The sequence below is a fragment of the Haliotis cracherodii genome, unplaced genomic scaffold (assembly GCF_022045235.1).
Source record: "Haliotis cracherodii isolate W230 unplaced genomic scaffold, xgHalCrac1.p SCAF_14, whole genome shotgun sequence".
Lineage (NCBI taxonomy): Eukaryota > Metazoa > Mollusca > Gastropoda > Lepetellida > Haliotidae > Haliotis > Haliotis cracherodii.
In genome coordinates this window covers 12,904,544-12,976,632 of record NW_027266269.1, presented here as the reverse complement: position 1 = coordinate 12,976,632, position 72,089 = coordinate 12,904,544, and the positions used below count along the sequence as shown (strand labels likewise).

Below are 72,089 nucleotides of genomic sequence, written 5' to 3'. Positions count from 1 at the left end.
AATGAGCTTAAAACTAAGAAGCATGGAGTAAGAACATACGAAGGGGAGAAGATGTTGTTGCTGATGATACAAGGGAAGCTGGAGTCGTTGACGTGTTTACTTGTTCAAGGTCCACTGAAAATCGAACAGATATCAAAGTTTCATGCCTAAACAAACCTTATCACTTGACAGAGAATAAAATATTACACTTGTTATCAGGATTTTACCTTTTTTATGAATTGGTTCTTTATGGTTAGATCACCACATCGCATTTGTCTATGAAACATAGTTAATTTTAATATATAGCCTCACCACTCATGGATCCATTTAAGAACTGTGCCTTGCCATCAGGTCTAAACATAAAGTTTACATCAATATATAAATGTTTAATACCAACAAACAATGTAGTAGTTAATCTTTTGAACTGAATATGTGATGAATATATTTTGTGGTGAAAATCAAATTTACAAGTAAAAATAGTATATAAAGCAGCATACCTGATTAGCCACGTGACCGAGCCAGCATCTGTATCAATAAGACCAACTTTCCTTGCTGAAGTACATATTAGCGCACCCTGCATTAACATATTAGAAAAGTGTAATTTTCGTATTAGAACAGTTTGTAATATCACAGTCTGTATGTCACACTGTTTTCATATTTTCAAATGTTGACAGATCATGTAATAAATAAATAATTTTCTTCATCAATAATACCTAATCCAAAATCAGGTCAGTTACATGTAGGTGTGTAACCCAGGTAAAATATTATCATCCCTCCAGTATCATCATGCACCAAGAGGTTCTAAATACAAACTTTCTCCCACCTTGAAAATATATTGCTAGAAAGGTTACATATAATGTATAAATTTGTATGACGAAATCACCATCCTAGCCAAAGTTTTGCTGCAATGTGTCATTGAAAAAGCATGACGATGTAAGCCGTACATGTTTGTAAGAAGCGAACTTTTATTTAAGCAATCTTTGTAAATAATAATACTAATATATTCCAAATTGTTTTTGTTTGTTTCTCCTTCATTCATAGTCCGATATGGTTATGTTCATGACCTAGCGTCATTTAATTTTCAATTACTGGTATCTAGTACCTTTATAGAAAATGCAATTGTTTGTTAGAACCAGAAATGCATCTTTATGAAATTAGCGAATTAAAGGTTCCAAATATATCAGTGAAGTTTAGAGGGGGACTATTACGGTTGAGAAATAATTATGGAAGGTGGCACAAAAAATCGATTTATTCATGAGAAACTGGCCTTTATGTGATCGAGGTATCGAAGATAGATATGAGTTTTTACTTGTATGTATTACTGTTGCTATTAGAAGAAACTGTCTACCAAAGACATGTATCACTAATGTAAATATTCATACATTTACAAAGATAATTGCCACCAACAATACAATACCAATAAACTCACTTGGCCTCTCTATTTATCATGCGTGCAGAGACTATTCGTCAAAATAATGTTTAAAAAGTGTTTACATTGCTACTACTTGTCAATTGTTATTGGTATTTACATATGTGGCTTTGATTGCTTGATAACTTGACAACTTGATTGATAACTTGATTGATAACTGAGTTTAGTCGATGTCATGTAATGTACAAATATATACATGGGATAAGGTGCTGTTGACAATGCCATTACTTTCAAATATTCCGTCGTTGTTTTTCGTTACACCAATAAAACACCAGGGGTGTGGTGGTTTGGTGCCGCGCATATTGGCAGGAGGAAACTTTTGGATCTGCAGTCCAAAGTCACGAAACCCTTTCACGCGAGAATCTGCTCATTGTAAGATATTATTCGATGACTGTAATCAATACGTGTTCTTTAAGGTTACAGTGCTTCAGTTCAGGGGCTTTGAGTATTACGAATACACATCACCTCAAATACATATCTTACCAGATCAAACTCAGTAGTGGTGGGAGATGCGTCAGTCTGCGTTTGTCCAGGTGGACAAAGGGCACTGAATAAAACAGTCATACATGTTCAGAAGCATTTATTTCAGATTTTACCATTTATGTTAATGAAGGTATACTGCACCCTGTTATGTAAAAGCAATTCAGGACATTCAATGATGCAGTCGCAGGAAAAATCATTGTATTTCATGATTTCAGAGTTATGAACACATTGTCCTTACCAACAGTGCTTATTCGACTCTCAGTTACATTATTTAGCACTACACAGGCATGTATGCCCATAAACGTATTTTTGCACTGGTTTGTTTGATGTGATGTGTGTTGGCGAGCTATGGTATATTGACACATCCGGACTGATTGTGTTCTAGAAACAGAGAAATGAATGATGTACCATACTGGTAAACTGTTACCTACTGGAATGCTTTCAGTGGCGTGGTGCTGATATTATTAAAAGCAATGTTCTCCCCCAGCATTCTTGTTATGTTGCCTGCAACTGTAAATAAAAACGATAAAATGCTGTCCACAATCATAGGAAATATCATGTATCAGAGTTCCATATATACACCTGGAACAATGGTAATCACCACCTATTATTTTGGCCTTAAGGTTTGAGAACATGTGTCTTAACTTCAAATGTATGGCACAAAAAATGTATGGCATGTTTGCAGAAAGAGTATTATTCTGTCGATAATTAACGACTTTAGAAACTGGTATTCATAATATTGACGGACTTTTCATTGTTTGTATTATTGACAAAATTGCCACGCTCCCGGGTGACAATTAAGTTGAGTCGATTTCTCAATGTCCGTGATGACAATTATTAGTTAAGGCTTCCAGGTATCCTTTGGAAATTTGCTTGTCAAAGGGCTGTTGTCTATCCAAGCGGAGCAGTGCAGATGTCTCACGAGGCTCTATGGACATAGGATGATCCTTTTCCCCATGTGGTTACTGATATTTCTGTGTCCGTGTGCTTAACACCCAATTGTTGTAACCGAACTCTCGACAAAAGAAGCTTTGCAGGACAATTTTGCATTAATTCGACACCTGCCACCTTTCACCGTCCGAACATCTCCCGGGAGCCAAAGCGCATCAGAACCGCTGGCATCAGTCACATCTGTGGATAACTCTTTGTATGATTACGAATTATTTTTACCATTCACATTCGCTAAATCATGTTTCAGGGAGTGTTTAACCTTTCTTCGTGAGAAAGTAAAGTACAAGCCAAACTAGGGTACGGCATCGGACCTCAAGTTTCTCTGTCATGCGTCATGTTTGGTATTGTGTTCCATATGTTTACCCTACATCTTTTGTGTTAACCGAAGTCAACAATATTTTAGCCTGTAAATAATTGAATATGGACCAGAGAAGTGTTTGTAGGGGCACATACAAAGCCACACGACGTTGGGGCTGGCATGCATTCACTCGCGAAGCAGGCACAGGCAGTGACCATGGAGTAGTGGGGAATTATTAGAATCCGGGTCCACACACGTACTAAAAGCACATATACTCGTGCCTGTCAGATACCTTTGATCTTACAACTCGTTTCGCTCGTTAGATACGGTTTGAAACAACTCGTAAGACCAATGGTATCTGACAGACACTCGTGTAGTAATCTGTACTTCCTACACAGTGATTCGGGCGCTTGCTTCAGGGAATTCAAATCATATTTTCACCCTTTGACATTTGGTCATGTGACCCAACTTAGCCAATCACAACACAGAACACACTTTCTATAGGTTTACAATTCACCATAAAACATTGTTCTACCATAAAGTAATTTCTGTAGACTCGAAAATGAGCTCGAAACTTGATGACGTCAGATATTGGACGACGTTGTTTGAGAGGGGAGTGTCTAGTAGGTTGTTCCACATAAATGTAGCTGGGCAACGCAGATAAGCGCTAGCCGAACGATCGCTTTCAAAAGCGGGAGAGATATGACAATATTGGGAGAAAAGGTACGGGTAATCTACGTGAGGATTGTGAGAATTTGCGGGAAATACCCACCTGTGCATAAAATGGACACACTGCCGAGGTCGGATTCATTTGCAGGAATCATCATACTTAAATTCGGGTTAATATTTTTAAAGCTTTTAGAGCATTCTCAAAGAGATTAAAAGAAATAAACGTCCCGCGCCCCTCATGGTTTATTCTCCCTTTAGCGTTTTGTTGTTCGATAACCAACTCCGATCTCATTCGTCGTTTATTCCTTAAATACACAACACTGAATAAATCACACTATCAAAGTGACTGATCCTTTCTCTGATAAAAAAAACCCGTCTAATTGACTCGGATAAAATTTAATGTAATGCAGTTCTTACCTATTTGGTAGGCTGAAGCTGATGTGTGTCCATTTGTAGCGTTACAGACATAGACACCATCGTACGTCAACATGTTGGCCTCTGTGATCTTCACCAGCAATATCTCAGCAGGATTCACGTGGCCATAGAACTTGTCAGCGGTGATGTCTCCGCCTAGTCTACTCAAGGTAGCCTTAGGTGCAGGTATCCCTTCTCCCACGCATTTCAACCTGACTCCACTCATCCCGGGACTGATCACCACCATGGGAGGCTCCACCTTCACAAAAACTGGTTCTACAATAAACATACTACATTGAGACACGTATCTTACCCACAACGTCATCTTGACATATTCAAAGACTAACCTCCGAGATAGGGAACACTTTAGATTATCAGTTAAGGAAAATACCGTGTGCACTCTTAGTTTTTGGCGATCGGTCATTATATTCCACAGGTGGCGCTAAGTTTCCTTTCTGTGACGTCATGAAAAATGGTTGACGTCATACCTTTTCGTGGTATGAACGATGCATCAGTATGACGTAATTATGCTTTAAGTGATGAATAACCAGTCGACATAGAGGTGAGTGAGTACCCGCAAAATTGTTCTATGCTAGAACATGGATGCTATAATAGTCCAGGCAATCTAGGCCATTTTTTTCCCTAAACTTTGAACAAATTGCAACAGAATTTATTTTACCACAATGCATTTCTACAAGGTCCCGAAAACAACATCCAAGTCCCAAGCAATCCCAGTGTGGGAAATATGTCTAAATTGCATTATCCAATATGGCCATCAATTATCAATATATCTTCCATATTTCAGATGAGGGTCAATGTTTTGATGAAAAAAGCGTGTGTTGTATTGCGAAATATCAATTTAATGTTTCACAAAAGATATTCACGACAACTGAACGTTTTCGACTTTTGAAAATCTGCAAAAAATCAAGATGGCCGCCAATTTCAAGATGGCCGACAAGTTTCCTAAATGTGTGTTTACACTATTGAATCTTTTAACTTTGAGCTAGGACCTATATGCATATAACTTGGCACGCTAACTCACTGAAGTAAAGTTAACACTTTAAGATAATTAATTCCATCACCAGAGCCCCCTGGTGGTCCAAAATTCCAAGCTGGCCGCCAAGAGTTTGATGACTAGACATAGAATATCAAGACACTGTTGGTCTCTGATGACATATTTGAATGATTTGAACTTCTACATTGTGGTAAACATTCATGTAAATACTTGTTGGAACAAGTATGACCTATATGAGGTCCTCTCAGAATTTACCCCAAACCAGTTGTTTCACAAAAAGCGTAAGAGTTATCTACCTTGTAGTTCATTTCCTGAAATTCAATATAACCACCACAAACCTTTCTTTGACATTACAGCAGGTACTATCAAGGAGCGCCGAAGGTGCTGCAGTCTGATCTGACTGTGTTGATAAGCAACGTCCATCTGTCCTGTGCCATCCCCACTCTAATGGATTCACATTGGACCCTTTCCACTCCTTTATCTGGTAGTTGACATGGGGGCTATGGTATCTTGCGGCTGCAGAGGTTGCTGGCAGAGTTTATGACTCTGCATGTGATCAGTTATTCGCCACCTTCTCCCCCAAATCGCTTGTATCATAAGCTATGCAGTCCTTCCACCGTATATCCGCCATATAAAGACATATGTGTACCTGCTTCGGTGATGACTTTTTCATCCCCAGTTTCCCTGTTTGGCTGAAATGTTTAGCCTGATGGCAGAACAAGGCATCATTCATGATTTTCGTCAATGCTAGACACCTTTCCAAAGCCACACAGTCGAGAAGTGGTGCCATAGCCAAGAATTGCATTAAAAACAGCACATGCTCACAAACATCACTGCCCAGCAGCCACTGTGATTGCTTCATGCACCAAATACTGATCCTTCTTGAAGCTTGCTTGGGTTCTGGTGCCAAATACGTGTTATATGCTTCCTTTTCAACATGATGAGGAAGGAGGATAAGCAAATCATCTCCAACCAGGACAGTGTCTGTTCTTCTTACAGATGTGACAGCTTCTTGTTTTGCCAGATTCTCCAGTTTGTCACCCAGATAGGCAATAAAACACTGTTTGATTTTTGCTTTGTTCAGGAATGCTTCCTTCTACGATTGAATGACCATTTCCCCCGTGAAATAATCTGTCTTACAAGAACAGGACCCTATTCTTCTGATGTGTATGGCATCATTCGTTGAAAGCCATTAAGCCATTAAGACATTGGCCATTAAAGACAATGTTAGCAGCAGCATATTTCTGCACAACATATAGATGCTACATTGTTCAAATACGTGATATAACGTAGAACCTCTTGGTCAGGGTAGCCGGTGAAGTATAGCAATACCATCAAGAATGAACTGGACATTTCCAGGTTCTTGTTGTTTCACTTGGAGGGTTGACTTCCTGGCCTGAAGATAATTCAAACAATGCTGGCCGGTGACCACAGAGTTCTTACCTGAACACTGATGGTAGATAGATCTTGTACTGTACTGGTGTGACAGTTTATGTCACAGGAAATGGTCATTCGATCGAAGAAGGGAGCCTTCACGAACAACGCAAAAAACAAACAACACTTTATTGCCCGTCTGGGTGATTAACTGGATAGGTCTGGGTGCAGTTCTGTACATACAAAACAGGCAAACATTAACTTGGAAGGAGGAAGAACTCGAAAGCTTAAGGCAAAAGTGATTTTGGGAGAAGGTGACAAAGAACCTACCACATGTAAGCCAACAACTCTGTAGCCACAATTTACCACAGCCCCCATGCCAACTGCCGGATAATGGAGTATAAAGGATTCAATATGAATCCATCAGGGTGGGGATGACACAGGATAGATGGATGTTGCTTACCAATACAGACAGATCAGCCTGCAACACTTTCAGCAGTCCTGGAAATCATCTGCTGTAATTGCAAATGGTACCGGTAAACAAGGACAAGCACTTACCAGAAAAATGGTCTAATTTAAGTGTTGTGTGCAGGGAATGCCATTGTACAAGCTGATGATGTTCATGAATCACACAATCATGTAATGGAATGAGCAGTGGATCAAATGTTTTCAAATTTATATTCAAATATTGGTATATGGTGACTGCACTGGATTTCAACAAATGAACCACAAGGGAGGTAACTCTTCGATTCTTGTCAAATAAACTGGTTCGGGGTAAATTCTGAGAGAACCTCATACAGGTCAATTGTTTCAAACAAGAATCTATATGAATGAAACCGAAACTTGTTACAGAGTTTATTGTCATGTTAATCAGTAGATTCAGACAATAACAATCAACAACTAAACTCGCCAAAACATGTAATTTAAGAGATAAATATTGATATTTGGTGGTTACATTGGATTCATTCAAATGATTGTGTATTCTACATACATCCTTGGGTAGGTTTACCCCAATGTAGAAGTTCAAATCACTCAAATATGTCAACAGAGACCAACAGTGTCATGATCTTCTATGTCTAGCCATGCAACTCTTGTCGGCCATCTTGGAATTTTGGGCGACCAGGGGGCTCTGGTGATGAAATTTCTTATCTTAAAGTGTTAACTATACTTCAGTGAGTTAGTGTGCCAAGTTATATGCATATAAGTCCTAGCTCTACTATTCTAGAGTTAAATGATTCAATAGTGTAAACACACATTTAGGAAACTTGTCGGCCATCTTGAAATTGGCGGCCATCTTGACTTGTTGCAGATTTGTCAATAGTCGAAAACGTTCAGTTGTTGTGAATATCTTTTTGGAAACATAATATGTCTATTTCGCAATACATGTTTCATCAAAACATTGACCCTCATCTGAAATATGGAAGATATATTGATAATTGGTGGCCATATTGGATAATGCAAATTAGTCATATTTCCCAAACTGGGATTGCTTGGGACTTTTAGAATGTTGTTTTCGGGACCTTGTAGAAATGGACTGAGGTAAAATAAATTCTTTTGAAATTTTGTTCCAATTTTGACTATAAATGTTGAACGCTTTTAAAGTAGGACAAATGTACTCCTTCTGCATCACCCAGTTGTAAAACTTGAACGAAATTCTCGTGTATTCTCTGACGCACCTATGACATGCAGGTGGATAATGCCCTCCATTGTTCCTAATGCGTTGTTTGCGACACATCGGTATTGCCCTTCGTTTTTCTCGTTAACGGACGATATCGCCAGCGTTGATCCTTTGGGGTGGGCATTGGGGCTCACCTGTTGAGAACGATGATATGACATACTATTAGATTCAAACATATTCCTAATATGTGTTACTAGTTGAACATTTATGTGTGACATACATGTAAAGACCTACCGATAAGTGAACTGTTCAGTTTTCTTAGTATCAGTAAAAAGCGTCATACACATTTTTATGATACATTCATTGCCTACCAATGAAAACTGACAGACTGTAAAAGAAAACCGTCAAATGCCTAAAAACACAAGGAGTCGACAATATAAAACAATGAGATCATAACTAGAAACTAAGAAATAGCACCATAAATCTGAGGGCACGCTGCCGAAAACATGGAAACGGCAACATTAACACACACAGCCAGCAGCCTTGCAAACTAGGCATGCGCAGAATGAAGTTGACCGTCATGATCATGAAGACCGTCATCATGATGAAGATCAACAAACAACGAGTAAATGTACATCTCACAGAGTCAACATAGACTATTCTAGATGCGCATTGTTGTATACAGAGACTGCTATTGGGTGGGGTTCACATTAATCAAGTTACTTTGCTCAAAATATAAGATGCCTATCTGTGTAAACAGGGAATCAGAATCGCAGCCAAAGAACAGACGCTTGATTGATTGCCTTTATAGTCTACCGAGTCAACACAATTGTCAAAAAAATACAGCTACTGTCACTGAAAAGTATTCAATTTGCATTGCCTCTCACGTATTCACTTTAATATTTCACTATATGGTAGGTAAATTACATGTACATGCAGACATCCAGCCTTGCAGTGTGACACGTCATTTCGTCCAGTTATAACGTTAATAAGCCTTATGATATACATATGTAATTCGCTCGCTCGCACGCATACGCACACAACTCCTCAGCCTCAACCACTAACTCACTCACAAAATAACTTGGACAGTCTATAACTTGTCCAATGACTTCCTACCTGTTTATCATATGTCCATGTGACCGATGGCTCAGGGTTGCCGGTTACATTACACAACAGAAGAACAGTTTTTCCCGCTATGACGTTTACAGTCTGGTTCGTGTTCATTATGTCAGGGGCCACTGAAACCCACATGCATCGTTTCAAGTTGGATAAGACCTTTACATGATGGCAATATGTCTCACACGCCTCTCTTGCATAACTTATGAATGGCAGACAAACAAACAGATTCTTAGTTAATATTAATAATGCATATATACGAACCTGCCCCGACAGCCTGTATGGAAATTTCTTTAGCAATAGACATGTACTCTTTTGTATTGTAGACAATAAGGAAATATTGTTTAAAATATAAAAATGTCCATAATTATACTTCCATGCTTCCATGTTAATTCATTAAAAGTATGCCAGTTATCACAGCACAAAGTCTTCTGATATCAGTGTCTATTTTCGGGGGAAAACTGTTGTGCTTCAAGTCATCAAATCTTACTCGGGGTTAGAGAAGAAGGTTTCTTTGGGTTGACGTTAGCGTTACAGCCATCTTCATTACAACAGCGGAACCCTGCTTCACCCAAAGTCGTCATGTGGTCTTCACACGCCTTGTAAATATATACATAAAGTGTAATCACATCGTATATGGTGGTAAAGATATGATGGTCACTTATGTATATTTCAAAATAAAAGTCAGGAAATCACTGCTCCGTTCGTATGATATTGAACTGTATATGAATGCATTTACAAACATAATTTAGTCTTTATTTTGCTTAAAGGACATTACGTTTTACATATTGTCACCAGGTCACAAAAGCTTAAAACATTTATTCCCACTAACTATAAGTATTATAAAAACACTTACAACTGTCTCTACTGAACCATAACATTTTAATGTGAAGTTTACACGATACACTGGTTCATCAGGGTATGATCATGAACGACACATTTGGACTATCATACATTTCACGAAATTATTTTCTTGAAATAACGTAAACACTGATGAATTATTTCCACATTCCTGGGGAAACCCCGGGAATTTCCTCCCACGCACAAATACATATGTGTTGTTTCTGATCATTTGAACCCTTTGTTTTGTGAACCAAACGATGAAATGCACATCCAAACTACTCGATTTGTGTCTATAAATTTACCTAAGTATCGATTTGACACAGCTGTATAATAACCTTTAAATGACCAGCCATTTTTTTTAATAATGGCTAACACTTGTAATCGCCTCAGGTTCATTAACAACTTCGGAAATTGAGCGACACGCACAAAATGAAATTGTAATACATCTCTCGAGGTATGAAATAGTGATATAAAAATACGAGAATTGACTTTCACTTTGTGTGAGTATATTGGAGTGTAAACTTTCATGAACGTCCGAGAATTGAAGAAATAAGTACTTACCGTTTTCTCCTCACACCCAAGTTCATAGAAGATAATTCCAAATTTGAAGACTCTTCTTACTGAGCAATACTGTCAAGGGAAGATATGAGTGTATGTCAACAATTACATTATATGTACACTTAAGCATGACTCCCGGACAAACTAAACGGGTAAAACTAATCTTTGGCAGGGCAATAGAACGCTTACACAGATGTTTCATGGAGCCAAAAACTGAACCAAACAAGAAATGGTTTTCGATGGTCATATTCGGATAGGTTGTCAGTGTCACGGCGACAGTTTTCTTCCTAGTAACGTTTTGACAACGTTTGCATTTTTTTTGTAAAATACAATTTTGAAAGCGTATATAGAGAAAACTACACTCATTCTCGTTAGATACCATTTTTACGACACGAGTGGACTTTCTATGGTATCTGACCGAGCGAAAGCGAGGTCAGATACCATAGAAAGTTCACGAGTTTCGTAAAAATGGTATCTAACGAGAATGAGTGTGGTATTTTATTTATTACCCACGTTAAATATATATTTAAGTGTAAATACATAACAACTTTCGTTCGTTGACAGACCAAACTGAAACCGGTTGCAAAATCTGGTTGCGCATGAATATTGATATATGACCAAATATGGGCATTGTTGACATGTTTATGCATACGCATTAACAACATGCGCCTGCTGTTCTGTTTGCAAACAAACCAGCACCGACGCTCAAGATCCTTTTGGAAGAAAGTCTTCAACTTATGGTAATTCAAGCGCCATGTTGTAAGTACGCAGGACACCGATAAGAAAATTTGAAATGTCACATTAGCGCCGCGCTTTGAATATCGGACCAACAGTCGGTCACACTGCCGGGGTCCTGTCTGTGCAATCAAAATGGTTCGGTTTCCTTGATCTATCAGGTGAATTTATATCATGTTCGTACCATTTTGGAAGAGGGAAATCAGACTGTTCGCCAAAGACATTCATGTTAACTGTACCACCCTTCACTGAAGACGTGAAAATCAACAAACTCAAGTCTGCTTGCATGGTAGTGACAGCTTCGAAGGGCAAGGTCGCCACCGGAATAAGAAAAGACAACCGCAATCCACTCACAGCGTTTTACGCTAGAGATAGGGAATTTTACTGTTCACATTTGGGATGTTTGGGGCCACAAAATCAGAAGTCAGGCACACTTCCACGGAGTTTTCGAATGATTTTTATCGGAACTGTGAACTTTAAGTGATCTGGTCGTGCTGTCGTGTTCGTTCATTCATGAACAACACCTACCGAAACAGCGCCACAAAATACGCTTCAAAGGGGACACCGATGGCACAACCGGATCATCCCAAGTAAGTCTAGATATCTGTCCAGATAGTTTAAACAGACTTTATTTCACCACGCTTACCCTTTTACGTTAAATCAAATTGAAAGTTGCGAAAATGGTCGGGTGCGTCACGCTCAAGGGACGCGCTCGATCGGCAGTCGTACATTGTTAATCGATTTATAGATCTAGCTCGATTATACGTCTGTAGGAGCTCTATGCATAACTTATATTGAATGCAAACCGAATTTGATGCGTGTGACTATCTTGTTTGGTTTAATAAAGTGTTTGTAAATATCTCTCGTTCTCATGAATTTCTTCAGTTCTGCCTTGTAATCGCAAAATGAATGACGTCTCGCGATTTTTTATGAATGAAAAAAGTAGTCCCGGTGTGACAGAGGTCACGGTTATCCAATCAAAACGAATAAAACAAGGTCAACCTTGTACGACACACGTGTGACGTACGGATTTAGTATCTTACCACCTGTATCTTCACCACGTGGGTAATAAACAATCTTTCGCCCCGCATTGATTGATATGTCAGTGTGAAAAGAATATGACAACCATATAAGGACATTGAGATACATAGTATATAACTGATTTTGTTAATTTACTCTTTTTATGAAAAAAAGAAGTTTATTTCAAACTATAAGAAACAGTAGAAACCATTGAATCTCATACTATGTCCCAATGTCTAACTAATGTATACTTTAGCTGATATGACGTTTGGACAGTTTGAATTTCAACCAACGCAATCATCACTTTAAACCCGTCATCGTCGTACCCTAAATATAATCGTTTTGACAGCTTATATATCCTTTTGGTATATCATGCAGAGGAAGATCGCCTCGTCTCGTTTACAAGGACATACTGACCAGTAGAAACAATTCCCACACTGACTATGTTAGAAGTAGATATACCTGCTCCGGACCACACTCTGTCTCTCTCTGGCAAAAGGTTGGTTGTTGAACAATCTCACACGTTTTACATATAAGGGTCCCTGTTCTGATGGTTGTTGCTGAAAATATCAATAGTGACTTCATAGTAGACGTTGATTATGTAATGACAAATTGAGTATAATTGGTGATCACGAAAATAGACTTTATGTCTTGTCTGATTGATTGTCGCCGTGTAAAAACTACGTAGACCGTTGCTCATGTCATCAACCACTAGTTTGTCTTGCCATGATAAAGCTTTAATAGCTGTCATATAGCCAATTAACACCTAAAAAAACCAGAACAAAATAGGAAAATGCATCGGACATCATTTTTTGTCACCGATGCGTCGAATATGGAAATATCATCCACATATCTACCATAAATTTTGTTGAAGCTTTAGAGTCGTATGACGCGCTTTGAAATCTTGGTGGAAAGAGCATGCTCGATTGTCTCAAAAGTGGTGAAATGTAAACACCAAAGGCTGGAGCTGCTGGAATATTGCTCGACGTATACCTGACGGGACGTATACCTGTCTTAATAAAACAGTGTATGGCACTTTGCTTCATGAAGAGGACTTTAGTTTTGCAAGTTGTACAACAATATTTAGTACCAAATTATTTAAGGATGTTCAGTTTCGTCTGTGTTCACTATGAAGGAATTCACCCATCATCAAGATACTGTTATTTGAAACAATAATATGTGCACTTCCATATTTATTCCTTGTGCCATAAAGTAATTTTTCACACTAATGATATTTACATCAATGTAATGTGCTTATTTTATTTTTAGAAGCTTATTTATGAGAGTGTTTTTGGTGAAATGGCAACATTGAAAACTTAATACTTACAAGGGGGAAGAGAAGACGTCGTTGTTGGTACTGATGACGTTTCAGGAGATGCAGGAATTGTAATTGTTGGTGTTGCTGTGCCAGTCACAGGGTTGACGTTAGCGTTACAGCGATCTTCATTACAACAGCGGAATCCTCCTTCACCCAAAGTCGTCATGTGGTCTTCACACTCCTGGTAGATATGCACAAACAGTGTAATAAAATTATGTGTGACTTGCACAGACCTGGAGTATTATCTCAATAACTCATTTTAAGAGGGGGGTCTGTTTGGCCTTCGGTAAGATGTATCACAAATACATTTATTACATCTATATGTGATTGTCGTTGGCGTGTCTTAGTCACTTCCGTCAAACAACGTGTTGCCATGTAAAAACTCACGGTTTTCTCTTCACATCCAAGACTATAGAAGCTCAATCCAAATCTGAAGACTCTTCTCACTGAACAATACTGGTGAGGATGAAATACATGTGTGTGTGTGAATGTACAGACAGCATGGGTATAGTTCAGCCTGACAAAGCAACTGTAAACACGTGGATACTTTGTATACTATGATACAGCTGGGTTCCAACATATCATAACGTTTGATACAAATATCTTTTGGATTAATTGTATAAAAAACATAACAGTTTTCATACAGAATCCTAAGCATATATAATCATAATTATTTTATACATTGGCGCCGCAGTTGGATTTGAATTATTTATTATATTTTTAGGAATTATTTATTGAGCTATGAAATTCTTGCATATTCGAATCTGACACCAATTTATGTATTAATGTGTACATAGAATGCTAATTCTACATTTATAATTTTGACACAAACGAAATTCATTAACATTTAAATGAACCGACGATATTACCAATTAAGTGAATATATTTAGAGAGAACTAGAAATACCTGATAGGGTCCACACTGTGTCTCGCTCTGGCAGAAGCTTGGCTGTTGAATACTGGCACACGTTTTACATAGCAAGTTCCCAGTCCTAATTGTAGTCTCTGAAGACATGGACATACAATCATATTTTTTATTATATTCAAGAACTCAAGGTACTCCTTATCCATGTCTAGTTTCTTCCACAAACGATATATTAGTTTATATCAACACACTCACACACATGTAATAGTGAGAAAGACAGAATTTTCGATAAGGCAAACATATGCTGATTAATACAACACACGTACATTCTTCATTTCTTTGTATCACGACACCAAATGTTCCCTGAAGTACAAATGCTGAGGATCTTCAGTACAGATGGCAAACATTCAAAACAGGAAGACAAATCAGGATACGATATGTTAAGTTCCAGGGACAGGTTAAGTTCAGTTAAGTGATGTGGTGTTATCTCAATGTTGGATGAAAGACCAGATGACGAATGCCATTTGTCATTGTGGTGGAACTAATGAGTCTGGCACTGTGCTTCATAGAACAAGGATGGTGATTATGGAATAGTCCACGTACCAGGCTGAGATGTGGTTGCTGCAGTTGCAGTTGGTGCTGGCGTCAGGTGGTTGTTGTTTTCATGGCTGTTACAAAAATCCTCATTGCAGCATATGACGCCACCGTATGATAGTTGATCATCCCCTTTCATGTGTCCGTCACATTCCTGCCATCATAACATACACAAACAAAAGAAATGCATCTGTATCAAATGTATCAAACTGGACGTACAATATACATCTTATGTTTTGGAATGTTAGTTAACTAATCCATTTATCCATTTAATTATTAAACTTTGGACGTAAAATCAACTGTTTAAAATTCAACAACACACCTGTAAGAATGCAAAAGATTGATTCCGCAAAAAACGGATCAATGCAGAAAGCACAAAACTATTTTCAAAACCGAATCCAAATTGATGGAAATACATCTAATGTTTTGGAATGTTAGTTAACTAATCCATTTATCTATCTAATTATTAAACTTTGGACGTAAAATCAACTGTTTAATATTCAACAACACACCTGTAAGAATGCAAAAGATTGATTCCGCAAAAAACGGATCAATGCAGAACGCAGAAAACTATTTTCAAAACCGAATCCAATTGATGGAAAATATTTGTACACTTATACAAAATAACATTCTGTAAAACCGATACCCATTTACCTTCGTGTATCAGAATAGTGGCGTGGTATCACCATTTATTTACTTGTGAGATATGGCTTGCTTTATATACTCTCTTTTGATACTGGTTTATGAGTCTCCGTTTGACAACAGACATGTTTGATCATGGGAGGCCTAGAGTGTACACGTCAAAGGTTACCTGCGGTATATTGCAGATAAGGTCTATATTTGTCTTTTTAGAGGCCGGGGCAATGAATTCTTATTTTTTTTCAGTCAGCTTCGATCATGGAAAAGTTCTTTGACCCATTCAGTATTCTATGCTGTAATGCTATTCTGTATGCCTCGATTAGAACATCACCAGTATCTGTACTAAACGCTGACCCATAGGCGATAGGTCCTTGTGATAAATAAATGACGTTATGTAGCTTTCTATTGACACAAAATCTTCAACAGACAGCGTGCAAATGTATTCATAACAAAAGCAAGTGCTTAGGTTCAAAAACATCCACATACAATAGTGTTTGATCATATATACTACTCGACGACACATCGCGGTGAATTCACATCTCATCACATTTAGTATATAGAAACGCCATAAAAATCGTGATTGATTAAATCGATATACAACACACACATACTTATAACTCACTCTCACTAACATCACGGACACAAGCACATGGTTATAAGCTCCTCAAAGCACATTCGGCTACAACGATAGAAATTTATAACACCTCCAATCAAATTTTAAGTAAATGCGAATGATCAATGAAACAAGTATAACCACCGATAAATTAGCCTAGAGTCTCAAACAAAGGACAGAGGCCTTCACTGATTTACATGAAATAAATATAAGGCTAAATAACTAACCGTCTTCTCCAAACAACCGAGGTCATAAAACGTCATTTGAAACTTGTACCTCTTCCAAATGGAGCAGTACTGAAAGAAAAACATATTTGATTTTCGTATTTACATGGATGTAAAAACAGCCTGGATGTAAAAACCGGCTTGTTGGCCAATTTGACATATTCTGGAATGTTTCCTTCAAAAGAATTCAATGACAGTTATACACTTACCAATACAGAAAGACGTTTAAATGTGTCCTTGTATTTACCTTATCCTGGCCACACTTGGATACTGTTGAGCACTGGCTGGGATGGCGAACTGCCTCGCACTGCAGACACAGTCGGCTACCTCCCATAGGAACAGCTGCATATATAGGGGAAGATAGGTGACATGAAAAGAATGTACTTGCACCAGATACGTGATACCAGACACTGGGACAGCTAACAGGGGAAATAGAGATGAGATGAAAAGAAGGTACTAGCATCAGATACGTGGTACAAGACACTGGGACAGCTAACAATGGGGGAAGATAGGTGACATGAAAAGAATGTACTAGCTCCAGCTACGTGATACCAGACACTGGGACAGCTAACAGGGGAAATAGAGATGACATGAAAATAATGTACTAGCTCCAGACACGTGGTACCAGACACGGTGACAGCTACATGGGAGAAGATAGGTGACATGAAAAGAATGTACTAGCTCCAGATACGTGATACCAGACACTGGGACAGCTACATGGGAGAAGATAGGTGACATGAAAGTGTTATAAACGTACCAGATACTGATACCACATACCACATTTTTCGGATTAGCTAAAAGCCAGGATTACTGCCTACTACAATGTGTATACACGGTCCATATGATAAAATATCTGGACAATCTAGGTTTCTCTGAATATGATTCTGTCACTCACGGAGTCCGCCACACAGCTTGGAGTTGCAGTGGTCGCCGATACAACATTCCTCACACCCGTGCGGGCTGCTCTCGCCTGCCACCGACCCCGTACCTTGACATAGCTGAACAAACAAGATGCACAGCAACATGGATATATGCAACATGGTGAAGGAGAAGACAAACATCAAGTTGAGGAGAGTGAGTTTTGGTTTCACATTGCGTTAAACAGTTTTTCAGTTGTACAGCAACGCTTCTTAAGATAAAGTCTGGATTGATGCAGGACTTTGACGTTCAGGACGTTTGTGAGACGACGACAACGAGAATGGCCCTGACGAGCAAGAAATCATAATCAGGGCGAAGAGGGATGCTAACCCACGATCGTTCTCTTCTTCCTAGCCTACAAGATGCAACTCTGGAGGTCGAATGGTGGCGCCTTAGACGGCTGGGCCGACCGAGCCGCCCAAAGAGCAGCTTCAAGCTCAGGATTACCAATTTTGGTTGCGACTTACGAGATTTAAGAGAATATCATACGTTAAGTATAAAGGATCATCTGTCCTGCGTACCTTCAGTCTGGCTTTGCTTTTGCGAGCGACTTTTATCAATATTATACTTGGGACAGATAGGTTCCTGTTGTGAGTAGCTTATTGTCTATATCTTATAATCTTTATTGTTAGAAAATGTTAGAAAATATAGGTTCCATATAGTGAAGACAATCTAAGTACAAGGTAGGTATGGACGTGTTTCCTTCCTCGTATACACAATCTAAGTACAAGGTAGGTATTGACGTGTTTCCTTCCTCGTATACACAATCTAAGTACAAGGTAAGTATGGGCGTGTTTCCTTCCTCGTATACACATTCTAAGTACAAGGTAGGTATGGACGGTATTCCTTCCTCGTATACACAATCTAAGTACAAGGTAAGTATGGACGTGTTTCCTTCCTCGTATACACAATCTAAGTACAAGGTAAGTATGGACGTGTTTCCTATCTCATATACACAATCTAAGTACAAGGTAAGTATGGACGTGTTTCCGTCCTCGTATACACAATCTAAGTACATGGTAAGCATGGACGTGTTTCCTTCCTCGTATACACAATCTAAGTACAAGGTAAGTATGGACGTGTTTCCTTCCTCGTATACACAATCTAAGTACAAGGTAGGTATGGACGTGTTTCCTTCCTCATATACACAATCTAAGTACAAGGTAAGTATGGACGTGTTTCCTATCTCATATACACAATCTAAGTACAAGGTAAGTATGGACGTGTTTCCTTCCTTATATACACAATCTAAGTACAAGGTAAGTATGGACGTGTTTCCTTCCTCGAATACACAATCTAAGTACAAGGTAAGCATGGACGTGTTTCCTTCCTCGTATACACAATCTAAGTACAAGGTAAGTATGGACGTGTTTCCTTCCTCGTATACACAATCTAAGTACAAGGTAGGTATGGACGTGTTTCCTTCCTCATATACACAATCTAAGTACAAGGTAAGTATGGACGTGTTTCCTATCTCATATACACAATCTAAGTACAAGGTAAGTATGGACGTGTTTCCGTCCTCGTATACACAATCTAAGTACAAGGTAAGTATGGACCTGTTTCTTTCTGCATCCTGCCGTGTACTGTGTTGGACTGACACCTGTCGATGACGCATAACATTGCTGAAATGAAACATGGAACCTCGTTTACAATAGGACTACAACGAGTAGGGGTGGAGCCCTAGACGAATCAGTTACAAGGGTGTCAATTTGAATGAATGAGCAAATAGTCTTATCTACGATATTACACATGCATTGGTGTCGCGTGATTTAGACACAGAGCCATAGATTTTTCTGCACTTGAAGCTGTATGCCAGTGTGATAGGCGGGGGACATCAATAAGGATGGTATTTGCACAGAGATAGTCCATACAGATATAAAGGATCTGGTGGTCAACTTACTTCGTCGTCTTTGCACTTGATAATCTCCCCACAAGAACCAGGCTTCACAGCCTTGTCACAGTCATAACACCAGGGGCCCTCGCCTACTGGAGGAATCAGTGATATGCCATGATTCATTCAAAACCACACATTATGGTTATATCTTGGTTTAGTGTCTAGGGCATAGACCCTTTGCCATCAAAACTTTCCCTAAACTGTAACCTGTACACAAAATGCACACATGTTTCTAGACAGAACTGGAATGTGAAATCTTTAAAACACATGGGAAACACAAGAACACTTTAAATATTTAGAGATTCGTGAAACTAGTTTTGATCAATAACAAACTTATGACAAATAAGAATATGCGACAGTTAACTTTGTATTTACATAATTATAACGAGAACACCGTATGTAAAAATACAGCGATTTTAATAATAGAAACTAACGAACGGTAGTATCTAGCCCAGTTCCTCTGTGTAATTAATGGGCATAAGCAAACACCTCAGAAAGCGACGCTATTCGTGTTGTACCGTATATCAAAGCTGCTTTAAACTGGCTCACAATGTAATTCAGGTGGGGTTATAAAACTATCATAAAGTAAGTGATGAAGTTAAATGGTCACTCGATACTTACGGAAATTGTTCATCCATCGTGACATTACATTTTTAATTAACACAAGGACTGGTCTGATCGGAGTCAGTATAATGTGTTGGCATCAACGTTTAACTGGGACTTATATATATGCACTATATGCACTGTATATATTCACCTCATCGTACTTTTTGTATTGCCAAAAGTAACCCTGTTGTTGCATTTTGTAAAATTAATGTTGATATATGCCCCCATTGTGCACTGTGACCACTTGCGATTACTGTCAATTATTACAGAGACACATACATATTTAAGGATTGGATAAATATACGAAGATAAAATAATCTAATGCTTGAATTAATTAAATATTGTTCCCGGTATCCCTCTGTTATGTCGATTACAGGGACAACTCGCATTGGTTGTGCTTGATAAATCCATACACAATCTTACTGACTATACAACACACAAACTATATGCAGTAGTATATACTTATAAATATATATGTAATTGTAGCTGGTACAATATTTACATGCATACCCTATTTGTTTTGACATTGTATGAAAATAAGTTGACCATCACACAGCAAACAATAGTTTCAAATGATGTACCTGCAACTCTGGTGCATCCAATATTCACAATGACCACTATCAAGGCTGAAAACAAATGACGGAGTTATAAGTTAATTCGTTGATGACATGATATTCATATAAGGAAACACGGAAAATACAGCATTTCATTCCAAAACATACATATAAACAATCTTACAAGGCATTTAAGTACATAGCATTGCACCAGCTGACGAATATGCTTCGTGTGACGTTTATGGGCTGATGTTTAGGAGGACTATGCACCTGTTGGTACATTTTTTTCTATATGAGGTAAGATGGTTGGTAATGTAGTTGACGAACATGAAATTTTAATACTTAATTTACAGCCTTTTGACGAAATTATCCCCAAACTGTTAAATATGAATATGACGGAATGCAAGCTACAATTCAGATTGAGGCGTTGTACACGGGCTTGTAAGATTGTGTCGTGGCTTTTCCCGTGCATAGTTCATGATTTCGTTGCTACCAATGTTTCAGAGAAATAAGACAAACGCAATTATCTTTCCTCATAGTTAGGACGAAAAACTTCAATTTTTGGGAAACAAAAGTAAAATATTATTGTGTTAGCTGCTACTGCAACTTACATGTAGATCCACGCACAATTTCAACGAACCCTGCCTTATAATATATTTTTCAACATCATTGGCATGGAAACCTAAGATGAAATTTGAGAGATACAAATTCAGAACTCTTCTATTTTTATCAACTCCAGGCTTTTTACATTTTAATGTATATAAATCTAACAAAATAAACTGTTAATACTACTAATGTCGTAGATCAATATCTATCACAGTGAATGGCATCCATGTACACTGTCTCGTTATGCAGAACACTGTCTCGTTATGCAAAATTGCACACCGTTGGTGTGTCAGCATCCAGTGCTCTTCTGTTCTGAACCTATACGAACCTTGGTTTTCATCACCCTACTCGTGTTCCTCGGTTGTTATTTGTTGTGTCAATGTATTGTATGTTGATTTTGTCCCTACTACATCCGGCTGATTCGCCGTGATATAACTGAAATATTGTTCAAATCAGCGTTCACAACATGTCGCTTCTCCAGATGAAAGTCTTCCAACAATTGACGCCACACCATGATATTAATTCACGTGTCCTGTGGCCAAATACCATCCAATGTTCTGATTTCTTGTATTCAGTTAAATACCACAGCACTTGAAATAATACCATTTTATGTTGCAGGCACGACAAGTAACTAAACACATTATGAAACATTTTTGATTCGCCAAACATATTTATTCTTGTTGAAACACAATGATTGGGACCATTTACATTGACATTTACATCTACATTTACTGGAATACATAAATGTGAAATAAACTGTTATCGTTTAAAAGTCACTGGGGAATTCGATTTTATATTGTATCAAAAATGTTATTGGTCGTATGATGACGTTCCGTATGAGTCTCACTATCACTAATACAACAGGTACAGATGGGGACAAAGAAATTATTGAAATAACTTACCAGCTACGTGAGTCTGCATCGCTCCCCTGTAGCGTGTAGCTCAAGTGACATAGGTTTCTGTCTGGGCGGGCGCTATATCAAGGGACATACACAGCTGATAACGACGTGCGTCGGGGATATCAATTGAGTTCAATCATTGCACCACTAAGATATGACCAAGAAATGGTAGTAATACGTAATACTTCGTAAGAGCAAATGTTAAACTGAATAAGTACATTCTATAAGGCACAGTATCGGAGCATTTGTAAACCACTGGACTCTCGTTACCTCGAGCCTCGATAATCCTTATACATATATCCTTTTTATACCACTGTTTTGTACTTCATGAGATGTAGCGCTAGATCTATACGTGTGACTGTTTATACTGATAGCCATACAACAGCCAACAGTATCGAGAAATAAAACAGTTCACGAAATGAGAAAGGTGACATGAGCGCATGTATGCTCAACTTGCTTTACAGGCACAAAAGTCCCAATGATGGTGCGTCGTAATACATTTATATCAAGTACAAGACGTCAATAATATCCGATAATCGTGGCGGGAGAGATTTTCGAAGTCGTTAATGAACCAGTAGCGGTTACATATGTCAGTCATCATTGATGAGTTGGCCGATCATTGAAAGTTAATTATAAAGATGTGACACACAGAAAAACATATTGAAAAGGAGACAGTCTCATTCATATACAACTCGACATTATTACGATTATCTGAGCGTTTTAACATGTGCACAACGCACATTATCATGCTACTCCGCGTGGGCAATGTAAACGATAACATAATGTACGCAATTGTAAGGTCGGTATCGCTCGGGTTCATATGATATATAGAAGGAAACGGTGTGAGGAGATATCACTTGTTACTAACTTAGTAATACTAAGTGAATCATGAAACTGTTTTAAACGAGGTGTTGGTTTTCCCAAAGACTCTTTTGCAAGTGTGATCCAGCTCAGTAGCTTTGCGGTAAGAGCGTTAAAAGGAAACTTAACCTGTTATGCTATTACATTTGCAAATGCGTTCTGCGTTAAATGTCTATGTATGTTATGATCAGACGAACTTAAATTCATGAGGGTTGTGAGTGTTTACCCAAACCGTATACCTTTATTTTGAAAAGACGTTTATCTATAATGCGTATGTTAAATCAGTCATATTGTCTACTGATATCCACATTTGCATCACTTCAGTGTCCTTAAACCCAACCGCTGGATACGTTATAGTGAACAAATCTGTAGATGTATCGTATATACAATTACATTTGACACCGTTGTACTCTGTGTGGTGTTCATATGACTTGTTTTAAAAGTGCTTCTGGCTTCTGGGGTTCTTTCTTCAGTCCATGTGTCAAACAGTTGAACTGATATAGCCCTTTCATTATTTTATTTTATGTCATGTTTGATTTCTCCTCAATCATTTTTTATCATTTGAATGTTTTTTTATACCAAATGTTGTCCCTCCAGATGTGAGATAGACATGCAGTGTGGCAATTCAAGAATATCTTAATAAATACATAATCTTCTTTCCGACAGCAAAATTATGCTAGTGAGATGTATGCGAAGATTCGCTTGTCCTTTGAGTGAGTGAGTGAGTGAGTGAGTATGATATTTTACGCCGCTTTAAGCAATATTTCAGCAATATCACGGCGGGGGACACCAGACATGGGCTTCATTGTACCCATGTCGGGAATCGAACCCGGATCGTCGGCGTGATAAGCCAACACTTTAACCACGAGGCTACCCGACCGCCCTGTCCTTGGAGAAAACCTCTTTATACACTGCATGGTGTTTGTATTGAAACGTGTTATTTCTTCAACTGTGAAAACAGCTCACAGTAACATTCAGTAGTTACACAGCGCAAACACTTATATACAACAGACATTTTTTATTTTTTTATTTATTTTTTTAATGATAAGCAGTTTTAAGGTTGTCAGTTATGAAGTAATCATTTTTTTTAAATATAAAAATAATTAAACTGAAACGTTAATATTGAAGACACATTAAAACTTAATATGGTAGCCTAGTCGTGTAAAGCGCCGAAATTCGCTGTGCAGAATTGTCTTGCTTAGTCGCACCAGGATCCACTGCCTGAATTGGGAATATTTGTTTGCAACACCAACTCACGTTTATAGGTTTCACCACAGTGATAACCATCTGAGATATGCGTCGCTTAAATTCGACATCCAATATGAAATTGACAATAACGATATAACTGAAATACTGTTCAAAGTGGCGTTGACCCCAACTTACTTACTCAATATGATCACAAACAAATGTGTATTTTATGTGTATATGCTTACAATTTTCATGTGTGGCAAACATTTTCTTGGCCATCTAACCTTGAGCAAGTAGTACAACAGATCTGGGTTTTTTTTATAAAGTTATTTGATGACAACGTAATTGAGAAGAGTTTTATAATATATGTAACGGTAAGGAGACACACATTTGTAAGAAAAACGCGTGATACATGCCAGGGAATAGGGCTGCCTTTACCGAACTATTATCACTGGAAAAAGACGTTTACCTGTGTCATACTCGAAATCGTATGTTTGAAGCATTTCATAAGTTACACGTGACAGCTGTCTGAGTAGTGCACGAGTTGTACATGGAACACCGTCAATGTCTCTTTCCTTTCAGAACACATCGAGTGTTACTGAAGTTTGAAAATCAGATCTTAATAAAATGATCAAAGAGATTTATTTTTTCCTTACAACGTGTTCATACAAATTTGAAAACGTTTCAGTAAAGGTCGTCGACTATTACATCCTCAGTTTACTATCTCCTCACTGTATATACGAGGGATGTTCCAATATATGTCATATACATTTCATAAGTTATAGGTTTGATGCAATTTTCATACACATTTGAGGTAATGTGCAATTTTGATATTGACATGTCCACAGAAGCAACATTCATTAAACCTTGTGTTTAATTGGACTCTTCACCCTGGGAAGTAGACTATTACAAATAAGTGTCCACGTGTTTCCGTATGTCATTCTGTCATCTGTCCATCACTATATATTCCCTTTGTACAGTGTGTCCTTCTTGGGGATCCCGCCCTTGTTACATCCTGACTCGGTGCAGCAGTAGCTGCAGGTGAAGTCTTGGTAGTATGGGTTTCCTGGCCCAAGTTTCTCACATTTGTTATCATCCGATGTTAGCTGCCACCACTTCGTCTCACAGTCGTTAACTGAGGCACAGCTGGAAATTGTAAAATGAAATAACATGAGTGAATATGCTTTACGCTGTTTTGTGCAACATACCAACAGTATCGTTGTTGGGGAAACGATAAATGGGTTTCTCACCCAGTTGTATGTGACGTGTCTAACCCGTGACCATCCAGCGCTGATACCACTTGACTGTCCCAACGGTTCAGATTTAAGAGGAAGGATCAGCCTTTTCATGTCAATATTTAAATTAATATTTCAATGAATCATGATTTTTTTACAATCATTGTCAATTTGTTATATTTGATACACGTTTGCGTGTCTAAATGTACACGTTGCTCATTAAAAGATTAATTATATATTTGGTTCAAAAAATATTGCAAACTCTCGAATTAATCAAATCATTTAATTAGAAGGAAAGAGCAAAGGAAGATGTCGATTACGACACAAGTAACTGAAAGTAGTAAGATATAGGTACGTGCATATATGTGTTAGCAGTAAAGAAATACAGACCTTTTAGTAACTGACTTCCTTCCGTCAGCCCTGGTGTTGATAGTGGTCATGCAGAAGGGTGTCATACTGGGACATTGGGTGTCTGGTCCAGGGACCACACCGCAGTGAGGACCGGAACATGTTTCACAGGTGAGAGGTGCTTTGAACAGAACATTGAGATGGACCGTTAGTGGGGTCTTCTTTTAGATGTTGGAGTGGAGGAAATGACCCATTGACATGGATATAGTTTGTGGGTTCATCTCTTAGAACTTGCATTACAGTACACAGCACATTGACATGCACAGATAGTGGGATCTTCTTTTAAAAGTGGTACTGCAGTAAATGGAACCTTATGATGGACAGTTTGCGTGATCTCGTGGAAAGTTATTTGTATCTTCTCTAGTTGTTGCTGTGCTACAGTAAATGGAACATTGACAACGATAGCGAGTTTTAAACATTTGGAAGTGTATTTCAAAATCCGTGCAGCTTCAAAATGATCATTACTATTATGTAGTTGTTCTCAAAGATTATTGTTCCATATTTTGTATCCCTTTTAGAATACTTCCGTGACTTCTAATACACATATAAATTCCAGAAACCGTCCTTCTACACTATCATCACAAAACATACACCCAAGTGTGGTCCAATCACTTCCACATTTTGATTGACTTTGTAACAACAAATACAAAATGTGGGTTCACATAATCCATGCCAATGGTGCTTTTCTAAATACATTGTGCAATACACATTGTATAAATTCCTGAACATTCATTGACAACACTGCTGCACCGGTACAAAATCCACCGCGCCCATCCCCATTAACTGGGAGTACCTTTGCCTGCAGTTGCTTTGTTGGATAGTTGTGACGTTGGTACATCTCGTGCAGTTGGAGCGTCAGCTACTATGAAATGAAAAAAGTCATTTATCAATGAATCTCTTCAAATACATATTGCTGCATTGCATTCCCGTGTAAACGCTAACAAATTTATGACGGATAAAAATTAATCATCATATCATTTAATATTATTTCATCACATTATAAATTTCTAAGGATTTCGTAACTAGAATGGGTTATCTGCTATTAAGGGAAAGTTTTTTTCACGTAACTGGACAATACTGCTCCTTTCGTCTCGTTCACAAACTCTGCTTTGCCATCGAGCCTGGAATAAGTGAATGTCGATATGTCGATCAAATTTGTATAATTCGTAACTAACGCCTTTCTGATTATATTTCACAAACTCTATATATCCTGTTTACAGACACTACGTGCGTATAGATAAATACATAGATGCACCCTACCTTATAAACCACGTGATAGGCCCCGCGTCTTTAGCGAGAACACCAACCCTCCTGGCTGAATCACAAATAGAGTCAGTCTGAAATAAAGATCAAACCCAAATAATTGCTTTACAACAGAACCATTTGACTTGTAAACAACATGACGAGATTTTGCATTATTTTATGAAGTTTCCAGCATGTTCGTAGTTCCCAAACTCCAGCTGAACGAGGAATGCTTAGTCATAATGTAAACATACCTATGTTCATTTAGCACATTTATATGTTGGTGTTTGTGAATGTACTTTGCAATCAGAGAACACGCCATAGAGTGCAGGCTTACTGAAGATGACGTTCAACGATGTCATATTTGCCAGGACTACATTTTGTATATTTGTGTGTTCATATAAATTGTAATTTATCTGGGAACGAAATACTTTGACGGACCTCTGTAGTTTACTTGGCATGTCCTTTCAATCAACCTGTAAATGTTCTTTGAACAAATAAAAAATATAGAAGATGGGTTTTCTTTTTAAACGCTATGGCAAATTTCCTTTCGGGCCATCGAGTCTGTAAGAATGCATTTCTATCTGCCGTGATTGTATATGTACACCAGTCTCAGACTGAATGAAGTAAATATCTTCCCAAACTGATAAATAGAGCTTATCACGCGAGTGTGTTTGGGGATGGTAAATAGGTGAGGTGAAATGGGGTTTAACCTCGCGTCCAAGATTATTGCACTTATATAGCGACGTGCATGTACGTGTGTGTGTTTGTGTGGCTGCTTGTACTAGTCCGGGCTGATGCCGATTTATAGTGCTAGCTCACTGAGATACCATGCCACAGTTTAACATGAATATCCCACTCATACACAGTATACTGACTCCGAGCCGACCAGTCCTTGTTTTAGCCCTTTAATGCCGAGCGCCAGACAGGGTAACAACAAGTATCATCTTTTAACGTCTTTTGGTATGACGCTGCCGGGGATCGAACCCGGACCTTCCGCTCTCCGGGCGGACGCTATACCATTAGACCACGGAGGCGGTTTGGGGATGGTAAACATCCTGTATTAGGAATAAACATTGTATTAAGCGATAACCTCTTTATCATATAATGTCATTCTTCAATTCTGTGCTTGAAAATCGCTTTTCATCTCTCACAAACATTACCAAAACATTGCAAGTTTTCCTGGAATGTGCGCATTAATATATGTTACGTCACACGGTAAGAGACGTGTCAGTCGGACAGTGACAGTAGCTAATATAGTTATTCAGTGGCGAAACAACATATACGCAGAACAATAATTGCCTGCACAAATTGTGTTTACTTGCCTTTCGCGGCAATCCATCGGTCTGTCCGCTAGAGTAACTGCCTTTGTCAAAGAGAAGCTACTCTAACCCTACTCTAACCCTAGTCACGGCCACGGTCAGACGTTGTTGACAGTCTGTCATGCCATAACGTTAAGAAGTGCAGTCAGATTTACACACAGCGACAAAACGAAACAAGGTAACAATTCGAACATATTTCGGCCAAATCCAACTGTTGATATTTGTGGAATAGGTTCCAAGTCGCAAAAGGTCTACAAGCACAGACATGGCTACAAATCCCGCTTTGTTTCGCAATTTATATATCCAAAGTTGCCAAAATTTGGAAAATGTCTTAGCTACGTCACAGTGAGACACTGATTTTCAGTATATAAGACTGTTCCTTTGATAATGATAGCAATTATCTCAGTAGTTTCTCCATATTCCCTATGGTTTCCGATCGCCGAATGACAGGGGCTACGACATGTTTGTTTGTAAACACTGAAAGTAGTCCCTACTTGACCTTTGATATTTGCATCTCTATCTATATGACGCCAACAGATATCGTTTTCATCCGTTGTCTTTATCCTGCCGAGAAACCCACCCATTATATGATGAATCGTGATATCCTACTAAATGAATCGCATATGGCAATTGCATGCATTACATTGGAAGAATGGTATCGTAACGTTCTCCAGTCCATGTTAACCTAGCTACATTCACACATTCCTACATTCACCAATTCCTACATTCACCCATTCCTACATTCTCCCTTACCCTGCAAATGAATGATCTAGCCAGGGAGCAATAGTTTGACGTTCTACTGTTCTATCTACATATTTACAACTTAAGTTTCTATCCCTCCTTTTATCATATTATTACATTTAAAATAGCAAATGTGACCCACATTGTGGTTTTAATGAATGAGTTAACTGTGCCTTATTACGAAATTAGATTAAATGAGTACATTTGGGAGAAAGATTGACAAGATGGTTACACTTAAATGTTAAATGTGCAAAAAATGTCATGTTGTAACTCAAGAGATACATGTTACGTCACCTTTGTCAACTCTGTAATTACACGAGAATGGCAGCAACGGTTGTAATGTATACATGTATTCACACGTGATTTATTATATTGGTGAATAAGAGAAGGAAGCAAACGACGCAAACACGTCATGGTTCATAATATATACTGAAACGCAAAAGAAACGTCACCTTTATAAATATATGAGAAACCTTATTTGTCCAAACTTATCATCAAGATTGAAATGAAAGTGCAAGTTTTCTTAAAGTGAAACACAACACTGTGAATATGGCATCACAAGTCAGAATATCGTGTGTCCGTCATGTGCATTGATGACTGCTTTGCAACGTCGATACATGGAATGGATGAAGGTCATAGGCACTTGAGCCCACACTCTGAGGAACGTCTGACGCAGTTCAGATGCAGTTGTCGGCCTTGGTGGGACGTCATTCAGCCGTCTTTGAATCTCGTCCCACAGGTGCTCAATGGGATTTAAATCGGGACTGAGCGTAGGCCACTGTATTGTTCTGTTGCCATTCTGCTAGAGGAAGTATCTTATTGCTCTTGCAGTGTGGACACGGGCGTTATCATGCTGAAACTCGTGGTTGCGATGACGTGCTAAATGAGGTATGGCGTGTGGTATCAAGACTTGATCAATGTACCGAGCGGCTGTGACACCATTGCCTCTCCCTGGACTGATGGTCTAGAAGACAACAGCGCAGACCCTCTGTGCAAGACCAATTCCACCCCACACCATAATGCTCGGACCACCTCAACAACACAAGCGTCCAAATAACATTCCCCACGGCGTTGCCAGACTCTCTCTCTGCCATCTGCTGTAACGGCTCTCGTCTGAGAAGAGGAATCTTCTACACTGCTGGTGGCGTGTTGCCACTGAAGACGGTCCTGGCGATGACATGGTGACAGAATGGGTCCTCGGCGTGGCCTGTGACAATGGAGGTGTCTGCTCGTCAATCGTCGACGCACGATGTCCGCACTGATGTGTCGCTGGTGTGTCCCCATGGTCTGTCGAGCGGTTTCCGCAGCAGTAAAAAACCCTTGGTCTTCTACTACGTGGTCGGTCATCTGCGGTGTTGGTGGTCTGGTACCTTCCGGGCGGTTTGTCCTGCTTGCAATCGTTCAAGGATTTGGTGTCGCTGATTTCTTGTCAATCTTGGCATGTGGTAGCAATTCAATAACGAATGAATGTTATCCGATCTGGATGGATTTTTATAGGACATGAAATGGGGAAACACATGTACATTTCAATTTGCACGGAACCCAAGTGCATCGGGTTACCATGGCCGTTGCCGTGATGCGTTTTTGCGATCGGTTTTATTGTTCCATTATTTCATTTTTCCGGACAAGTTAATATTAGATTTTAGAAACCTTGAAAAAAATTACCCAGATATTTAAATGACAACTTTTCATGCAATGTTACTTGTGGTGACGTCTCTTCTGAAGTTCAGTATATATTCATTTGATATAGACCAAAGTACCCGAATCCCGGTGTGTGTTTTCAAAAACTAATTTAAACATACACGGGTGTCGTTCTGACTGCAGGAAACTGTATGAAACGACACAATCATAGAGTCACAATATAATTCAAGCAGCTTTGCATTATTACAGTTCGCACGCGTAACTTACAGATGCAAATTTGGTTGGCAGTGATGAACCGTCAGCGTCAACAGTCCCAGGAACACACATGGCACTGAATGTAAACCATATTGATTATACACAGATACATACATGGGTTTACCAGCTGAGTGTGACTCATTCAGTCTTTCTAATGTTGATATAAACACAAGAGGTATATGAAAAAGCAAGAAACATACATTGGAAGCTGCAGTAGTAGGGTGTATGTTGATGATAATTTACCATATTTAATTTTTTGGAGAGAGAAGAATCGCCTTTGTTCATCTGGATGTAAAATGTACGTTCGTGTCATGCATATCTATAGCATATTTGATGTATTGTGGACACCAAAAGAGGATTGAAACTACTTACTGAAAAGCCTCTCCAGGTTTCATGCCAATTTCACTGAACTTTTTACTATTGTCGAGTGTTTTGGTAATGTTACCAGCAGCTGAATCAAAGAGCATTGTTGTATTGAATGTCAGACATAATATATCAGCTGCATTTATATATCATTTAAATGTGTGTTTTTTAGACAGTATGATGATCACTGATAGACACTTATTAAAGTCATCTTATATGGCACATCGCCTACTTACAACAAAATGTCTTAAATAAGTAACTAGAATTTAAGGATCAAATAATAATTCCATTGAGAAAACAAACACATCTGTATGTAATATTGCTGATACACATACCAACCACGTATGCCTCATTTGTAGTTACACCATCATCAGCGTGGCAGATATATAACCCTTCATATTGTTGAATATTTGTCTTTTTGACGCCTGTCAGGAGCATCTCCCCGTCTCCAAAATCTATAATTGTTTGGTCCGTAGACAGGTCCAGTCCTCCGCCGTATTTGCTCCAAGTAAATTTAGGAGGCGGTTGAACTTTAGTTTTACACACCAACTGTGTAACACTGCCAGGCTCCAGGACAACTATTGGCTTCTCCACAGAAATTGTTATCGGCTCTAGAATCAAATGCAAACCAAGTTACACGTATCAATATTTCACAATGATATGTAATTAAACTGCAAGGCATTTGCATGTTTAAATATTCTGATGGAGCTGGATGTTCTTGGCAAGAACAAACTCGTCCATGGCAAAATGGATCAGCCTGACACGCACGTCTGTATATCTCAAAAATTCATGATCATGAGGAGGTTGTTTCCCTAGGGGAACCACAGGGGTTACTGTTGACTTCTCTATAGAAGGTATTTACGGCGCTTAAATCAAATGAACCCGACATGGCATATTTTCTATGGTGAAAACGTCAGCTATACCCATATACAAATATTACAATGACAGTTGATTAGGTTATTGACCTCTGCTAGCTTTCACTATCTGTGGAAAAGTTCAAAGAAATACAAGTACAGCATTCCCGGAAATAACTAACAAAGACATTTTTTTACATCGAACACTCTCAACTATGAAAACAAATAATGGTTATCAACATTTTGATGACCGGTAAAATTATGTAATACACTCGTATATATGTACCCTAAACCAACTACGTGACGTCATTTTCTAACGCAATAACACAATGGATGATGTCTAGTTCATAAGTGGCAATTAAAGCCGCCAGGTGAGAAGAATACTAGATATAACCTAAAAAAATGGAATGCGTTTTTCAGGTATATATGTACCATGTTCCCAGGCTTAATTGCATGTCTATCAAATTGGAATATATACTTACCATGTAAAGTATTAAGGTGAAGTAAAGAGTCAACAATTTAGATTTCAGCACAAAGTCTCACTAAGATTACAAACAACTCTTTAGATTCACGACTTACTGTTTATCTGTACATGTATTGTTCCATTAGCCACACCAACTGAGTTCTCAGCCACACACGTGTAGTCGCCAGTGTTGTCGTTAGTTACGTACGCAAGGCTTAAGTTGTTTCCGTCAGGCTTGGCATTGTAAATATCCTGTTGAAGAAAATTAAATAACTGATAACATGGGTGGTCAAAACGTAAAACAACGATTGCGATACAAACCTTCATCTCGATTGTTAATGTTAGGGAAATTGCCTTTTATGATGGTATTCAATATCAGAAAAATAATCCCTAAAACGCAAAAAGTGGTAATAATAAAACGGATTGAAACCTTAAAGAAATATTCCTTCAAGTAACTGAATGTGACTTTCATACATACACCTGCATACCTGTATGGATAGAGTTGGATAACTAATAATTCAAAAGTATAACACGTCAGAACAGCACTGGAATGCATACCATCATCTCGTTTACTAATGTGACAGGAATTGCCTTGATAGTGTTATTCTATAGTAGAAAAAGGTGTTTTTACAACAGCAAAGATTGAAACCTAATAGAAATGTCCCTTCGAGTAATTGAAAGAGGATTTTGCCCATCAATTGAACATATATAAACACTGCATACCTGTGTGTTATAATACCACGTGACACTTGGCTGAGGCACTCCTGTGACATCACATGACAGGATGACGTTTTCCCCAAAAAATGCATTGACGTTCTGACTGGGATTTGAAATGCTTGGTGCAACTGAAGGCAAAGTTATAATATAAATTATATGTCAGCACCAAAGTAATAGTCCTAAAGGATATTACGTCAAATGTCTTGATTCAATCGTGTCATAATGAGCGATGGAATAAATGTATTCACTTCTAGACAACTCACCTCTTGGTATTGTTGTAGTGATCGTTGTTCCTCCAGTCGTTGGAGGTTCTTGTTTGTAGGTTCCTGGTATGGCTGAAGACTGGCCAGGCGAAAGCAGAGAGGAGGAAGGGGAGATTATGTCTGACATCAACACGGATGCTGAGGGTAAACTAGTAATAGCCGTTGGTAAGAGGCTGGAAGCGACAGCAGCAGGGAGAGACATCCGGCTGGATGTTGGTGTTGGGAGGAAAGATGTAAAAGAGATTGATCCCGATGGAGATACTGTTGGATGTGAAGATAATATTTGATTCACTGAGCTTTGTGAGGGAAGAAGATAGGCCGCTGACGACACACTAGAAGCAGGAACAGACAATGAGAGGGTGGTTGATGAACTGGGCAATGATTCAGATGCTGACTCTCCTCTCGAGGGGGCATAAGTACTTGCACTTACCTCTGGTGACGATATCATGCTGTTAGAAACGGAGGTCATTGCTAATATAGTTGATGGGGAATTCGACCCCATTCCAGATGATGACACTCGCTTTGAGGAAGCATAAGTACCTGCACTTGCCTCTGGTGACGATATCATGCTAGAAGGAACGGAGGTCATTTCTAATGCTGGTGATGATGAACTTGATGCCATCCCAGATGATGACACACCCTTTGAGGATGTATAAGTAACTGTACTTGCCTGTGATAAATATATACTGGAAGGAATAGAGGTCATTGTGGATGTAGGTGATATTGAACTGGGTGCCATCCTAGATGACGACACTCCCCTTGATGAAGCATAAGTACCTGCACTTGCCTCTGATGACGATATGATGCTGGTAGGAACGGAGGTCATGGCTAATGTAGGTGATGGGGAATTCGACCCCATTCTAGATGATGACACACCCTCGTAGGAAGAATCAGAACCTGCACTTGCCTCTGATGAAGATATAATGGTGGAAGGAGGAGGGGTCATGGCTAAATTAGATGATGGGGAATTCGACCTCATTACAGATGACGACACACCCTTTGAGGAAGCATAAGTACCCGCACTTACCTTTGATGACGATATCATGCCGGCAGGAACGGAGGTCATTTCGAAAACAAGTGACGATGAACTGGATGCCATCCCAGATGATGACACACCTTTTGAGGAAGCATAAGTAACTGCACTTGCCTGTGATAAATATATACTGGAAGGAATAGAGGTCATTGCTGATGTAGGTGATAATGAACTGGGTGCCATCCTAGATGACGACACTCCCCTTGATGAAGCATAAGTACCCGCACTTGCCTCTGATGAAGATATGATGCTGGTAGGAACGGAGGTCATGGCTAATGTAGGTGATGGGGAATTCGACCCCATTCTAGATGATGACACACCCTCGGAGGAAGCATAAGTACCCGCACTTACCTCTGATTGAGATATCATGGTGGAAGGAAGAGAGGTCATTGCTACTATAGGTGATGGGGAATTCGACCCTAATACAGATGACGACACACCCTTTGAAGAAGCATAAGTACCCGTACTTACCTCTGATGACGATATCATGCCGGTAGGAACGGAGGTCATTTCTAAAACAAGTGACGATGAACTGGATGCCATCCCAGATGATGACACACCCTTTGAGGAAGCATAAGTACCTGCACTTGCCTCTGATGAAGATATCATGGTGGATGGAAGAGAGGTCATTGCCACGGTTTGTGATGATGAGTATGGCAAAGATTCAGATGACGACATTGATGATGACACGCCCCTTGAAGAAGCATATGCACGTGTACTTGTCTCTGGTGACGATATCATGCTGGTAGGAACGGACGTCATTTCTAAACCAGGTGATGGGGAATTCGACTCCATTCCAGATGACGACACACCCCTTGAGGAAGCATAGGTACCTGCACTTGCCTTTGATGAAGCCAAAGTAGGTGATAGAGGACTCGACATCATCCCCGATGACGCTCCTTTTGAGGAAGCAGTAGTACCTGCACTGGCCTCTGATGATTTTATACTAGAAGGAAGAGAGACCATTGCAACAATTTCTGATGATGGGTATGGTAAAGTGTCAGATGACAACATCGATGACACAGCCCTTGAGGAAGCATAAGTACCTGCACTGCGCTGTGATGAAGATATCATATTGGATTGAAGAGAGGTCATTGCCAAAGTAGGCGCACCTATTAAGGAAGTAAAAACACCTGCACTGGCCTCTGATGATATTATACTGGAAGGGAGAGAGGTCATTGCCACAGTTTGGGATGATGAGTAGGATAAGTCTTCAGAGGATGACATTGCATTTGAGGAAGCATAAGTACCCCCACTTGTCATGGATGGTGATGTAAGGCTAGATGGAAGGGATGATGATTCAGATGCTGTCTGTGATGGCGGCAGAAACAAGCTCTGAGGGGATGACGTTACAGCCTCAGATGAGTGTGACATGATCACGTTGCTTGATGGGGTAAGTAGGGAAGCCAAGGGGATATGTGTTGCATAGGAGGCGGACGTGGCCATTATCGATATCGTATGGCTGAAAGATTCTGTACTCTGGATATTTGACTTAATGGAGGGTTGCATAGAAAGAGGCTGTGACAGCATGGTGGACAGCGTTGACGTAACGTTCACAGAAGTTGACGGTGTCGTGATCACTGAAGAGGAGTTCACTTGCCCAAGGTCCACTGGAATAATGAAACTTTGTGTCAGTACTCGAAATTACCATTGTAATAATGTTCATAAATATTCAGTAGTTGCTCAGAATATTTTGTTTTTGTTCATAGTGTACCGTGATATCGTAAATTGTAAAGTGATCTTAATGATAAATTTAATGTTTGTTTTAATGTTAACTTGGATTTCATATTACAATCTGCATTTAACATTACCATTGAGAGATCCATTGAGAAACTGCGCCTTGCCGTCAGGCCTGAACAGAGCATTTGATATCATTCGTTGATTGAAAACGTCGTGGTAAAGCGGATTTGGTATGTATAACGTAATGATTGAGCGAATATAGCGAATATGAAATATATATATATAAAATATATGTAATCGACTCTTGAACAGAAGTTGAAACAGCAGCAATTACATTAATAAAACAAAACAGAAAGCACCATGATGGATTTTCCGCTCAAACATGTTAAGCAACATATTATTATATTAATCATGGGATGCACACAAGGGTATTAGATATAGCAAAGACCTCCATACCGTATAAGCCACGTTACAGGGCCTGGAGTTGTGTCAATAATACCCACTTTCTTGGCTGAAGTACATACAACCTCATCCTAAAAGTTAAACAAATTGAATGTTATTATTCATACAACCATTGCGATGGGTATCATTATTTTTCTATAACATTACAGAGTGAATACACAAAAAGAAGTAAACTTCAAATGAGTTGGTACATAATACAGTAGAGATTAGTCCTGTGCTAGGGAATAAGTTGTTTTACAGTATGTCCATCAGGATTCATGCAGGCATTGACAGTGTTTTATCTTACGAGGTTAAACTGGTGGGTAATGGGAGATCCATCTGGTCCCGTGAGGCCTGGTGGACACATCGCACTGAAACAGATAAAAGGAATTGCTAATTTACTCTTCACCTGTACGCTGTATTTATTATTCTCATTATTTTTCCAATACAAAATATGTTTGATACACTATTCTAAATTGAATGACACATGAACAATATGATTGTCTGTGTTTCAAATAGTATACACATAAGGTTGTACTTGAGATTCAAGAAAATATGGTCAACTGAAACTTTTGTTCAAGTAATGAAAACATTGCGGCGTAAATAAAACACCATTTGTAACTGCCCAATCACAGATCACAGCACAATCTCATTACAAATAATATTCTACGCCAAAACGTTTATCGTTTAATGAATAGCAAACGTGTCAACTAATCGAAATTGTTTTCTCTAAGTAAAGATGAATATCTATAGTTATATATCACTTAATTGGTCGTTTAGAAAGAGGTTAAACTTACCTATTTGACAAAATCACGCCATCAGTGTGCTTGGAAAACAAGAACTACGCATATGGTGGGAAAATATAATGTTCTCCGTTTGTGTTATCTTGCTAAAATTTTGGTCAATGAGATGTTTTCGTCAGTGTAATGACAGCATAATCATCCTAGTTTAATTATCAAAATACGAACAGGTGATAAATACAGCTTCAATATATCTGTGGTAGCAACATGATGGTTACAAAATATGTTTTAATGAATGTGTGTCATCCTTGAGTCAAATGTGCTGGATACGCATTCTGAAGACTTGATCAGCCAAAGCATTAGGAAAGCCCAAAACTACGAGTTACAAGACGTGTACCATACTCGTGAAACCCTCGAACTGACAAACCAAGATTCATAATCAGTACGAATCGGGATACAAACCAACGCTCCGTAGATCTAGGCGCGATACAATTTCCTACAGCAAATTGCCACACCTTTTCTCGGGTACTGTGACCAGTAGATACAGACACTTTCATGAAGGAGTCCAGCATCAATGTGTCATTGTTGCCCACTTACTGGAATGCTTTCAATGGTGTGGTGCTGATGTTGTTGAATGGTACGTGTCCATCGACTGGCGTTGTCACATTCATCGCAACTGAACATACAGAAAACAGTCAGAATGACATCATCACATTTACATGTTGCCGTTAACCTGCATTTTATACTCTAATTACATTAATGAACATTTTCAGAGTCCATGTAAGTACACAAGGTGGTGTTTTACAATCTGTATATACACATGCACAAAAGTTAAGCGCCACCCACCATATTTGTGAGCTGTTACTTTTGGCACTAATGATGACTATCATAACGAGATGTACGATTGTTATAAGCCATATATGTAAACCTCATGTGATGCAAAAGTTGTCCCACAGCAAGTTTATCTTGTGTTCCAAAAGAATATGAGCAGAGAGGAATTTTACCGAAGACCAGAAATTGAAGGTTAAGAAAACATTTAAAAACTTTTCTTCTTTTTTTGTCATGTAACTGTTATGATATCAGCAGACCATATCAGGTGTCACATAAACACCCTATGGAGTGCAGAGTCCATTGCAAGACAGAAACGTCAGTAACGTGTGTATGATCAACGGACATTGACCACAGCTTTAACCCTACGCCCCATACTCATTACAAGTCGTTGAATGCTTCTCTGAGGCAAACGGATCCGTTATTTATGAAGTGCGGCTTCAAGTCCAGTGAGATTTTGAACTGGGGGATCACGACGCAAATTAGCCAAAACTGCCCGAGATCTGTGTTGTCTAGAATTGTCGTCCATGTAAACAGGTCTTGTCTAAAGAAGATGGTTGTTAAAATGAGGGACTACCACTGGACGAAGAACGGCATCTTGGTATTATTGGCCATTCAGGTTTCCACGAATTGTCACCAGCGGAGGTTTGCAGCCGAAGGAAACACAACCCCATATCATGACAGACCCCCCGCCACATGCTAAGGTCTTCTGGAAGTTTCTTGGTGCAAAACGAGTGTTACGTTGCCTCCAAACACGTATTCGACCATCAACAGTTCGTAGCAGCATTCGACACTCGTCAGACCAATGGATCCTTCTCCAGTTGGCCAAGTTCCATTGACTACGGACACGACACCATATCAGACGATTCCACGTGTGCCTCTCAGTCAGTTGAGGACGTTTTACTGGTCTTCTGCCGTTATAACCAGTCGCTCTGAGGCGACGCCTTACGGTCATCGTCGAGAGTCTCTGATGGGTAATCCACTGCAGTTAAATCTGTTGAAGTGCCAAATGGATTTCGTCTGACTATCCTGAAAAGACGTCGATCCTCTCTGTTAGAGGTCTTTCTTGGCCTACCTGACTTATGCCTGTCATTGACATCATTGGTTTGACCATGTTTGACAATCAAAAGAGTGATAACACTGTGATGACGACCCATGTGTCTTCCAATGGCCCTGCATGACATGCCAGCATTTGTCATGCCTATCACTTGCTATCTTTCAGTGTTCGTTAGCTTTCTCCTCACCATGGCTGATTTTCAACCTCTATTGGAAGGGGAATCTCACACAGGAGCAAAATGCAACCACGTGTCTGAAACTTGAATTTTTACAATTTATAGGGTAGGGAAACTGCAGCAACACGTAAAGCACGCTTTCCTTGTGGTATCTGGACAAATTTGGGTTCAGGAAACTATGGAAGCCTAATTCAGTCATACATCATCTTATTTCGTATTTCTGATTCCCGCACGTGAAATCAAGAGACTATGAATATGGTGGCGCTTAACTTTTGTGCATGTGTATTTTAATCTGGTACAATAGTTTATTTTCGGGAAGAAACAGTGGTTTAACTTTTAGTTCTTACCAATCTGATAGGCTGAAGCTGACGTGTGTCCATTTGTAGCATTACAGACATAGACACCATCATACTTCAGCACGTTGGCCTCTGTGATCCCCATGATCAGCATCTCGGCAGGACCCAAGTATCGATACAACTTATCAGCGGTGATGTCTTCGCTATATTTACTCAAGGTAACGGAAGGTGGAGGAATCCCTTCTCCCACGCATTTCAACCTGAGTGCTCTCATTCCAGGGCTGATGACCACGATGGGAGGCTCCCCTTTCACAGAAACTGGTTCTGAAACATTACATCATAACCATCGTCAATCGACGTCAATATATCAACTGACATTATTAATATCACTATTGAATCCACTTTCTATAAGTTGTCAGTCACAATCAATGTCATAACAGCTTTTATTAAGCGAACTTCCCACCCTCCGGCAAGCATCATGATAAGAATCATACAGCTGAATAGATGATAGTCTTTGTGGGTGGTTTGATGCTTCCAATTAGCATAGAAATGAGTTACTGATGAAGCTATATATGTGTGCTTTTTTGAGAGCACATGCATTCATGTATTCATATGTTATACATTGACATCTGATGGCCTGATTGCTTCTGCCCCAATGTAGAAATAGTAAGTCAGGCACCTGTGACATGCACATGGAAAATGGCCTCTTTTATCCCTTGTGAGTTGTTTGCGACGCATTTGTATATTCCTTCGTTTTTCTTCACAATGGACGATATCGCCAGTGTATATTCTTTGGGATGGGCATTTGGACTCACCTATAGATAAGGGAATTATTATGACATTCACTATTTTATACATATGAGGTGTCAATCATAAGGATATATATCTTCACTATTCTGGTGAAAGTATTTCGAGTTTGATAAACTAATTATATCATTCTTTTACGCACATTATGTGCCACTCATATCTCGTGCATACATCTCTATAGATAAAGAGGGAAGATATTGGCTGCCTTTCATAACGGTATAACATTCGGCAATATATCATACATTCAGTCGAGGTACAGTTTTCAAGAATGTTAAATCATTGTGTATGCTAAAGACAAAGCTGAAGTTCAGAAGGGTTCGGATGAAGGTTGTCTTTCGGGGATTACGAGTGACACTGCATTTGTATTGTGTCATAAATTCATCATTAGTCACATCCAATGGTTAAGCAGACAATGGTTACAACACTGAATATATTATGTATATGATCTTACCGATTTATCATATTCCCAGGTGACGGATGGGGTCGGGTTGCCGCTCACGTTACAGAACAGAAGAACCGTTTCTCCAAGGATGGCGTTCACAGTCTGGTTTGTGTTTGATATATCAGGGGCAGCTAAACAAGAAATGATCCTGCCTGCATTCTTTGCCACATTGTCTCGTCTTGTCTCGTGATGTAGATATAAATCAACTGGTATAGTAGTTCTAGATTATAGGATTTTTGTATCAATGTTATGATTTTATTTTGCAAATGTATTACTGAAATCTGAACCACAGATGCTGTGAAAACAACGCACCTTTTCAATGCAACTGTGCTTCATTTACAATGTATATGTTATTAAATTCTGATTTTGTCTGGAATTCTACATTAAATCAGATATCAAGAATACATAAGGAGAATAACTACCAAGGAATCCACAAGGGCACATCAGTTAGTGCCATAGTACTAAATATACAGAAAAGGATGAGTGATATGATTGCTATAAAAAAAAACAATATGCACGAGAAATGTATGCTAGATGAATGACGCGATTTTTCGGGCAATGTATGTCAAGGCCAAGGTCGTCTGCGAACCAGGGTATGCGGCATGCATACTACAAAATACATGTGTTGCATAGGAAAATTCACAAGGACAAATGCAGAAATTGCCGAGGAATTAGCAAAAAATGGAGAAACAAATGACAATCACTTTTCCATTGCGGTCATTTGTTTTAACAATACTGATCTACGTGAGCACAATAGAAGCATTGATTGGACCGTACAGACCAATTTTCCCAAAGGGTGTAAGAAATTGAGAAACGCATTATAATTTAAACTTAAAACGAGGTTATTTGAGAGTCTTTGTTATTCAGAGTTCCAAATCATCACTGTATTTGAAACGTCATGACACATGAAGCAATGACAGAAAAGGGGGCAAACATGGCATTTCTTTGCTGCTCTGACGGTTATTTTCTAAATCGGATCTGAATTCTATGAAAGTGAGTGAGTGAGTTTGGTTTAAAGCCGCTTTTTTACAGTGTTACAGCTATATCGTGGCGTGTCAGGAAAAGCCCGAAGTTAAGCAGGTTTAAGACGTTCACTGCTTCGGTGAAACCCACGAGGTGCTGACAAACCTAGAAACATAATCGGGGTGAACCCGGATTAGAATCCACAATCATAGGAGTCTGCACAGCGAATCGCGGCGCCTTAGATGACTAGACCATGCCAAGCTTCAGGTTCGTAAAGAGGCCTTTGATGTTTGGAGGTGACATCGAACATGTAAAAGTTAACGATGGAAGGACCCACATACGCACAGACCACGACAACGCACCCCATTAGATGCTCACTTGAGTTATTTCAGGAGAGCTAAGCACAAAGAAGCATGTTGAGGACATACTGAGGGGTAGAGAAGATGTTGCTGTTGAAGACGCCAGGGAAGATGCGATTGTTGATGTCAGAGGGATTGAAGTGGTACTTAATTGTTCAAGTTCCACTGAAAATCAAACAGAAATAAACGTTTCATATAAATACACACTTTAGAATCACATGGTAATACGGAAAGTTATCAGTTCCTTAATCATATTTTTATTACCAGGTAAGGAGGATTTATAATAATTTCCTCTTTGATCATGTTGTACTTTAAAGTTTAAAGTTTTTCCTCTCTATGTCACTTGTTTATGAAACACGTTTGACGTTGTAAATTTTATTGTAGAGTCTTACCCGTCATGGAGCCATTTAAGAACAGTGCTTTGCCATTAGGTCTAAACATAAGAATTCGATCAATAAAAAGCTGTTCAACTTCAATGTATTCCATAATCTAATCTACTGTATATGTGTTTTATTTGTTATCATCATAGTTTGAGGATCGGTCGGGTAGCCTAGTGGTTAAAACGTTCGCTCGTCATGCCGAAGACCCGGGTTCGAATCCCGACATGGGTACAATGTGTGAAGCCCATTTCGGGTGTCCCCCGCCATGATATTGCTGGCATATTGCTAAAAGCGGCATAAAACCAAACTCACTCACTCAATCACTCGTTATAGTTGGATCTGCTGTAAATGTGTTTTATTTGTTACCATCATAGTTGGTGGCAAACAAGCAACATCATTATCAATATGTTTATTCTGTACAAAATTCACAGAAAAAGCAGCATACCTGATAACCCACGTGACCGAGCCAGCATCAGTATCAATAAGACCAACTTTCCTTGCTGAAGTACATATTAGCTCACCCTATACCAACATATAAGAAGAGAGTCATTTTTGAAATAGCACATGTGTGATAGAACAAATTTGTTCTTTAAACTAAAAACAAATTGCACTTTTTTTACAGTTCAAGTGTTAAAATGATTGATTTATCCAACATGATTGTGGAACAATATTTCATAATTAACTGGTAAACGTTGGGCAGATCAGTTCCATGTATCCTGGTGCGTGTGTAATATTCCTGTTCCATCTCTGATAATATTATATTTGTTTATGTCTATGCAATATTACAGTTCTTTGAAAAGAATGTAATATTGGCTCGGCACATATATAGATTGTGTCCATTCTTTGCCTTTCCGGACATTATTGAAGAATCATGTATGTATATTTTAAATTAATTAAATCAATTCGAAGACATTATCAAAATGTCCAGTCGTTCTCTGATCATGAACTCTATAGTTTCGTTGTTATATTAGAGTTCGAGCTACAAATCGCCAAAACCGTTACCAGTCGTGATCGTCAGTGTTACAACAAAGGCACTCATGATTGCTTCTGGATTCGACACCCAGAATCACAGTGGTAAGTGGTCTTCATCTGTAGTGTTCCCGGTGATTGTCGTTCTCATGTGAAGTGGTGGAACGTTATTCTAAACTTCTTCCCCAAGTTACCACAACTTACAGAGTTAAGAGATTTTGCGTATTAAGAGTCAAATAAACATTTTACCAGATCAAACTCAGTGGTGATGGGAGATGAATCCGGCTGTTTGCTTCCAGGTGGACAAAGGGCACTGAAATAATATTTCAATATAAATAATATTATAATAATATTATTTTTTCACAAGAATAAATACACATTTAACAATATGGAGTTATCAAATCATCAAGGTTTGAGGGCCATTGGTTGCATCCATTAGGCGTGCAAAAAAACTATGGTCTTCGGTTCGAATCCCGATTCGCCCTGATTTTGTTTCTGGGTATGTCAGCACCATAACTGTGCTCGTGAGCATCAATGATCTGCATCACTTCGGGCTTCCCTCCCATATAAAGCTGACCCGTAGTGATAAAACTGTAATACAGTTCAAGGCGGCGTCAAACTCATTCATCATGTTATGCCTAAACAAATCACGAACAAATGTTACTGACCAATCACCCTTCTTCGACTTCACATAATGTAGTACTGCATAAATGGATTGGGACATAAGGTTTTTGTGTGTTGAAGATATATCTGCACACAAACCTAGATGAACTGACAGATGGAATCACACAGTTTTTTACGTACTGAAATGCTTTCAATGGCGTGGTGCTGATATTATTAAAGGGAACATTTTCTGCAAGCATCCTCGTTACATTGCCAGCAACTGAAACATCAACAAGTCATATTCGGTTGATTGGTTGTTATTTTACGCCGCAGTCAACACTATTCTGGTTACATAATGGCGGCCAGTAAGTAATTAAATCTGATCACAATCCGTGATGACAAGTAATTGAGTACGTTTGGGACCAATTCTAAAGTTGGAGTACAAAAACATATTCATTGCGCTGGATAAACTTAATTATTGAAGTGGCTCATATTTTGTTATCGAAAAGTTCAATTGGCTGGAAGGAAAACATGGCATATGGTACAATAGTTTATTGACTGGAAGAAACAATTGTTTAACAATCATCGGATCAACACCGCTTTTGGCAGAGATTTCTAATAAGTGTAGAGGTGTTTTATCGCATTTATTTACCAATCTGATAGGCTGAAGCTGACGTGTGCCCATTTGTAGCGTTACAGACATAGACACCATCATATTTCAGCACGTTGGCCTCTGTGATCCCCATGATCAGTATCTCGGCAGGACCCAAGTATCGATACGACTTATCAGCGGTGATGTCTTCGCCATATTTACTCAAGGTAATGGAAGGTGGAGGAATCCCTTCTCCCGCGCATTTCAGCCTAAGTGCTCTCATTCCAGGGCTGATGACCATAATGGGAGGCTCCCCTTTCACAGAAACTGGCTCTGTAGTGAAACAAATAAATTGAACCATAAATAGAAATCGTATTTAACCAAATCAACATTAACATGTATCATAGATACCCATCGACAGTGGATAATCTGTTCCGATATACATTTTTACATTTCTTGCAGTTTCTGATTATTAAGTCACTGGAATAACTGAGGTCAACCCACTGCACCTGATGAAGGCGTCATAAGTAGCTACGTCTAGACAAAGAATAAAAGAAGTTGCCATCCATAAAAAAGTGTCATGTTATGTTATGTTATCCCAACTTCTAAATGCCTCTCAAAGACTGTATTATGATATGATCATTAAATATGTTAAAATAAATAAATAAATGACACAATTTACCAACCTGTCAACCAATATTAATTGCAGTTGCAATATGTGTATGTATGTGATGCACTAAGTATATACATGACTAGAAACAACAAAGAATAGTCCTTAAGGCACCTATGACATGCAGATGGACAATGCCCTCCTTGGTTCCAAGAGTGTTGTTAGCGACACATCTGTATATTCCCTCGTTTTTCTCGTTTGCGGACGATATCGCCAACGTTGATCCCTTTGGGTGGGCATTTGGGTTCCTCTGTTGAGATGGGAAATAGCATGACTAAAATATATTTTTAATATTTGCTTTCAACTGAACATGAACGTGTGACAATAAGATACACCTTCAAGTATACAAAGACAAACTTTTGTTTCCTGTTCAGTTGTTCACATAAGTAAAGAGCATCACAAACATGTTCCTGCTCCATATCAGTTCGTTGCATATAACCTAAACATATTAGTAATCCATATAAAAAAATCCATATTTTGTGACATGATGACACTCAATTATATATTAATACAGCTTCATCAAATATGTACTTTGAAATTTGACTGGTCTATTGGTAGAAATGTAACGCTTTAAAAAATGACGATTACGCCGGATGTGTCACAACCGATGCTATAAATGTAAGTATCTGTTTCGCAAGTATTACAATACCACCAATGGGAGCATAATTTACGTTTCAGTTGATGCCCGCCCTTCAGTCCAACCACTATTATTAAAACTAGTATGTATCGATCTGTACTGTGTTCACACAAGAGACTATAAAAAAGTTAACTAGGTTGAGATCGTTCAATGACTCCCTACCTGTTTATCATATGTCCATGTGACCGATGGCTCAGGGTTGCCGGTTACATTACACAACAGAAGAACAGTTTTTCCCGCGATGACGTTTACAGTCTGGTTCGTGTTCATTATGTCAGGGGCCACTGAAACACACATGCATCGTTTCAAGTTGGAGAAGACCTTTACATGATGGCAATATGTCTTACGCACCTCTCTGGCAGAAGTACAGAATGACTAACACGCATATGCTTATTTCATATATATTCTGCGTCTTTGTCATATATTATCATACATTATGCGCAGAATATTTTGACACGTTTGGATTTAAAATGAAAACAAGATTTGTTATTCACATATATAATTATGTGTAGACGGACAGATGTGTATTATAGATAATTTGTAATAAATATCGACCTATCTATGAATACGTCTCTCTGCATAGTGCTCGGCCAAAAAATTGATAAAACAAGAACTGGTCGGACTCGGAGTCAATATGCTGTTTTTGCGTTGGTCATCCATGTTAAACTGCGGCATTTATCTCAGTGGGCTAAGGTTATAAACCGACATTAGTCCGGGCTAGTACAAGCAGCCACACACACACACACACACACACACACACACACACACACACACACACAAACAAACAAACACGGAAATGCAAGTACAATGATCTTGAAAGCGATTTCACTCACCTTATTTACAAGTATGCAAATTAACAAGAGACAATTGCAATAGACAAACATGACTTACTAGTGGGAAGATAAGAAGAGGTTGCTGATGGCGTTGATGTCTCAGGAGATGAAGGAGTGGTAACTGATGGTACTGTACTGCCAGTAACGGGGTTGACGTTAGCGTTACAGCCATCTTCATTACAACAGCGGAACCCTGCTTCACCCAAAGTCGTCATGTGGCCTACACACTCCTGGTAAATATACACACATGGTGTAACTGCTGTGTGTTTGATCATTAAAAGATGTTAGCCACATATGTATCATAATAGTAAACAGCTGAAGAGATCAATGTTCTGTCCGTATGAAAAAAGAATTATGTAAATTCTTGACATTTCAGACAGAATGACGTTCCCATTTTTGCGCAAAATTAAATATTCAGTCATTTTCACATATTTTACATACGTGGTTTCCTGAAAATATCCTCAACCGACGTATTTGAGAAGTGATCACTCACCGTTTTCTCTTCACATCCAAGATCAAAGAAGGCAATTCCAAATTTGAAGACTTTTCGAACTGAGCAATACTGTCAAGGAGAAATATGAGGGTCTATTAGCATTTGAGATGTAATAAAAATAAAGCCGGACCCTGAAAAGAGAAGGTTTGTAATTGCAATTGCTCCGTGTAGTGGATCGGGTATTATTTTTGATTTTGACACATCCGTGAAAAGTCGTCACATCGCCCTGGGGCTTTTGTATTCCTCTCTGCAATGCAGTATTTAGGGTCAGATTCCGAATGAGTTGTCTACAACAAGATAATCGCATAAGAGCTATTGGCATGATTCATGTTTCATTGGTAGAACGCATGGAGAGGTAGTCAATATGCTCAACGTGGAATAGGTTTCTGCAATGTTAATTATGGGCTCCACACAGAGCGACAAAGGTTAATCAAAGAAGTCCGGGATCAATTAATCAGAAACAGTCTTTAAGACATCGAGCCCAAACAGCCAATCACATGGATTGCCACACCATATAAACGAATGTTTGACTAATCGTGGGGGCACGACCCATTATTAGTCAAGTCATATCAAACGTTCTCTTTTACTGCACGCCCTTTGTCGTCATTCTGGGTAGTTTCCTCCCTTACAACACACCGCCTACATATTCTGTTGATTGTCGTGTTACACCTGGCCCGTCTTCGTCTTCATCAATTACCATCATTCGATACCTCTTTGTATTTCTGCAAACATCTGTTATTTTCTAATATCCCCTACTATGTTGTGAGGTTTTTTTTACAGTATCGTATTGCATGGTATCCTTAGGACAGCTGAGGATTACAACAAATGGTCTCGGAATTTGGGTCGTATCTGAAGTACCCGGATGAATACCTTGAAATAGGTCAAATTACCAGTTTCTAGTAAGCAGTCACAGGGGTAATACACTAAGGGTCTCAAAAATGTATTTGGAACTTGGGGAAACGTTCAGCGCACTCTTCGGCAGGATTAAATGTATGCACGTTGACTTTTTATTTACTCTTTGTTACCCCTGGACTTTTTTCTTTTCTTTTACTTTTTGTCCCATTTGTCCCCCCAGCATTTCCTTGTCTGTATTGAAAGTTCTGCCCAGGGTCTGCTCTTTCCTCGGATAACATACTGGTATAGGTTTTTGAGATCGGTACAAAGTGTAAGGGGTTACTAATAAACAGTTAAATATCACCGATTCTTAATATTGTTTCTTAACTTCAAATGCCTATGAAGTCATTAATTTGGTGGTTTTGATTCATTTTACCGACACTGTCTAAAGAACATTTCCGAGAGCTTTCCATATATCAGTAATACACGGTATGATTTCCAAAAGGTGTTACATGGCCAACCCCTGATGTAATATGGGCGGAAATGGCGTTCGATCCCGGTTTGGACGTGCATAGGATATACCTGTATCTAGTAAATTGCATTTTGGATTAAGACTAAGCCTTGTAAACTACACGGAACACCAGAAACCAATAAATCACATTTTGGCTGTGAAGATAGGAAGTTTTGACAATTCGAATTTGAATTAGCATTTTGTTCCTCAGAGAGGCGTCATAGACTCGAAACGCATAACTCCCATTATTTTCGTCCCCAATTGTTTGACACACTATATGCATATTATTCTCAGGAAGATGTCACCCCTCGTCTCTAAGGTGAGAAGAAATTTCTGGCCAAAAGAAACCATTTACTCGTATCAAAATATGAGAATGTAACAATGATTTTACAAACTGTGTTCTTCACAGTAAAACAATACTTACCTGACAATGTAGAGTTTTAGGAACTTGTTACATTAGATTCTGAGCAAAACAATGACTTTTGTTCAAACAATTTGGGGTCAGAGCGTGCTTGCTAAAGTAAATGGACGGTACTCGAACGAGTAAAAATATTGAATGGCTAACTGGATATAGCCTTTCTAATACTAATACAAAATAAAAATTATTAACAAATAACAACTTATAAAAAGAAATAACTAGACATACCTGGTCTGGTCCACACTCTGTCTCGCTTGAGCAAAAGGAAGGCTTTTCAACGATCGCGCACTTTTTACATTTTATGTTCCCCCTTCTGAGTGTGGTTGCTGAAAATATCAAGATATTTGCATAGTATACATCGATGAGGTAATGTTAAAAAAAGGATAAAATGTAAGGGCCATGTGGACAGGCTATGTGACTTGTCGCATGCCATCAACCACTCGTTTCTCCTGTCATGATATCAATAGCGCTGAATGCGGTATTATAGAATATTCACTCACTCATCCATATTTTACGAAAACACATGTATGTCACTTGTCCTTGCATCACAAAGAGGGGGTTTGGTTTATTACGTCGTTGAAACTGGAACAATGCCTCATTGAGGAATGGCAGCGGACTACCCCCAGCGTCACTGGATGTTTGACGTCGTGGTTGCATCATCGTGTTCAGGCATGCATTAATGCACAGGGAGCTGGTCATGTTGAATAAGTGTTGTGACAATGATATTGTGAAACTTGTTAAAAAAATTCATCCCAGTGTGTTCATTGTGTCTACTCTTTGTTGCGCCATACCCTCTGTATAGCGGTTAAACGTGGCATATTTTCTTGGTGCTTTTAGTTCATAACGTCACCAGTTTTATACAGCACTTTGCCGGTGCATATCGTTCCACGAAGTCAAAATCTGTGTGGCAACATGTTCGATTTTTTACAAATAAATTGCCAATAGGTCCTTCTTTTTGTCACTGAATACATTTGGTTGTATTCGTGCTACATATGTAAGTCATAATAAATTTTATCAAAATAGTGGAAACATTTTAGTTCGAAAAAATTCTGTTTAACATTTGTTTCATTGATTCTATTGGAATTATCTCATATGATTCTTCAAATAAAATACTGAAATTGCTACAATTTGATTTACTTGGTGGAAGAGAAGCCGTCTTTGTTGGTGATGTCGATGTTTCAGTAGTTGCAGGAGTTGTAATTGCTGGTGTTGTTCTGCCAGTCACTGGGTTGACGTTAGCGTTACAACGCTCTTCATTACAACAGCGGAACCCTCTTTCGCCTAAAGTCTTCATGTGGCCTACACACTCCTGGTAAATATGCACATAGAGGGTAAACAGTTTGTGTGTGATCTTTAAAAAATATTGGCTACATATGTATCATAATAGCAAAGTACAGAATTCGAAGAGATCTATGGTTTGTTCGTAGGATAATGTAATGTAGAATTCTGGTAGGGCCACACATGCTTATAATTACCGATTTCGCAAACACCTGGACTGATTTTTCAGTGACCCATTGATATAGTTGTGACGGCGCTATATCGCTATTTTTGCCCCTATGGAATCGGTTTCAGCGCACAATCGAGACTTGTTATTCTCTGGCGTTGGGTTTTATATTTTCTTGAAACGGGTCGAAATATCTGCTGGTTCACTGAAGTTCCCAAGTTTCATCAAATAAATGTTTTGCCCGTAGCATTAAAACTGCCCCCAGCCCCAACACACCTCCACTGTGTGGCTAAACAACATATTTCTGAAATATTTATCTTTACTAATATGGAGCAGAATCTCTGCACTTGTAAACAGCAGACATAAAATAAAAAAATGCGCTTTCTAGTCACTGTCTGGTCCATCACAAGATTGTTCACAGGCCGCCGTTGTAACAGGAGTATTTTATGTGCGACTTCAGGCAACAAACAAACACTTATTTTTTGGGTGCTACCGGTGCATACCCTTTTCTCAAAATCCTGCTGTCACTGCTATTTGGTCTTATATGCCCAGTGCAATTGTTAGGGCATATATTTGAGACTGACCATTCTCTGGCGTTGACGTTTTATGATTTACAGCGAAAATGCAATCCTTTGTTTTGCTCTTCATGTTTCAAATATTCACATGCAGAGCTATGCGTGATGATGTTTAAGTTTTTAGGAATATATCACCATTTACCACATATTTGGGAAATTATTACTTACCGTCTTCTCTTCACATCCAAGTTCATAGAAGGCCAGTCCAAACCTGAAGACTTCTCGCACTGAGCAATACTGTCAAGAAGAAATATGAGGGTCTGGGTCTGAGTCTTACACCCTTAAAACATTTCTCTTTATCCAAACACACTAATATATCAGGGTGAAAACACATACATCATTTCCATCATATAATGATATCGTCAAAAATAGTTTTCAAATATTTGTTTATGAATATTACATTTTGGCTTAATATTAAGGTTTTTAAACATTAAGGAATAGTGAGTGAGTATGGTTTTACGCCGCTTTTAGCAATATTCCAGCAATGTCACGGCTGGGGACACAAGAAATGGGCTTCACACATTGTACCCATGTCGGGAATCGAACCCGGGTCTTCGGCGTGACGAGCAAACACTTTAACCACTCGGCTACCCGACCGCCACCATTAAGGAATAGAAGAGTACATTGAATCGCATATCGCCTGGCACAAGTTATAACAAAAATAAACAAGATATGGAAATCTGGTATATATTTCCGAGGGAGCTTCAATATCTCGTATACATCTTACAAGAAACTCCTGATCATTCGAAACCAATTAGAATATTACAATGAGTGAGGGAGTTGGGTTTAACTCCGCTTTGCGTATCATGGCGTGCCATTGGGTACGGGTATGGTGCTAACAAATAAACCTAGAAACATAATCGGGGTGATCCGGGATCCGAACCCGCAATCATAGGTTCCAGGAGCGCCCAAAAGACGACTGGGGCAGCCGTGCTTCCTACACTAGTTGAAGATAACTATGAGTCAAATTATGGAACACGGGAGGTACACGTTAGTGGAGAAATAAGTGTCACGGACATAACGCTTGTACTGTCACGGAGCTGAAGGGGGTAAAGAAATAAGAGTTAAGTAATTCTAAAATATGTGTTACAAGTTCACATGTTCATTATTATCAGCTAAATGAAGCCGAAGATAGACAATATAAGGACCAAGACTCCAATTGATCACAGACTAATAAACCATGAACAAATATACAAGCTGGTCAGCTAAGGAACTATATAACAGCTATTACAGTAGATAGCTAAAACAACACTCTGACAAGACAATCGATAATACACATAGACAGTCAATTAAGCCGGCTGTTATCACTTAACACCTGAGAAATTTAACTCAACTCTCTAATGAGTGAATAACCTCTGCTTGTTCAGATAGGGAGAAGAGTGCACTGAGGGTCTCTCCCTAAAATATGTATGTACCAATACACCTGAACAAAAATATAGCCTATTGTACTTAACTCTCTGAGCAAGGAAATTCTTGACTTCCAGAAAATACAGTTACTCGACCTACTGCAAAGGTACTTGACCTAAACTAGGTTATCCCAGGAAACGTAGTTGTTCACCGAACAAAAGGGCATCAAATACATAAAACCCTAGTCAATAAGCCCATATAATCTGCTTCACAAAAGATGCATACCATTACCAAATAACAACGAATATAAAGGGAGAAGTAGACATACCTGGTCTGGTCCACACTCTGTCTCGCTCGAGCAAAAGGCTGGCTGTTGGACGGACGCACACTTTTTACATTTTATGTTTCCCGTTCTGATTGTGGTTTCTGAAAATATGAAGAATATGTCATAATAGGCCTTCGTTACATAACAATATGTAGGTTTATATTGATGGCTGGATGGCTAAGGGCGTTCTTCATACTATGTACCTCCAGCTTCTCTAGTTGTGATATCGCTTGGATATAGCTGATTATATATGGCAAAATAGAATAGAATCATTTTCTCAATCATTCCTGTTTTGAAAATATATTTGCATGAAACTTGAATCATGAAGTTGGCTAATTTGCTAAGTGCATGTCAATATATGGACACCCATTGTCTAGGGGTTGTGTTAAGAGAGACCTAAAGAGAGGCACCATTCAGTTTTAAAGAATAGTATATGAATACCAACGAAATCATTGAATCTTGTAGTTTTAATTTATATAAATCATAATTGACAGGTCAATTAACACTGGTCTTATCTAGCATTTAGACGTTGGGCCAAAGTTGATTATAACGTCGGCTAATACTCAATACCTCTCAAGCAGTATTAAACGTTTTTACCAAACGTATGCATGTTGCAAGTTGCGATCACCTTGAACAATAGGTTTGGCAGGGTAATTTGAAGTATTGCCATGAAAAATTCAAAATATTCTTAATCAGAATTAGGTTTTTCAGAATGTATTTTTAAATTTCAAAACCTGCGTGCATTTCTTTTCACAAATAATTCAAATAGAATTAAAGGAAATTTAATTTTCCCAAAATATGCAAAACCGAAAATAATCAAACAATAGGTTGTGTAAATGGCCACACATAATGATGTGAAACATTTCAAATAGTCTTTGCCTTTTCACATACATACAGTATTGAGGACATGCTTGACACCAGCAATAAATCCATTACTTGATCAGTTAAAACCATAAGGTGAATAGCACAGCAAAATAATGACAATATCTACATTTATGTTGTTTTTTTATTAAATGGCAAGTCGAGACACATTGTTTGGGGGATGAGTGCCAGATGAGTTGGAAAAACAAATCACTGGATCATCTTCAGATGTATCCACGGTTTTCACCTCCGTTGTGCCTTGGTCACTGAATTAAAAGAATAAGAAAATATCAAATCGTATATCAAATGTCATTAGGTAAAAGCATGACATGTTATGATGTTTATTTAAATTTCAGCTTAGGGTTGGGGGTAATCAGGGATCTTGTAATAAAAAAAAATGTCCCTTCTTTCAAGAGACAACGCATTGCATGCCTGGAAATATATGTTATCATTAACCAAATATATTAAATAACACAGGGATTTGCAATAATACTCTGATGCCCTCGGCCCCTTGGAGAATACTGTTTCAACATTGACCTTGAATTTTAAAGAAAACGGAATATAACTATTAATTTTTTTTGTGGAAGATGATTGCATTATTGAACCAGCCAAACCTTTCGCCGGCCACCACTCTTTTTAGTGTTGAACTTTAAGTAAATACAGAAAGAAAAACTGAAAGAAAAAACAAAACAAATCACAAAGTATAATATTTTCAAATAAATCAATATCGATAAATCTCATTTACTCACGGTATTATAGGTTTCTATTGGCCACTATTTTCATCTTGCAATGGCAATAAACTGCAATTATTCTAAAGCAGTAACTTTACCTCTCCTCTGTATGGGAAACTCACGATTCAAGTAATAATGAAAAGAAAAGATCGCCTTTGTAGCCCGAGTTTAAAAAAAACCCACTGATAAATATTTTCACCAAATAACAAATAAACAAAATAATTTAGTGAAAGCAGTCTTGTGTAAAAAGCATAAATGCTGTATATGAATTATGAATTGACCTACCAATACCAAACAAAAATTAAATCCCCAATTGCATGGATCGATGCTCATGATGTCAGTCACTGGATTGTCTGGTCCAGACTCGATTATTTACAGACAACCGTGATAACTCTGGAATATTGCTGAGTGCGGCGTTAAACAATAAACAAACAAACAAACACAAGATAAAAATCCTTAAAATTGGGAGAAACCGATGTGAATCTGTGATTATTTTATGTGAAAATAAAATAATAACATGGTATACTTTCACATGTTAATAATAACATTTACATCTTATTATTTTTTGGAAAATTAATAAAATGGATATCGATATTAGATAAGAACTTCAGAAGTCCAGACTCTTGAATCTTGACAACCTAACATTTCATGATAATTTCAAACCTCATTTACTTTATACAAATCGCACCCTTAGTTTTAACTAACTGCTATCGGTGCAAAATACATACAAATAATTGCAGGTGATTATGCTAGATCTACACTGCATGTTCCGTGATATCTAATCACCTCCTCGGCGCACATCACTTTCCACCTCCGTATCCTCATGCTCACGATATATGATACTGGCGGAATCGAATGTCTTTTGATCCTACAGTATTAAAGCCATTAGTGTAATGACACATTATTCAGCTTCACTAACGACGGCTGTGTTTTATATTTATATAATTTCTGTTTTTACTCAAGTTATTTCTGAACAATGGTTGTTTTTTCTCGAGTATGGTTTGGATGTGAAGGTTAACATTATACAAACACAATAATTACAAACTTACCGCAATATTCGAGGAAAACATTACGCAGACGGTCGAACTAGTGCCTTCTCATATCGCGTCGTCTTCTTGAGGAGAGGAGCCGGAAAGACAGCCCCTCAAAGGAGACGTGTCCCTTGACTAAACTTCACGAAATGTAACACGTTGTAAATTTAAGGGGACGTTGTAAAAGCGCTGGGCCAACCTGAGAAATTTGTCGGCGGCATCGTCAACCAATGCCAACGTCAGAATGCTGGATGGAGTTTAAGTGCATATCTTATATTTAGATGTCTGTCTTAAGCAAGGCTATATGAATTAAGTATATTTTGTATTGAGGAACATACTACAAATAACTCACTAGGGGAAGAGAAGACGTCTTTGTGCTTCACACCCTCAGGACCAATTACCAATTTGGAATAAACTACAAACAAGGCACACTTTAGCTGCTGATTAACACAACAAAGCTCAACTTTGCATATCGACAATCGCTGTTAGTAGTTAGTAAAGGTGAGGTACAAAGGCATAGGAATTTCAATGCAGTTGAAAAATATTCATTCCTTCAAGAACACGTTTCATGACATACATTGTTTATGAACCAGTGAGAGAATGTTGTTTATCGTCGCACTCACTGTGGTTGAGTTGACTTAATAGGCAAGCAGTTCAGTGACATAACGGCCATGTACCAGGCTGATATGTGGTTGTAACAGGTTAAGTTGGTTTAATAGGCAAGCAGTTCAGTGACATAACGGCCACGTACCAGGCTGATATGTGGTTGTAGCAGGTTAAGTTGGTATAATAGGCAAGCAGTTCAGTGACATAACGGCCACGTACCAGGCTGTGATGTGGTTGTAGCAGGTTGAGTTGGTGCTGGCGTCAGGTGGTTGTTGTTTTCATGGCTGTTACACAAATCATCATTACAGCATATGAAGCCTCCATGAGAGAGTTCATCCTCCCCCTTCATGTGTCCGTCACATTCCTGCCAACATAAGACGTCCTCAGAAATACACGTATCACTTCATCAGCTGTGTTGTAGTGGGCATTTAACTGGAACATTTAACCATGAACTGTCACAAAATATGCATAGCCCAATATCACTAACACCTTCGGGTAGGAATATAGGTCCTCGGCAACCCATGCTTGTCGTAAGACAAATTGGAGTGCGTGGTCAGCCTCGGCGACTTGGTTGATGCATGTCATCGTATCCCAATTGCGTAGATCCCTGTCCATGACGTCATGTACTGGATTGTCTGGTCCCTAATCGATTATTTAAAGGCCACCGTGTGACGTTAAACAACAGACAAGCACAAGTAACAAATATCACATTTTTTTATCAGGTTGGATTGTTAGATTGTTGGATTCTGGCTTCCTAATGAAAGAAAACTATCATGTGTAAGAGACCGACAATTTCATATCCTTGTGGGGAGAGAGTGTGTATGTGTGTGGGGGGTTGGGGTGTGTGTGTGTGTGTAGGCGGGGTCTGGGAGGGGGGATCCAAAACATCTGGCTCAAAATTCTAAATGAAAAAGAATATGAGGTTAAATGGCTATTGCTGAAAAATATCTTATTTCGAAAGAAAATCTTCCCAATTCCCACCCCTCACTACCCCAATCCTTACCCCCTCACCCACCTATCCCCCGCTCCATAGAAGGTAATACAAGTAAGAGCCATGCAAGATTGCTGCATTTGTAGTATGGAAACCTGTTTTCCCATGTTTGTCGAGAACTTTTCAAAATGTGTGTCACCCTTTTAGAAGCAATGGCTACCTTCAGATATTATCATTTGATGCTAGTTTATGAGTTTCTTCTTAATCCCACCGAAGGCCTAAACTGTACACGTCGGGGTTGCATGGTGTATAGTGTAGATAACAGTGAAGGGTTGGGTTCTCCCAGACCAAGGCAAAGTGTCATTCATATTTATTTACAGGTAACCCTGGTCATAAATGGAATTTTGTTCGAACATGCTTTGGGGAAGTTCTGTGACATGTTGTCTTTATTCTACGTCTATTGTATCATGTTTTATCCATACCACAATGGTATCATCTATGCCGCGATAAGAACATAACAAGTACCTGTTCTACAAGTTAACCCACAATCAGTGATAGGGCGCTACTGAATTTGTAATGATGTCAAGTAGCCTTCTATTTATACAGACTTTATCTTTTCAACAGGCTCAATGTAAATGCACCACGTGCACATTAAAGCACCCATGTCAAATACAGTCATATACTTATTATCTGCTGACCTTAACTACACAGTGAAATCACATTCTGTAACTTTCCTCCCACATTAAACCGACAAGAGTGATATGACTGGAATACTGTTCAAAGCGGCGTTCAACACAACTCACTCACTCTCACTCACATTCCATGACATGAAATTTTACCCTTGAAGATCCGGGGTAGAATAGGTCTTCAGCAACCCATGCTTACCGCAAAAGTGACTATGCGTGTCGTAAGAGGCGGCTAACGTGATCGGGTGGTCAGGCTCACTGACTTGGTTGATGCATGTCATTGTATCCCAACTGCGCGGATCAATTCTCATAATGTCAATCACTGGAGGGCCTGACCAGATTCGATTATTTACATTTTGCTAATATAGCTGGAATATTGCTGAGTGCGGCGTTAAACAACAAATAAACAAATAAGCAAACCAAAATATAAAGTATAGTATAACAATAGCATAAACTTCATGATTTACGAAACAGAAACACAGAATACATAGATATACACTGCATAACATAATCCGACATGTACATTGTTAATGAGTTTAAAGGTCATAAACAGTTGAAACGATAAACCCCTATTCCAAGAAAAATGTGAATGATCACCGACACAAATAGCCTCATCCACATACGGACTCTACTACTCAGACACAAACCGTGGTCGAGGTATTGATGTACATGTTATATATGTAAGGCTGAATTACTCACCGTCTTCTCAAGACAACCGAGGTCATAAAACGTCATTTGAAACCTGTACCTCTTCCAAATGGAGCAGTACTGAAAGAAATGCATTTGACGTTCACACTTAAGTCTCTGCAAAAACAGATTTGTTGGTTTGTTACTTACCAAAGAACTTTTCATTAATATTGTCTAACCTACATTTCAAAATATTTCTTTGCAAGTCATCATCTTTAACAAAGGTAATGCGTTTCGCCTTACAGAATGATGTTAAAACAACAGGTACATTGTAAATGGTGGTTAAATGGTGTCCTTGTATTTACCTTATCCTGGCCACACTTGGACACTGTGGAGCACTGGCTGGGATGGAGAACTGCCTCGCACTGCAGACACAGTCGGCTACCTCCCATAGGAACAGCTGCATGGGGGGAAGATCGGTTTCATGAAAAGGATACACTAGCAACAGATACGTGTGATCAGACACTGGGGTAGGTAATAGGGGAAATATCGATGGTATGAAGAGGATATACCAGCACCGGCTACGCCATGCAGGTCCATCACAAGACAAGGTCACTATCAAGTACGATTTAAATTTATATGTTTCAAAACTATGTCATCGTTTTCCTAAACATTATGCAGTGACACACCAATTGCTTTAATGAGCGAAATATGGACATGGCCATCTTTAATGTTGTGTTTACTCTTATTCTGAAAAAAAGTGTTTTAAGCATCTTTATGAAATCGTCTTACGCGATTTACAATATTAAGTTTCGTTTCAATATAATTTTTATTAAGATGAATGGAGTGTATACATTTCATACGCCTATGGCCCTGACGACGAGGTCCCGGAATATCCAGGTTTCATTGTATATGAATCTGTCACTCACGGAGTCCGCCACACAGCTTGGAGTTGCAGTGGTCGCCGATACAACATTCCTCACACCCGTGCGGGCTGCTCCCGCCTGCCACCGACCCCGTACCTTGACATAGCTGAACAAACAAGATGCACAGCAACATGGATATATGCAGCATGGCAAGGGAGCAGACAAACTTCAAGTGGAGGAGTGGGTGGGTTTGGTTTAACAGTTTACACATAATGCCAGTTATGACGAAGGGTCGGCTTCATGTGGGAGGAAAGCCCGGCGTATGGCATGACTAATACGTTTACGAATTACCCGTGGTGTGCCTTGAAATCAATCATGTCAATGGTGCTGACAAACCTAGAAACATAATTGGGCTTAACAAGGATTCGAACCTATGATAATAGTTTTTGTTGCACTCATAAGGGACGCAACTCTGAACACCGAATTGTGGCGCCTTAGACGACTGGGCCACAGTTGCACCCGAACAGCTAGCTCCTAGTTTTGGTTAGCACTAGGTTTTAAAGATTATCTGTCCCGAGTAAATAAATTATGTATTTGCGGGATACTTTCAATATGGTTCTACGTGGGATAGATAACGGGTAAGTATTGTGTTGATGGTAGGTTGTCCAGATTACGTTTGTCTTTTTTTCTGATAACGCATGGACAAATGTGGGTTTCAGAATCTCAAGAGGCGACATCAGGTGAATGAAGCAGTTGTTTAAACGACGTGGCATAAAACCAGCTGTAACGGTGGATGACATTATCATTCTTAAATTATTTGTGACAATGCGTTGATATCGAGTAACGTTGTTATGTCCACTTTGCAACGCAAGAACAGTTGGGGTGAACTAGCTGATCAGGACAAATAAACAATGAATGATGAATGAGAAGTACAAAATAATTTCACCTATATACGTATCCCTGTGGATATTATATGGCTTAAAGGTAAGTTTCGAGGTTGTTATAGTGTTTTGTCACTTCATCAAGACTTTGTGTCACATCAACAACACTTTGTACCGTCTCTTCTTTTTAGTGTCACAATGTAGGAAAAAAGAATTAGAAGAAAGTTTCGAATGACGGGTATCTTTAATTCAGTTTTACCGACAGTCTACTTCATATTCATCATACAAGATAATGAGGAAATGAACACTGTTCTATGCAACAAGATCAATGTAGCGTAAATTCTTAAAATAAAATATGTAGGGTCAATCAAACAAGAAGTTCGAAGATACACAGCCAGATCATACACAAGAGAACGCGCTGGGAGACAGGACTATTGGGTATCTGGACCAAAAGTTCTGTGTATACGCACGTGGAGACAAGCATGGGGCACTGTGTTATTCCGCCCTTGATAATAGATGGTGTATGTATGCTGAATTAGAGGCCAAAGCTGTCCTCAAATACAGAAGACAAGCATCGGGTACTGTGGTCCTACTCGGTCCCGAAAAAACCATGGGGAGACAAGCATTAAACAATGTGCACCTTGTTGTTCCCTGAACACACTGGGTAAAGGACTAAGGTGGCCTAAGCTGACCTCAGATACAGAAGACAAGCATCGGGTACTGTGACCTATCCGTCCCCCTAACACGGGGAGACAAGCATTTCGTACTGAGCTCTTATCCGGCCCTGGAACACACGGGTGGACATGCATCGGATACCGTGCCCCTACCTAGCGACACGGGACACACGGAGAGACAACCATTAGATAACACACAGGGTAAAGGGCAGGGGGTAACGCTATCAGCCACTGGAACATACGAAGGTGCAAGCATAATATTAGGTTCGTATACTGGGCCTTTTTCAGCCTCGGAATACGAAAGGGGAGACAATCATATGACACTGTTTCTGTTCAGCCCCAGAATACGAACGAGGGTACTAGATAAATGGAACCTATCCAGCCCCGGTATATATATGTAGAGACTAGTGTAGTACTAGAACAGAAGCCTTAGGCAAAGCTCCCTTAAGGTAGGTATGTTCCCTTCATGACATGCAACAAACTGAGTACAAGGTAAGCATGGACCTGTTTCTTTCCTCATATACCCAAACTGGGTACAAAGTAAGTACTATTTGCTTCCCTATATGCACAAACTAAGTACAGGGTAAGTATGGACCTGCTTATTCCTCATATACACAATCTAAGTACAAGGTAAGCATGGACCTGTTTCCTTCTCCATATACACAAACCAAGTGCAAGGTAAGTGTGGACCTTATTCCTTCCTCATATAAACAATCTAAGTACAACGTAACTGTGGACATGTTTGCTTCTTCATGTATACAATCTAAGTACAAGGTAGTATGGACCTGTAAGCTTCTGCATAAACACAAACTTAATGCAAGGTAAGTATGGACGGACTTGTTCCGTCCCCAGATACACATGCTTGGTACAATGTAAGTATGGACCTGTTTGCTTCTCCATATACACAATCTAAGTAAAATGTAAGTATGGACCTGTTTCTTCCCTATATACACAATCTAAGTGCAAGGTAAGTATGGGCCTGTTTCCTTACTCGTATACACAATCTAAGTACAGTGTTAGTATGGACTGCTTATTCCTCATATACACAAATTGAGTACAAGGTAAGTATGGGCCTTTTTCCTTACTCGTATACACAATCTAAGTACAGTGTTATTATGGACTGCTTATTCCTCATATACACAAATTGAGTACAAGGTAAGTATGGACCTGTTTCTTTCTGCACCCCGCCGTGTACTGCGTTGGACTGATTCCTGTCGATGACGCATAGCATTGCTGCAAAGAAATACGCAATTATGTTAACAAGACGACGAAACGACCAAGGGTGGGTCCCTAGCTGAAGAGTTGAAACGGTAACAATATAAACGGCTTTGTAAACAGTGTTATCTATAATATTACTCCTGCAATGTTCTTCCATGATTTAGAACTTGTCATTGATTTGTTTGCACTTGAAGCTGTATGCCAGCGTAATAGTTTGGGAACATCAATAAGCCTGGTATCTGCACTGGGATATTTCACTCAAATATAAAGGGACTGACGGTGAACTTACTTCGTCGTCTTTGCACTTGATAATCTCCCCACAAGAACCAGGCTTCACAGCCTTGTCACAGTCATAACACCAGGGACCCTCGCCTACTGGAGAATCAATGATATACTATGATACACATATGTGATATACAACAATACACATTTGCGATATATAAAGGCCATAAAACTGTACTTGTTCCTGAAAGATATTTGAATATTTACAATGACAGTGTTTTTATTAAACTAAATGTAATCTTTTGCCCTTTACAAAAGAACGAAGGTAGATGGAAATCTATTGAATCATGTTTACGTGTATTTCTTGTTTGCAATATAAGATGAGTATCATTTTCGGTTTGATCTGTAAACATTATATTGAAATTGTATTCCTTATTTCCTGCCATAACTAAACTCAAAAGTGTGCTATGTTCAATTCAGGATGCAATAGTCTGCACTAGTTAGTATATTATGCATTCAAAAACATACATGACGTCTTAAAATCCATGCTATTTATTTCACATTGTATTATTGACTATGTACTTACATGGACATTCTGCCATGATGCTTACGAACACTTTGTACGATTAATGATTTTTTTCATGTTGAATGACAAGTGGTGTAAGTCCTAAGGGGGTTTACAAAATACGTAAGTTACTCTGTATTAAGAGAGTCATATTTAACAATCATTAATGCCCAGTCCGCGCTTAAACTTTTGAGGTATATGTTAAATAACATTGGGCAGTGTGGTAACGTATTACTGAGTATTCAGGTCACCTAGAAAGCTGCATATGAAGCTTAGGCTGTTGTACATAACCTACGGAAATAAAAGGAGGTAGACAAGTCACCATTACCTGTGTACGAAGCACAACAAGTTCGAAACAGAATCAGAATGTGTATTGTTTGAATTGGTTAAAAAATAAGTCCAAAATAAAACACCAAAAATCCGTTTTGGGTTCAGTACTTCTAGGTAATAACAATATAACAGGAAAACGATCACATTTACTAAAAACATGATTTTGAGTAAATATAATTTGAGGCAACATAAAAGTCAGCATTTTGTCCTGGCCCTCAGTGCATCACTGCCAGCATGACACTTAAAGGGCATGCAAGGGATTAAACGTCCAAATGTGACCCTTTCAACGCGACATCATTTATCTTGAAGACCTTGCTCAACAGGTTCTAATCTATTAAACTGTCACCTGTTCGGACAATACAGTGGAGTGAAAGGGGATTTGATTAGCAATGGTTGGTCACTATATCCTGTTGTGTGTAATCCGGGCGGCCTGTGTTGTCTGGCACTATCAGCCTGTAACTCAAGTCAGGAGAAAGGACTCAGCTAGTGTTTGCCATGTAGCATTAGCATGTCAGGTTTCCTTAAACCAGTAACAGTTGGTTCTCCGGTCATACGTGGCTCATCCAGCACTGCTACAGTATTACCCCAACAGGTTTCTGGGTACACTGTTATGTTGGCAAGGTGGTGACGTTACATTATTACCCCAACAGGTTTCTGGGTACACTGTTATGTTGGCAAGGTGGTGATGTTACATTATTACCCCAATAGGTTTCTGGGTATACTGTTATGTTGGCAAGGTGGTGATGCTACATCATTACCCCAACAGGTTTCTGGGTATACTGTTATGTTGGCAAGGTGGTGATGCTACATCATTACCCCAACAGGTTTCTGGGTACACTGTTATGTTGGCAAGGTGGTGATGTTACATTATTATTCCAACAGGTTTCTGGGTACACTGTTATGTTGGCAAGGTGGTGACGTTACATTATTACCCCAATAGGTTTCTGGGTACACTGTTATGTTGGCAAGGTGGTGATGTTACATTATTACCTCAACATGTTTCTGGGTACACTGTTATGTTGGCAAGGTGGTGATGTTACATTATTACCTCAACATGTTTCTGGGTACACTGTTATGTTGGCAAGGTGGTGATGTTACATTATTATTCCAACATGTTTCTGGGTACACTGTTATGTTGGCAAGGTGGTGATGCTACATCATTACCCCAACAGGTTTCTGGGTACACTGTTATGTTGGCAAGGTGGTGATCTTACATTATTACCCCAACAGGTTTCTGGGTACACTGTTATGTTGGCAAGGTGGTGACGTTACATTATTACCCAAACATGTTTCTGGGTACACTGTTATGCTGGCAAGGTGGTGATGTTACATTATTACCTCAACAGGTTTCTGGGTACACTGTTATGTTGGAAAGGTGGTGATGTTACATTAGTACCTCAACATGTTTCTGGGTACACTGTTATGTTGGCAAGGTGGTGATGTTACATTATTACCTCAACAGGTTTCTGGGTACACTGTTATGTTGGCAAGGTGGTGATGTTACATTATTACCCCAACAGGTTTCTGGGTACACTGTTATGTTGGCAAGGTGGTGATGTTACATTATTACCCCAACAGGTTTCTGGGTACACTGTTATGTTGGCAAGGTGGTGATGTTACATTATTACCCCAATAGGTTTCTGGGTACACTGTTATGTTGGCAAGGTGGTGATGTTACATTATTACCCCAATAGGTTTCTGGGTACACTGTTATGTTGGCAAGGTGGTGATGTTACATTATTACCTCAACATGTTTCTGGGTACACTGTTATGTTGGCAAGGTGGTGATGTTACATTATTATTCCAACAGGATTCTGGGTACACTGTTATGTTGGCAAGGTGGTGATGCTACATTATTACCCCAACAGGTTTCTGGGTACACTGTTATGTTGGCAAGGTGGTGATGTTACATTATTATTCCAACAGGATTCTTGGTACACTGCTATGTTGGCAAGGTGGTGATGTTACATTATTACCCCAACAGGTTTCTGGGTACACTGTTATGTTGGCAAGGTGGTGATGTTACATTATTACCCCAACAGGTTTCTGGGTACACTGTTATGTTGGCAAGGTGGTGATGTTACATTATTACCCCAACAGGTTTCTGGGTACACTGTTATGTTGGCAAGGTGGTGATGTTACATTATTATTCCAACAGGATTCTGGGTACACTGTTATGTTGGCAAGGTGGTGATCCTACAGTATTACCCCAACAGGTTTCTGGGTACACTGTTATGTTGGCAAGGTGGTGATGTTACATTATTACCTCAACATGTTTCTGGGTACACTGTTATGTTGGCAAGGTGATGATGTTACATTATTATTCCAACAGGATTCTGGGTACACTGTTATGTTGGCAAGGTGGTGATGCTACATTATTACCCCAACAGGTTTCTGGGTACACTGTTATGTTGGCAAGGTGGTGATGTTACATTATTATTCCAACAGGTTTCTGGGTACACTGTTATGTTGGCAAGGTGGTGATGTTACATTATTACCTCAACATGTTTCTGGGTACACTGTTATGTTGGCAAGGTGGTGATGTTACATTATTATTCCAACAGGATTCTGGGTACACTGTTATGTTGGCAAGGTGGTGATGTTACATTATTACCTCAACAGGTTTCTGGGTACACTGTTATGTTGGCAAGGTGGTGATGTTACATTATTATTCCAACATGTTTCTGGGTACACTGTTATGTTGGCAAGGTGGTGATGTTACATTATTACCTCAACATGTTTCTGGGTACACTGTTATGTTGGCAAGGTGGTGATGTTACATTATTATTCCAACAGGATTCTGGGTACACTGTTATGTTGGCAAGGTGGTGATGTTACATTATTACCTCAACAGGTTTCTGGGTACACTGTTATGTTGGCAAGGTGGTGATGTTACATTATTATTCCAACATGTTTCTGGGTACACTGTTATGTTGGCAAGGTGGTGATGTTACATTATTACCTCAACATGTTTCTGGGTACACTGTTATGTTGACAAGGTGGTGATGTTACATTATTATCTCAACATGTTTCTGGGTACACTGTTATGTTGGCAAGGTGGTGATGTTACATTATTATTCCAACAGGATTCTGGGTACACTGTTATGTTGGCAAGGTGGTGATGTTACATTATTACCTCAACAGGTTTCTGGGTACACTGTTATGTTGGAAAGGTGGTGATGTTACATTATTACCCCAACAGGTTTCTGGGTACACTGTTATGTTGGCAAGGTGGTGATGTTACATTATTATTCCAACATGTTTCTTGGTACACTGTTATGTTGGCAAGGTGGTGATGTTACATTATTACCTCAACATGTTTCTGGGTACACTGTTATGTTGGCAAGGTGGTGATGTTACATTATTATTCCAACAGGATTCTGGGTACACTGTTATGTTGGCAAGGTGGTGATGTTACATTATTACCTCAACAGGTTTCTGGGTACACTGTTATGTTGGAAAGGTGGTGATGTTACATTATTACCTCAACAGGTTTCTGGGTACACTGTTATGTTGGAAAGGTGGTGATGTTACATTAGTACCTCAACATGTTTCTGGGTACACTGTTATGTTGGCAAGGTGGTGATGTTACATTATTACCTCAACAGGTTTCTGGGTACACTGTTATGTTGGCAAGGTGGTGATGTTACATTATTACCTCAACAGGTTTCTGGGTACACTGTTATGTTGGAAAGGTGGTGATGTTACATTATTACCCCAACAGGTTTCTGGGTACACTGTTATGTTGGCAAGGTGGTGATGTTACATTATTATTCCAACATGTTTCTTGGTACACTGTTATGTTGGCAAGGTGGTGATGTTACATTATTACCTCAACATGTTTCTGGGTACACTGTTATGTTGGCAAGGTGGTGATGTTACATTATTATTCCAACAGGATTCTGGGTACACTGTTATGTTGGCAAGGTGGTGATGTTACATTATTACCTCAACAGGTTTCTGGGTACACTGTTATGTTGGAAAGGTGGTGATGTTACATTATTACCTCAACAGGTTTCTGGGTACACTGTTATGTTGGAAAGGTGGTGATGTTACATTAGTACCTCAACATGTTTCTGGGTACACTGTTATGTTGGCAAGGTGGTGATGTTACATTATTACCTCAACAGGTTTCTGGGTACACTGTTATGTTGGCAAGGTGGTGATGTTACATTATTACCTCAACAGGTTTCTGGGTACACTGTTATGTTGGCAAGGTGGTGATGTTACATTATTACCTCAACATGTTTCTGAATACACTGCTATGTTGGCAAGGTGGTGATGTTACATCTAAGTCCAAATACGCTCCTACCAGCCCATCCCGCTTTGTGCGATTTAAGCAGGTCTTATCGTAGGCTTTAGAAGTCTTATCCCTTTTTACTTCTCGAGCCAAGCTAAAGATAAAACTTTAAAGTATAATTCATGTAAATGATAAAATGCAGTTTAAACACTACACTATTAGTCACATCCCCTTTTCTAAGCATGCTGACTACATGGTTAGTTTATGAAGGTTAGTTCAGTGATTAGTATGTAATGAGTTTCGTCAACACAAACCTGCAACGTTGATGCATCCAATAATCACAACGACCAGTATCAGAGCTAAAAATGAAATGATAGGATTGCACACAATTTTAACGAACGCTGACTAATAGCAGATTTTTCAACATGATTGGCATGGAATTTGTAGATATTTCAAGTACATTTTCACAAGGTTTATACTTTTATGAGCGGGAGACTTAGATTCTTTAAATCTGAGCTACAAATGAACTGATTTTACATATTATGATGACTTACATAAATGTATATTTTGAAAAGGGGATATCTGGTAGTATTAAAATAACTTACCAGCAATGTGAGTCTGCATCATCGCCCAGTATCAACATGCGTGTATCTCCGGTGACATATAGTAGGTGTGTGCCTGGCCAGACCACTATATCCAGGGACGCACACTGATAACGACGTGTGTCGGGGATTTGAGTTCAAACATTACACACTGCACAGGGCAGACGTGTTCACTTTTTCAAGGACTTTCTTACTTCGAGATACGTTTCGATGGCTTTGGATTAGATCCTTCCTTTGAAACCTAACGTGTATCATTTCTGAATGCATTCGGCGCCATTCGGTCCCTATATATTTATATCAGAGTATAAAGTATAAGCCTATAGATGTTTGTGTATACCCAAATATTATGTATTTACCTTAATTATTTTGCATGTGATCAGAATGCATTGGTGTATCATAGGGAATCAGGGAAAAAATGGTGTGTTTGTGGCTTTTTTTAATGTTTTGTTTTTTGTGTCTGTTATACAGTATATTATGGAAGCATATTAGTGCCACAATCTAAAACAAATATCATCAACGTATATGATATTATAATGAGTGTATCATCTACTTTCGAGCAATATGACTGTCTGAATGTCGATACTCATGATTATGTTTACATCTATATACACAAACTTGTCAAAACTCCTTTATCCACACAAGATACTACTGGTGTGTGTCGCCTGGGACTACAATGTAAGTTATAGTTTGTACTATACCCGAAGATCCGTTGAACGGCGGCAGATTATGTGCGGATAACGGAGCTGTGACAAGCACGAATATCTGTACTCGCAATATACCTATGTTATGATTGTGAGTCCAGATACTCCTTAGGTCTAGTACCTTGTATCTTCAGGAAGTTTAAAATTCCCTTGCCAGACAAAGTGATTGAGTATTATTCTATAAGACTAGTTTGCTATTTGGTCTATTTTTATAGTATTTAGGGAATACTATAGACCAAAAACGACTGAACAGCAAACTACCTCAGTACAACCAGAGTAAGTCAGTACTGGGCAAAAACTGCTCCGCAATCACTTTCGATCGAAACCTGAGTTTCGAATGACCACCCAGTAGCAAGACGACCCGTAAACGATCTGACGAAGCCTGGAGGTAAAGACAAATGACTTTGACATGGGTCTTATATTAATTTGTATGTATGTATTTTTTCTATATTTGCCATTTAGCTCATCTATTGTATTCTATACAATTTCTAATAATTAATGATCATCCTTCATGCCAAAGGCAAAGCAGACGTAGCTCACTTAGCAAAGCTAATTAGCACTAGCCATATATTTTATGTAATTAATTCTATACATTAACATCATGTCAAGGCCAAGCTGACTATAGCTCAACAAGAAAAGCTAATTAGCATCAACCATAAGCTATCAGAAATATCATTCTACTCCAGTCCTTTGGTTTCTTCAGATGTAAATTACTAAATGACCATATAGACTGTATAGACACCCAGACTATGTAATTAACGCAATTACCATCCTGTCACGGTCACGTGATATTACCTTTACCTGTCAATTACATTATGACCATTGAATAGGCATCCAGACTATATAATTGTCTGATCATATCTCCAAGTCATCAACAGGCTGACTTTAATTTCTCACAGAAACAAAAGTGTTGAAAAGGAGATAGTCTTACTGAAATACAACTCGACATTATTACGATTGTCATACAACGTATGAGCAATGTAAACGATAGCGTAATACACGCAATTGTAAAGTCGGTATCGCTGGGGTTAATATGATATCATAGAAAGAAACAAAACAGTGTAACGAGATATCAAATGTTACAAAGTAAAATCATGAAGCTTTGCTAAACAATCCCTTGATTTGCCTTCAGACTCTCTTGCACGTGGAATGTGGCTCGGCAGCTTTGCGATAGGAGCCTTGAAATGAATATGCTATTACATTTGCAAAATCTTTCTGCGTTAATGGTCTCTGTATGTTATGATCTGACGAAGCTTAAATTCCTCAGGGTTGTGTGTGTTTACCCAAAATGTATACTTTCATTTTTAAAAGATGTTTATATATAATCATTATGTTCAATGTTTCGCATGTCGTCAAATGACACAAGGCCCTATATTCTACCTTTGTGATTATGATCATGAATGTGTTTCCTTGTAACCTTGAATACTTTCGAAGGAAGTCCAAGGTAAATAGATCCAAAGTGGTGCTTAATAGGGATATACAGTTGAACTTTACATAATCTACAGTGTTACATAATCTATTCACTTTCTCGCCTTTCTCGCTCCTACTTCCTGACATAACATCAACTATTCCCACTCCAATACGATGCTATAGATGTAGTTATCCAATTGTTTAACCTCTCCATGCCTGGTTTGGATGATTGGATTTCCAAGTAGGAACACGCCATACAATCGTTATTATTATCCTTATTTTAAAGAGGGCAGTGTGAAGCCTGTGGCAAGAGGGAAATTAATTGACATAATCAACGAACGGTTAAATATAAAACATGTGTGCTATGGCAAGTTGAATACTTTTTTGCTGCAAACAATTAATAGGATGTATATACAATGTGCTGTCACGCGGTCCTGTGCACAACGTAACGTCGGCCACGGAGAATAGCCGGATGGGAGAACGCATTCGGCATCTTCACACCTGAGAGTTTCTTGGGCTTTGGTCCTGCCCCTCACGGAAGGACATGTAACACGTGTTATGTCTAGTTTGTCAGGAGACTTTGTTCGGAATATGCCTTTGTTCACCCAGCAGTAAAAGTGGGTACCCGACATGATGATATGTTAACGTGACTGTTAATCTTGGGTTGTATACTCCCCAGAGAGCTGAGAATGAAACTCGAGTGTACACTGATTCATTGACAAGGGTCATGATGTTAGCACTTTGAGCAGGAACCTTGTGTATGGAGTAAACAACAATGAAATATTTTTTTTAATTTGTATTGCCCTTTTCCAAAATCTATTTTCTTCGTTTGAGACTTACACCCTTTTATGTAAACTTCAAAACAAATTGTTTGTGACTTGCACATACTAGTGACTGAGTGCCTGATTTTGATGCTTTAAACATAATTTCAGCTGATCACGGTGGGGCACGATGTGGGAGGGATGCCCCTATTTCGTAAGATCTAGATATTTACAATAGGAAATACACGATACATGAGTTGATACAAGACTTTGTTAACATATGTATTACATGTACATAATTGTACTGGTACAACAATGTTATCAATATCAAAGGATTTATCATATCCTTAACACAGGGACTATTATCTTTACTATAAGGGACAAGTGTGTTATGACTTTAAAACATTGGAAAATGTTTAAGATAAAATTCAAAAGAGTGATTGATCACATAGAATAAGCAATAGTATTGGTACAATATCATGTCAACCTACAAATGATGATTGTGCACCAGACAGAAACAATGGTGACTGTCTCACAGATCAGACATTGTGAACATCCGATTCTAATCTTATTAAACCATTCCCTCTGTCAGTGCGAGTGCTGGTACAGGGTGCAGATATGGGGTGCATGTAGGCTGTGTGTGCTTATGCGTGTTAAAACTGCACCAAAAAGGTTATGTGGGGCAGATGTCCTGATATGGAAACCGCAAGAAAACCTTACGTGAATAAACAGGAAGGATGTAATTGTTAAATGCATATGGAAACTTACCGGAAACCAAACTTTATAAGGTGGGATATATTACATGTGCTATCAGATATCCTTATGCTTGGAGACTTAATCTAAACCGAACACAGACTAACCTTCAAGAGTCCAGAATACGTACAGACAACAGCATGGAACTTTCAGG

The 72,089-nt window shown here is 38.9% G+C and overlaps 1 protein-coding gene and 1 pseudogene across 1 annotated transcript in view; both read right to left on the bottom strand.

Annotated features, from left to right (window-relative positions):
• Positions 1–22,256, bottom strand: part of LOC139460226 (uncharacterized) — a 37,684-nt gene extending 15,428 nt beyond the window's left edge. Inside the window, exons 1-22 of the mRNA XM_071241735.1 lie at positions 22,238–22,256; positions 20,757–20,801; positions 19,576–19,661; positions 19,232–19,297; positions 17,650–17,752; positions 17,002–17,096; positions 16,758–16,826; positions 15,288–15,432; positions 14,727–14,824; positions 14,208–14,276; positions 13,830–14,001; positions 12,965–13,062; positions 10,751–10,819; positions 9,837–9,945; positions 9,347–9,468; positions 8,289–8,424; positions 4,227–4,499; positions 2,323–2,401; positions 1,892–1,955; positions 477–553; positions 292–332; positions 40–114 (exon numbers count right to left, since the gene is read on the bottom strand). Of these exons, the coding sequence (XP_071097836.1) occupies positions 40–114; positions 292–332; positions 477–553; positions 1,892–1,955; positions 2,323–2,401; positions 4,227–4,499; positions 8,289–8,424; positions 9,347–9,468; positions 9,837–9,945; positions 10,751–10,819; positions 12,965–13,062; positions 13,830–14,001; positions 14,208–14,276; positions 14,727–14,824; positions 15,288–15,432; positions 16,758–16,826; positions 17,002–17,096; positions 17,650–17,752; positions 19,232–19,297; positions 19,576–19,661; positions 20,757–20,801; positions 22,238–22,256 (2,110 nt within the window). The remainder of the gene's footprint in view (positions 1–39; positions 115–291; positions 333–476; positions 554–1,891; positions 1,956–2,322; positions 2,402–4,226; positions 4,500–8,288; positions 8,425–9,346; positions 9,469–9,836; positions 9,946–10,750; positions 10,820–12,964; positions 13,063–13,829; positions 14,002–14,207; positions 14,277–14,726; positions 14,825–15,287; positions 15,433–16,757; positions 16,827–17,001; positions 17,097–17,649; positions 17,753–19,231; positions 19,298–19,575; positions 19,662–20,756; positions 20,802–22,237) is intronic.
• A 2,668-nt stretch (positions 22,257–24,924) lies between these two features.
• LOC139461012 (streptococcal hemagglutinin-like) lies at positions 24,925–68,371 on the bottom strand (annotated as a pseudogene).
• Positions 68,372–72,089: the final 3,718 nt, after the last annotated feature.